The sequence below is a fragment of the Gobio gobio genome, assembly GCF_949357685.1.
Source record: "Gobio gobio genome assembly, chromosome: 19".
Lineage (NCBI taxonomy): Eukaryota > Metazoa > Chordata > Actinopteri > Cypriniformes > Gobionidae > Gobio > Gobio gobio.
The window spans coordinates 40025720-40097808 of NC_137112.1; positions in this window are offsets into that span (position 1 = coordinate 40025720).

Below are 72089 nucleotides of genomic sequence, written 5' to 3' on the forward strand. Positions count from 1 at the left end.
ACATGGGTGTGATTGTACGCTCCAGGGACCAGCCAAGACTGATCACACTACTGTGATCGTATGTGCAAAAGGGTTAACCCAAGAGCTGGGTTTGTCCATATTTGACCCAAATTTGGGTTGAAACCCAGCATTTTTTTTTGAGTGTATGTTTAGGTACTGGGTAGGAGTAAGAATGTAGAATAAGGTCATGCAGAATAAGGCATTAATATGTGATTTATAAGTTCATAGTGAGAATTGGACCTTAAAAAAGTGTTACCTAGACTTTTAATGGCAAATTCAAACAAGGAAACAAACACAGGATATAACTTGGCAACAACAAATAGCAAAGGACAAAGTAGGAGAACTCAGGGCTTATATATGAACAGGGAAATCAAGGTAGAAACAGAACAGATGTGGGGAACAAAAGGCCCCGATATACGAAACTGATGCGACAAAACCTGGCCAAAACAAACTTTGTTTAGAGTTATTTTTGGGAGTTCGAAACAGCTTGCCAAAGTGAACTTTCCGGAAACGCTGGTAAACACCTTCGTACTACCATTGGTCTGTGGCAATGATGTAATGGGTAGGTGTGCGCAGAGGCTACGCCTTTTTCACGTGGAAATCTTTATTTTGTTAAGTCCGTCTGTTACATATGGTTGCTGGCAAACAGATGAAGAAGATCAATAGTATTCCAACATGAAGTTTTAATGATAATAAGAGGATAAGATACTGTCCAACCTTATGATAATAAGGTTAGCAACACAATTGACATATACGAGACCGGAAAATGAAGATAAGAAAAGCAGGAACTTAAGTAGTGCAGATAACAAGGTGATAATTAAACACAGCTGAACCTAACAAAGTCATAATGAAGTGTGACCATGGAGACGGAAGACAGGCTGGAACTCAAAGGAATACATGTGATGAATAACAAACTAAAAGTCCATGAAAACGAAACTAAGTCTAACCGCGACACCGTCGAAGTCAGGCGTCCACGAGTGAAAACACTGGAGAGCTGCTTTATAGTAAAAAATGAAGTTGTACTTCTGATGAAACGAGACACTTACACTTTTTTCATGTTTAATACGGTAAAGCTGCTTAATCAATTGTATAAAGTGCTATATACTGTATTGTTCCAAATATAAGACGACCCTGAATATAAGACATTTTCTTTTAAAGAAAATGCTTTATTTGAAAATACGTTTAATATTGCATATTTTTCATATTAAATGTTTAATTTCTGCATTTAAAGTATAGTAAATACTGGTAAAATGTACCAACAATCACATTCAGAAATAAACATTTTATGGCATACAGTGGCAAGAATAAGTCTGTCAACCACTTGCAGAATCTGAGAAAATTTGAACAATTTTAACTAAATAAAAGAGATCATATAAAATGCATGTTATTTTTTATTTAGTACTGTCCTGAATAATATATTTGACATACACATGTTTACATATAGTCCACAAGACAAAAAAAAATAGCTGAAAACTTATTGAATTTGAAGTTCAAGGTAAACTTTACTCAATTTTTCTTCTGGGAACATGTAGGTATCTTCTGTTGCTTCAGAAGGGCAGTACTAAATGAAATTTAGTAGATTTAAACAAAATAAGAAACATTTGGACATCTTCATCCTGCTCAAAAGTTTTCACCCCCAGCTCTTAATGCATTGTGTTTCCTTCTGGAGCATCAGTGAATGTTTCAACCTTTTTTAGTAGTTGTTTTTGAGTCCATTAATTGTCCCCAGTGTGAAAAGATGGATCTTAAAATGGTACAGTCATTGCTGGAGAGGGTTCAAATATGAAAAAGATGCTGGAAAACTGAAGAATGTGCAGGACCAGGAGGACTTTTCTGAAGAACATTGGGCAGTTTAACTGATCAGGACAAACAAGGGACTCATGAACAACCATCACAAAACAAAACAAAAAACAGCCGTGGATCATCCAGGGAACGAGACACAGTATTGAGAATTAATGGTTCATAAACTTTTTAACTGGGTTATTTTAATAAATTCAGCTAGTTTTTTGTCTAATTTAAGTTTATGAAAATATATTATTCAGGACAGTACTAATTAAAAAATTACATGCATTTTGTATGATCTCTTTTATTTAGTAACAATTATTCATATTTTCACAGATTTTGCAAGTGGTTCCCATACTTTTTCTTGCCACTGTAGCTACCATAACAATAATAACCTTTCTCACATTTTTTTTATACAGAGCTGGCATGTCAAAAAACACAGGTGTTTGATCCGTTTTACCCATCTGATCTAGGGGGGGATACAAATGTTTTTTCCTTAGCGCTGAAAAGACAACAGTTTCTTCCTGAAGTCAGAGTGCAAGCACTAATCATTCAGCACCACATCAAAGCAGCCCCTTTGAGGATATTGACAGGCAAGGGCGTACATAGCCGAAATAAGAAATTATGGGCCTCGCTGGTCAGTAAGTTCAGCTCTTTGGCAATATACAATGCCTTCAGCTGGATAACAGCTCTGTTTATGGGCAGCAGTGTCATTTCTTTTTTGGCTACGTACTGATAGGGCCGTGATAAGCTTTTATTTGACTGTTAGCATTTTAAGACTGTCTTTTTGGGCTCTGCATCTTCTAACAGTACACTCTGACAGAGCGTATATATTGGCTGCTTAATTTTGTTCAATGACTCCGCTGCGGTTATCAGTCCTGGGGGAAACACTTAGACTGGGTAAACCCAGCCTGATCTGCTGGCGATTTGATTTCGCCCTGCAGCTCAGTCTGGAAACCTGTACATTCATTTCTATTGCTTCGGTTACACTTTTGCGGGAACCAATCACAGACTGGCTTATCCACCTGGCGCGCTATTGGCGGGTTTAAGACGATAATGGATAGAGAAGCGATGGGTCGTTGCCCGTTGATCATGCCTCTTGTGGTCTGATTGGTTAAAGGACTATCCAATTGCGTACAGAGTCATTTGAATTATGCTCGTTTATCACGCCTTGTGCATAAATTGAGCTTGGTCTGGTGATAGCCAGACAAGGAAACACTTGTTTTACTCGTATTTGGCGTTACCTATTGTTGCGAGTGTATTATTGACATGTAAAAGTTTAGACCCCGAATATAAGATTACTACATTTTTTCAGATGTATTTCCACGAATAAAAAGCATTGTCTTATTTGAGTTCATGCAAACATATCCACGTTGCTACGATCCGTTTCTTGCTTTATTTAAAAAATGCTTTGTGTTTTCTCAATTTTGTTGCCTTTTTATTTTGTTATTGAGAGGAAAGCGCGCAACACATATTTATCTAACGTCATTCTCAGCAGTGTGGGCGTCGTCAATAACAGTAACAGATGTTCACTAACAGTATATCGCTGCTCACGTATTTCGAACTTCGTTTTACCCCTAAACGAAGAACAAATAAGAACTTTGCCGTGAGTGTATCGTGGCCTTAATTAAAGAGCACCTATCATGGCATTTAAAATGTTCCAAATATTGTTTTAGAAGTCCCCAACAACAGTTTTGCATGCATGCAATGACAAAAAAGACTTTAGTTTTCTTATAATATGCATTTATTTTTACCTGTTTTGACAGCGATTCTCAAATGATTCCTTTAGTGATTCACTTTTCAAAACCCCGCCTTTACGTGACGCTAATCTGCGGTGATTGGTCAGATGACCCAGTCAGTTGTGATTGGTATAGTCTGTGCAGATATTTTCGGAAACGGAACGCCCATCAAAGTCTTATAATGACAGTAATTTGTTAATATGTGTCAGGAGTTATGAATATGAAAACCGCGTCGGTACTGTTTGATTGTAATATGAGCCTCAGCTGATCTCATTCATAAAAAAACTCCTCACGAAGACTCGCGACAAATCAACATCCCTCAGGGCTTTTAGTTCAAAAGTGTGCAGATGAGGAGACATATTGATAGATTCTCATATGTCTGTGTCAAATTTCTAAACAGAGGAGTATTTTTTATTCAATACTTCCTCAAAATGGGCAGAAATAGCCTAATCATGAGCGATTGAGTCTCTTGTGTGTTGTTTTCAATTCATACTGGCAGCCGGAGGGCGCTCTGTGCACATGTAATCCATATATGGTACAGACAGACGAAGAAGATACCATGTGCCATAATAAAAGTCCATAATAAAAGCTTCCTGAGATCGCGAAACATACATTTGACGACTAATAATAAACACTCAATCGCGACGATGTATGGTTTGTCTTCAAGCCACCTAGTCTTCAAATCCTCATCCTTGGGCAGATGAAAAAAGTGAATACGATACGCAATAAGTGGGCGTATCGTATTCAAATAACTTGACAAGTTGACGTCAACTAGTCAGAGAAAAAGCTTCGGTCTTCTAACGATTCTTAAAAATGACTCCGAGTCGACTCTTACTTTTGAAAGAAAATAACTATATATACGGTGCACTGTCATATTTCAAGCTATCACAGGATGTTTTTGTTCACTTAGATCTATGTTACACACTACATGAAAGGTAAATTTCAAAATTCCATGATAGGTGCTCTTTAACAACCATAGAAACAAACCAGTGGTGGGAAAATGAGAATAAAGGAAACAGGAATGACAGTCTCTGTACAAGTGATGAAACTCATAAATGCGATTAATAAAACTAAACTTTGCTTCCAATGTTTATCACCAACGAAATTGTCACACAAACGGCAAACTTGAAGTTGTTGAATTTGTCTCTAAGAGGCAACATCTCTAAGAGGGTTTTAGCTCACTAAAGCACACTGAATAGCACACTAAAACCCTCAAGAAGAAGATGCATCTCTTAATTCATCCACTTTAAAGCAACTGAATTAGTGCCGCCTAAGATATATTAAAACTAGATAAACTACTTGTAGTAAGGTTAATTCGTGTGGGAAGAAGGAGGCGGGAACCGGCAAACATTCAACAATAAACTTTAATAAAAATAAATGAACACAAAGTGAAACTAAAAGCGGCAGCCCCTCAACACCAAAATCTGAGCTGAAAAGTATAGAGGCATCCAACATATCATTCATTAAGAATATATTATCCACTTAGACCTGTTAGAGACACACTTGAACCACCTCCTTCAGAAAGCTTTTGACAGAATTACAGCAAGTACATGATACTGCCAAGGGCCTCCGTTTTTTGACCTCTTTTCGATGGACTTTCTTTAGACGGCCTTTTTGCCACTCACCTCTGGCCAAACTATCATTCAGAACTGCCAGCCATCCCTCCTCCCCCAGACTCTCCCAAAAGACCTCATGGAAATCAATGGGAAGCCCATCAATTCCTGGTGCACTGCCATTTCTCGAGCTTTGTAGTGGTGCAAGTGGCTCTTTGGAAGACAAAGAGCTTCAACAGACTCTTCAAGCACCTGGGTTAGCCTATTATAAACTTGTTGTGTCAAAAATGAGCCCTTGATATACTCACAAGCATTTAGTTCCTTAATGAAACTGACAGCTCCAACAATTAATACAAGAGAACCCGAATCAGACCTCAATCTCCTGTAGTTTCCACTCAAACCTTGAACTGCCACAATATTAATCTTCGACAGGTCTTGGTGAGACTGAAAAAGTATTGATTACAAAACAGTTGCCTTGGCAGTTTACCCAGAACCCACTGCTGCTGCACCAAACATATTCTACTGGGACAAGTCTGGATAACTCTAGAGACTCATTCCTCAAACATTTAGAAAATATTTATTGACTACAGCAAGCAAACTATTGTTTTACAATGTTCTTTTTTGTACACTTATCCAAAAATAAAACTGCTATACATCTTTAGCCGCGTTTCCACCGCAAGAACTTTCCCCAGAAACTCGGGACTATGGGGTGGTACTCGTGTGTTTCAACCGCAGGAACCGGGGTATAAATGAAGTTCCGGGGAAAAAAATTCCCCCTCAAATGTCTCTGCTTGCGAAGTAGTACTTTTTCAAAGTTCATGAACTTAAGGGGGTGGGACTTGGGCGCTGAACATGCTGATTAAACTTTTATTTAGTTATATATAGTTTGCTATTCAAATCAACAATGGAGCTTAAAAAATATGACCGATGGACCAACAACGAGGTTCAGACTTTATTAAGTTTATATGCGGAGGTTGAAATCCAGTTGGAGATTGAAAGTCACGCGCAGCCTTACGTCACCAGACAAATTTTCACGGTACCGTATTTTCCGGACTATAAATCGCTCCGGAGTATAAATCATATCAGTCAAAACTTGCGTCTAGAAGAGGAAAAAACATTGGGGAGCGCGGGGCACAAGCTAACGTGGGGTTTGTTGTAACACGCATGTTTTAACCCTTTCCACACATGCCAGAATGACGAAACTTTGTGTATTTACTAGTTGCCATATCAACATTATTTAGAGAAAAAATAGCGGCAAAATTAAAAAATTCTCTGGAAGATATTACTGGACATGTATTTAATCATAGCAAAAGTAAATTTCTTACTTAAGTTTAGTTTTCATCTCTGTTTTTTGTGTTTATTTAAAATAAGACAAATCCGATATTATTTTAATCTTATATCTGCTATTTAACAGTTGAGATGGTTCTTTAATGCTGATCTAACAGCAGAAGACACGAGCCGCGATTTAAATCCCAGTTGTGCAGATGGGGTGTGACTGCGTTACAATGAGCCCCTATTAGAAATATGCCATTATATTCTATACTTTTATGAATTCTTTTGAGAAACCATGAGAAAAGGGTGAATAATGACAGAGTTAATATTCAGAAATTATTAATTATCATTATGTTTTTAGATATACTGTATTGCTGTATTTAGTGATGTGTCAAACTCAAAAATGCTTCTATATTTAATGATTAAAAAAATGCCATTATTTTATTTTAAAAAGTTAATAATTGTATTTTATTGACAAAATATTTTAGTTTGTCTTGTATATTTTTTGGATTATATCAGGTAACATTTTAAGCTGTTATTTGCTCATGTTACATTGTGCCCCACCACATGTTACAATGTACCCCACTTATGGGGCATGTTGTCACATTTCACTTCCATTCTTTCGGGGTTAATCAAGAAAAAAGTAAACACTGTATTAATTAAACAAAACCACATAATTGTACTAGACATGTGGGAAATTAATGTGGGGGGAAACCCCGTTCTCCCCTATATAAGTCGCACTGGACTATAAATTGCATTATACTGGACTATAACGCCGGCTTCACACTGCACGCATTTGTCTCGCGCAGCTGAGCCTCTCCCAGCAGAGCGTTCAGCGTTGTTCACTTAGTTCAGTTAGACGTTGTTCTTAGTTCAGTCCTGTCATTGGTTCATTGTCCTTATTGTTCACAGGTGTGTCTTGTTTAGTCATTAGCCTTTGTGTATTTAAGCCCTCATGTTTGCCATGTGTCCTTGTTGAGTATTGTTTCCTGTAACCACAGTTGGTGAGTGTCTGTTCTCATGTCAAGTCTGTTCTCAAGTCTGTTCAAGTCAAGTCATCATTGGATTCTGTTTGTCACCTCATCTGTAAATAAACTGTACTTGGGTTCACTTCAACATACCTTCAGTGGATTCGTTACATAACGTTACCTGCAGTTTGTAATTTGCAGAATAGGGTTTTCTTTTTGGGGGGCATTTTGTTTGTGTTCAGTCTTTCTCAGTTGTCTTTAAGTTTATATTTTAGTTAACAGGTTTTCAGTTAATTTTTTCAGGGGTGGACTACAGGAGCAGCATAGAGCGCCCCCTCACGGCTTTAGGCGTAGCTAAATGTTTATTCTTGTCAGTCAGTATGAATTAATTTTGATATAAAAGTCACACCTGAGTATAAGGCGCAGGACCAGCCAAACTATGAAAAAAAGTGTGACTTATAGTCCGGAAAATACGGTACTTTAGACCAGGGGTTTTCAAACTAGGGTCCGGGGACCCCCAGGGGTCCTCCAGAAGGCTCTAAGGGGTCCCCAGAACATTTCAGAGAATAAAAAGACAAAGCAACATACATACATTTATTGTGAAAGTTGCTTATACAAATATTTTTTTAATTGAAAACGTTCTTCTTCATGTTTATGCATCCAGCATTAAGTATTGCCAATTTAAGTTTGGAAACAAGGTGTTGTATTTGTCACACTTACTATTTATTTAACAGTTTAAATGTTTGTTTTTTTCCATACATAAAAATATAGATGGATTTTAGGAAGGGGTTCCCTCATAAAAGGTTCATCATATTTGGGGGTCCTTGGCATCATAAAGTTTGAAACCCCCTGCTTTAGACCACAATGAAAACACAGACAGCAATAGGATAGGGGAAAAAAGTTCCTAGGACAATTTGTTCCAGGTAATTTTTGTGTAAACAGGGCTTTTGATGCAGAACTTGTGGTGTTATGTTATGCACTTCTGAATACTCTGACACTTTGGAACCTCATTTCTCCACCTATGACAACTGGTTTAAAACTGGCTTATGCCTTAAAACTATGCTCCTATAGCATTTTGTGACTATTACATATATTACACAAGAAATATGACACTTTCGATATAAAAAACTACAGCTCAGCATTTACTGGGTGACATTCACATAGGCACGCAAAAAGAGATCACGTTTAATAAGCACTTACGGACAGGCTCCTACCTGTTTATGTATTTATGTACAATTTTACGCATTCATTTATATGATGTTTTCTGTCTCTACAGGGGTGAGAAAACAGGTGTTGTCTACCTGTTACTGTTTAATATCACCTGGGGAGGAGGGAGGACATTTCTCATCTCCCAAAAGAACGCACTTGCATGCATCAATCATATCTAGCCTGCTGAGACAAATACACTTTTCTAAATATAAAGCTATGCTATCACGGCAACATTAGTGCCAGAGAGGGGGGAACCTGCTGTGTGCTTCATTTAATGGCTCAGAGAACCGGCTCTTAATTAGCTTTGTACAACTGATAGAAATAAAGCGGTCAGAGTGGGAAATCAAAAGCATTACACTTGATGATAAAGTAATACTTGTTTGAATCCCGAAATAACTTGGGATTTGATGAAACATTTCACCTCCAAATCTGCGTCTGAGAAAAAGTTCTGAGATGTATTTGTGACGTTCCTCTCCTGAAAAATTGAACATGACATCTGTGAGTGTTTAATATTCTGACCAATTGTACCTGCCAAATAAAGCATATCGAATCATCAAACACAAATGGACCCTTATCACACCTGTGGAATCGTGTTTAATGAACATGTTTATGAGCATGCATGTCTCACCAGATGTTGTCTCAATTCTAGGATCTATATAAAGAAGTAAGCTAATTGAGCAAAGGCGGCATGAGATACAAAGTGTAAGAGTATTATGACTAATTGCTTCCGACATGAGATTTTAATATTACCAAAAAGTAATAACTTGCTTAATTTGCATCCAAATAGGGGGGTAATTGTTTTTGAGATTACATTTTCTAACACACATACATGAATAGTGTCATCCTCGACACACACGCGTTGATAAACGCACATACTCACACAAGGTTTAGTCTGTACGTCTGTGAGAAATCTGTACGGAATAATGTGAAACGCAATGCGGGAATTATTTTATTTTCACCCCAAGTGCTTTCATGTAATTACCTTAAAGAGATTAATTAATACGATCCCAGTCACTCACACATGTATTCGTGATCAAAACACAATCATCATCATCTACTGCAACCATCAAGGGACTATCCAAACAAATTAAAATAGGAAAGCGTGTTTTAGAGAAAACAATTAGTTTTTAATAATTATACCCTGTGCAAGACTGTCAATAAATAGATTTGCACTGTGAGCCAAATAATTCAAAACATTGTTTTTAATGTATTGGTACGTATTTATCTTGTGACTTTTTGTATTACAGTACATTATCTCTTAAAAGGTGAAATGTGTAATTTCTGTGCTATCAGATGGAACGGCAATCTGTTGGTATGAGCAACCTGAGCTGTGTTATTACAGCTTAGACAACATAAACTTACATATTTATCGCTTTTAGCAGTGGTTTGTGAAACTTCAAAGGGTTTCCTTTAAAATGACACCACAATTGTGTAAATAGACCACTGTATGTGGGTATTGGAAGCTTTTCAATTTGGGTAGGCCAAATCCAGGCAGAAATCCCCAAAATGGTCCCAGAGCTTAAGCAATTCATCTTGATTTAACACCATTATATCAGGTTTCTGGTTCAAATGTGATTGCTTCATGTTAAATTTCCTTGAAACCGTTACTCTTTGACATAACTTGAGGTTTTCATTTTGAAATAACATGTTTCAATAAAGTAACCCAATCAAACAGGACTTTCACTTCCCATCATGCTTTGCAAAGGGGCTGAATTCGGAGAGTAAATGTTTAAATAAAGTGCTATTTTATAAATTTTTAACAAGATGAGAAAATGGAGATATGACATAATATGAAATATACACTCACCTAAAGGATTATTAGGAACACCTGTTCAATTTCTCCTTAATGCAATTATCTAATCAACCAATCACATGGCAGTTGCTTCAATGCGTTTAGGGGTGTGGTCCTGGTCAAGACAATCTCCTGAACTCCAAACTGAATGTCAGAATGGGAAAGAAAGGTGATTTAAGCAATTTTGAGCGTGGCATGGTTGTTTGTGCCAGACTGGCCGGTTTGAGTATTTCACAATCTGCTCAGTTACTGGGATTTTCACGCACAACCATTTCTAGGGTTTACAAAGAATGGTGTGAAAAGGGGAAAACATCCAGTATGCGGCAGTCCTGTGGGCGAAAATGCCTTTTTGATGCTAGAGGTCAGAGGAGAATGGGCCGACTGATTCAAGCTGATAGAAGAGCAACTTTGACTGAAATAACCACTCGTTACAACCGAGGTATGCAGCAAAGCATTTGTGAAGCCACAACACACACAACCTTGAGGCGGATGGGCTACAACAGCAGAAGACCCTACCGGGTACCACTCATCTCCACTACAAATAGGAAAAAGAGGCTACAATTTGCACAAGCTCACCAAAATTGTACAGTTGAAGACTGGAAAAATGTTGCCTGGTCTGATGAGTCTCGATTTCTGTTGAGACATTCAGATGGTAGAGGCAGAATTTGGCGTAAACAGAATGAGAACATGGATCCATCATGCCTTGTTACCACTGTGCAGGCTGGTGGTGGTGGTGTAATGGTGTGGGGGATGTTTTCTTGGCACACTTTAGGCCCCTTAGTGCCAATTGGGCATCATTTAAATGCCACGGCCTACCTGAGGATTGTTTTTGACCATGTCCATCCCTTTATGACCACCATGTACCCATCCTCTGATGGCTACTTCCAGCAGGATATTGCACCATGTCACAAAGCTTGAATCATTTCAAAATGGTTTCTTGAACATGACAATGAGTTCACTGTACTAAAATGGCCCCCACAGTCACCAGATCTCAACCCAATAGAGCATCTTTGGGATGTGGTGGAACGGGAGCTTCGTGTCCTGGATGTGCATCCCACAAATCTCCATCAACTGCAAGATGCAATCCTATCAATATGGGCCAACATTTCTAAAGAATGCTTTCAGCACCTTGTTGAATCAATGCCACGTAGAATTAAGGCAGTTCTGAAGGCAAAAGAGGGTCAAACACAGTATTAGTATGGTGTTCCTAATAATCCTTTAGGTGAGTGTAGTAAACAATAGGATAAAAAAACTCCCACTCAAACGCTCACCCAAAAAGTATGGACACTCGCACAGAAATGTGATGTTTGTGCTGCTTTCTCACTATAGAGAGGTTATAATGGACGTGTTCTTGGAGCAGATAAACGTACAGTTTCGCTATTAATAGAGATGCTGCTGTGGAAAACTATTGAGAGACAGACTCAGGTAATCCACATGCGCTTAAACTCTCTCTCCGTTACAAGCTCTAAAATTATGTTTTGGAATTAGCATTGGAGGCTTGGGATGAGATGTGTAAAAAGTTAGTACACACAAGAGCAAAACCTGACAAAGGTCTTGAAATACAACAACTAAACAATGTTGAGTTGTGGTAACAATAGTATAAACGGAATTTTTGACTTCGGGCCGTTGAATTATTAGAAAAATAATGCACACCCGAGGTGTAGCATTACCACCTCGGTTGCATAATTTTTTTTATAATAATTCAATCGTCAATTATTCCTTACTAAAAGGGTTCGGTCAGGCACATATCATATACAGAACCTTTTTTGGGGTTCCCACCATAAAATCATTTTATGGATTTAGTTTGAAGTAATTTATTAAGTTTATTCAATTTTAATGAAACAGCTCATAAACAATTTATCACTAGAAAAAATTTAAATAGCCCATTAAACATGAATGTATTTCTTCTTATAGAAATCAAGAACCATATGATTCTCCTTTTTTTTCTAAGAATGTACAATTCAAAACTTTGGCCTCAGTAAGATTTTTTTTCCCCTTGAAAATAAGAAAATAAACTTTAAATAGCAAGAATGAAAGGGATAGAGAAAAATAACACTAAGATTTATATTTTAAATCAATGTTTTTCTTTTAAACTTTCCATTCATCAAAGAACCCTGAGGGGGGAAAATGCATCAAGGTTGCCACAAAAATATCAAGCAGCACCGTTTTCAACATAGATAATATAAAAAATAAATAAATACAAGTTTCTTGAGCTCCAAATCAGCATATTAGAAGGATTTCTGAAGGATCATGTGACACTGAAGAGTAATGGCTGATCCCCCGTAAACACAACAGTGCCATCACAGGAATAAATTACATTAAAATAAAGAAAACAGTTATTTTAAATTGTAATAATATTTCACAATACTGCTGTTTTTACTGTACCCCAACTTTCATTCTGAAATATCATTGTTTTCTTTTTGAAGACATTAGAAATGTTGTTAAAGGGTTACTTCAGCGATTAACATTAAGCTTTGTATCAGTAGAGACCCGGTAGTATATTCAAATTATCGTACTTTCCCCCCGGGTCCCCCTGAGACGAGAGAATTATGCATTTTATTTCTGGGAAAAATCCTCCGATGACGCAAATATTGTCATTTTGTGTCATCTGAGGATTTTTTGGCTAGAGACTACAGCCAGTAGTAGAAGTTAGTTCCGCATGTTTTAAACCCGCCCATAGGGGGTGGGATCTGTACGTTAAATAATATTTTATCAACAAAGCTCGGGAGGAGCACGTTCAGATATTTGACAAGAGTAGAGAGTTACTCTGCGCATATGCGCAGTAACGTTAGCAGAACACGACTAGTAAGTTAGCTTGTTACTTTACTAACTTTACTGTTTTACTGCTAACAACTATATCACTATGTATAGGCTACTGTGTGATGGGAAATCATGTTGAGTATTAGCTAGAGTCTTACCTTTAGCCGAATGCGTTTAGTACCAGATGGCCCAGACTGTTCGTCATCTGGGAAGGTGAATATCGAAGAAATCGCGGTGTCCTTCAGAGTGGCTCTCTTCATTCCAAGCACATTCGGTTCGTGGTCTTCCTGCTTGAAATGGCGACTGCACACCCTCCATATTTTCAGGTATTCCATATTAGCCCACAGCCACTGTTTGCACCGCTCCAAATTTTTAACCGGCAAATTATGAAAACTTATTGGCCTTTTCTGGTTTTTCAACTTAGCACCATTTGGATGGAAAATACACTACTGTTTAAGTTATTTTAGGAACTAGTTCGTCATTGAGACTCTGGAGACCAATCAGTCTTTTTAGTTTCTAGTCAACTAACATTAGAACCGGTCGGCGTGGCTTGGGAGTGGCCTCGTAGTGCAGCGAAGCAAGTGCATTCTGGGAGTTGATGTCTTTCATCCACATGAGCCAAAAACACATTTTCTTGCTTTTCTCAGTGTAGAAGGCACCAAATTCAAAAATAATTTCACATTTCTACTACATAAATGACCCAGTTTAAATACAGATTCATCTTCCCAATGCTGAAGTACCCCTTTAAAGTAAAACATAAAAATACCTAATGTAAAATAGAAGTAGCAGGGCTTTGTTCCAGGTGAGTCCATTAGGAAGTCAACAAGCTTGTTAGCACCACCTGACTGCCAACAGCAACATTAGCCTACATATGGTCCCGTCAGTAGCTCCACACTGTCACAACTTACAAAAAAAACACAACACCACCATCACAAGAAAAGAAAAAAAAAAAAATCACAATAAACACAAACATTATATCCTCTGAGGAACAGTACAAGGGGGCTCGTGGGTTTGTGTTTACGGGGGACAAGAACAGAGGATGCTGTGTCAGTCCCCCAGTGGAACGAGGGATCAGCGACAGCAGCAGATGGTGTGATTGTACGGGAGGTGGAGGATATTTTCCACTTGTCTTGTTTTCCGAGGAAGCAGTCTGGGACGCAAGCCAAGTTTAGGCAAAACGTGCCCTGCCGCCAGGGTTAGGGTGGCACCGTACGTTAGACGTGTTACACATCCAGCGCTAGTTAACAAAGTACTAAATCACTGAACTGACAGATGTCAGTCACAAACATTATAAAGCCTCAGAGTTTGTCTGGCCAGAAATGGCCCTTGTCCTTACCAACGTCTCTTCTAGAAGATGTATAATATCTAAAAAAAAAAGTTATCTAACCTTTCAGTCCTCTCACAGGGAAGATCTACGCATACTGAAAGCGTTTTAATGACGGTACATGATAAACTGCAGGTATTTTATTTCACACTACCATTTTAAAATAAATTAATACTTCTATTCAGAAAGGATGCATTAAATATGCAGTAAATAAGGCATCTGATAGTTGGAAAACGACATTTGTCAGAGCATTTTGCCTGCATGATCTAAAATTTGTATGTATTTTATTATGTATAACAAAAGAGCCATAGTGACTTTCCCCTTGGCTACAACTTAAAATTTGCCACAATAGTTCTCTCAATTTTTCAACTAAATTTGCAGTTTGGATGCAACTAGTTAGTTACTTTAGTTTATTGTCCTTTCGTAAAATCTTTTTGTATCTGTGGCACCCTTCAGTCGACAATAGCAGGCATGAACATAAACAAATTACAATACAATATTGATCATTACACCATAAATATATAGCCACCCTTAGACACCAACATCCCTCTCACAACAGCAGAATCAACGCCATAGGTGTACAATGACATCACAGGAATTTATTTAACAGAGCTATGCTCGAGAATATGAAGGATCTTCGAAAATAACGGTACCATATACCTTCGCCCAGATGGTTACAACATATTCACCGTACAGTGGGTGTGACTTTTTCTCACAACTCAAGATTCACATAACGTTGACATACCATGTTGTTGTTTACCTGAAATCTTGCTAGCCATATTCACAACCTTATGTAATTTGTTCTTATTTTCCACAGACAGTGAGAAATACCAAGCAATAAAACTAAAAGTCAAAATACTCTCCACAAATGAGCGATAGAAAATAACCAGTATATGTGTATCCACTAGGGCTGTAATCAACCAAAGAAAATTTTGGTCGACTGAAGTCCTGAAATTTTAGACTAAAAATCGACTAAAAATGACGTTAGGAAAAAAAAACCGTTAAATGAATTAGCTGCACACTGTGAGTGAATTATAAATAAACATAAAAACTAGTAGGCTATTTGCAGTATATTAAATAGTTTTTGACCTGATTATTTTGCACTGAAATGAGTCTGACACACTGAGGGCCCTATTTTAACGATCTGAAACGCAAGTGTCAAAGCGCGAAGCGCAAGTAACTTTGTGGGCGGGTCTCGGCGCTGTTGCTATTTTCCCGGCGGGATAAATGGCTCTTGCGCCCGGCGCAAATCTAAAATGGGTTGGTCTGAAGTAGCTTCATTATTCATAGGTGTGGTTTGGGCGTAACGTGAATAAACCAATCAGAGCGTCATCCAACATTCCCTGTAAAAGCAGGTGCGCAAGTTCCATTATGGATTGCTATTATTATGGCGTATTTACCAGGCGCACGCCTGGAGTGGTTCACAGCCGAGGAGACTGATGTTCTTGTAAGAGCAGTGAAAGACAGAGAAGTTGTGTTGTATGAGGATGGGAGAAACCCACCCAAAATAGCGTCGGTTAAACAGGCGTGGGAGGAAATAGCCACAATTGTTTCATCAGCTGGCATCCTCAGGACGTCGCACCAGTGCCGCAAGCGCTACAATGACATCAGAAGACGGGGAAAGTCCAAGCTTGCCAGCATCAATCGGGCATGCCGTGTAACGGGAGGTGGATCTGCCTCTACTCAGGACCTGACGCCAGCAGAGGACATCGCTGCGTCCACCCTCACCGATTTTTTTTCCTGGTTCTTGACGGACAAACCAATTTGTCAGATGTCCTTATATACATATATGTCTTGCCAGAAGTTGCCACTATTGGGCAAACAGGTCTGATCCTTAATTATTAGACTACAATTAGCCTGAATAATTTGTAAGCTAGATTTATGCCTATTTTTTCACATCTTCGTGGCACACCACAATGATTTCCGTCATCTCATGTGTTAATATTTTTTAGTGTAACAATTTATGATTTTCAAAAATAACTGTTGCATCTGTGTAGATTACATGAGCAAAGTGTATGCGCGTTGTGCACGCTATACATTATGGTCAAGCATGCGCCCTTAAAATAGCATAATGAACAACGCGCAACGCGCCACTGACTTTAGACTAGGTTTTTTCTGGTCAGTGGCGCAATTGTTTAATGGAACAGCAAAATAGCACCAGGGATTGTTTGCGCCGGAACACGCCTCCTTTTTTGCGCTGAACCGCCCAGGGCGCGCAAGTTCATTCACTAGTTTAGCGACGTGCTTCTGTGGAGGGAAAAGCGCGCTTTGCGCGGGTGCAAAATAGGAATGACACATGCGTCGGTGTACAAAGTCAATTGCACTGGGTGCAAGATAGGGCCCTAAGTCTGTCGGTTCTGACAGCGTTGCATCACGTGCACCTGTGCAATATCATAGCCTATGACTTCCGAAAATATAGTACTATGTTGTCAACTAGTGATATCATCACAAGAACTTTTGAGGAATATGCAAAATAATTTAGACAATTGTTTTTGTCATATGTATTATAATAACTGACAGACACTATCATTTCAACCACTCTGTGAACATAGGAGTTCAGTTCAGCTTCGCGGCTGAGACACGAATAGACTATTAACTTTAGCTTTTACTCTTAAACACAAAAGACATGTTCACTTTAATAAAAAAAAGGAATATGTATTAAACAAACCAGATCAAGATCAGAAAAACGCTCACAATTAAATAAATACAGCAAACTAGCCTACTTCAATCTGTCTTTCTTCTCCAGTGGGTTGGGCTAATCCAAATGAAGTGAAAACAAGGGGGGTGTTCTGAAGACAGACTGTTACCTGTGAAACAGGGGTGCTCTGAAAACACCCCCATTAGCAATTAGTGCTTTCCACCTGATGAAATGAACGCGACAAAACTGACAATACAGATCCACTTTTGCGGCACGACTGAAGCGTTGTGTTGTGACACTTCCCCTCATGTGTATGTTGATGGGCGTTCCTCAAGTTTACTGCTATGGGCATGCGTTTGAGCCAGCGGGGAATGAAAAACAAAGGACCAGCGAGAGACTTCCCCCCCCGTCTCCATGTGCTCTACTTCTATTGAATAGTCACGTCGCATTCAACAGATTAATTTGGATAAAAATGGGCTTCGGCCAGCTTTATTAACGCTCGGCATTTGTTCAAATCCAGTGCCGCCTTCCCGGAATGCTTAGTGGGCACATTAAAGTCGTTTGACGTCACCCATAGGAATAAAGTCGAGTGCAGCGTGACAGAAGTGTCGCACGGACAAGTGGATCTGCACCCTGAGGAAATGAACACGGCGCAACAAAACAGATGAAATGAACGCGGCAAAAAAAATCGACCAATCAGAATTTTGGTCGAACCAGAACTATTCGACTAATAATCGACTAATCGACTGGGAGATTACAGCCCTAGTATCCACACCAAACTGCTGAAGCTTATGCATGAAATACAATCGTTGCAGCCCTTTCTTATAAATGGCTCCTGTTTAACACCCCATGTTAACACTAGTGGTTGTCCGATATATTGCCAAGGCTATAATCGGCCGATATTTGGCATTTTTAAAATATCGTCATCAGGATTTCTGTTTGGCCAATGTGTCAGAAGCAGGACTTTTATGAACATCAGCACCTGAACACATAGTGCTCCCATTGTCCATCTTCATTAGTTTTCCGTCTCTGTTTAACAGTTCTGTCTAATAAGTTATTAACTGAACTGTTAAACAAAGAAAGTAAATGGTAAACAAAAACGTTTGCTTTTATATTATTATTAACAGAGTGGCAAACACTATAATACTTACTCACGCATTTATATAATTTAAGTCTGCAAGGTTTGTGAAATTAAATGTTTATTAGAGATTCAAAGACTTGTTTAAGGCCAATATCTCAGCCTCAGACGTGACCGTTGGCTGAACGATGCGTATCATATGGCACACTTATCTGAAAACACTTCAGGAGTTTCGAAGTCGTCATCTGATTGGTTGAATTCTACAGGATGTCCGCGAGACATGTGTCGCATTCCTTAACGGTCCACCTGGAAACAAATGCCTTGACGGCAAAATCCCTTGTTTTTTTCCATTCATCAAAGAACCCTGAGGGGGGAAAATGCATCAAGGTTGCCACAAAAAATATCAAGCTGCACCTTTTTCAACATAGATAATATAAAAAAAATAAAAAAAAATAAAACTTTCTTGAGCTCCAAATCAGCATATTAGAATGATTTCTGAAGGATCATGTGACATTGAAGAGTAATGGCCAGAACGCTTTCGTGTTTATAACTGTGACAAGGAGCGCTAAAATAGGATCAACTAAATGTTGGATTTTAAAAGTATGTGAAGTGCGCGGCTCCATTGTTGCAGTAAACTTGCACAACGTTCTTGATTTTGAAATAATTTATGGATGCACACCGGTCTGTTATTGCAGTGACAAAGACTTTACATTTTCACGCCTCTAAACATGATGCGGAACAAACTGAACTGTGATTATTTCTTGTACATCATTATTTAATAAATTAATGTTCCCCTTTTTAATCAAAATAATTTCCCTTCCTCTTGCAATGACATCTCTTCTCTGGGAAGAAAAGACTATCACAACTTCCATTTCATGCCAACTTCTGCTAAAATATATATTTTTTTGCCACAGAAATAGAGTTTTTACTAATTGAAAGTGGCGTCACTGATGTATTCTCTGTGCCTCAGCACAAAAACCCAATTAGTTGTCAGCTATTTTCTTCATCGATTTCATTATCGATAGTTGAAGCCCTATATCAGTACTGATTTTTGATTCACATGGCTGAATATCTCCTGGTGTGTGGGCACGTGACCTTGATCCTTGTTGTCCCCTTCCCAGAATCCCTTAGGGCTTGCCACGTTCCTGCATCCCTCTCCTTATGGCTCGACTGAGCCAAGGCCGACGGCAAGCCTGCAACAAAACACTCCTGCCTTTCCAGTAGCAGCTGGCCTGGGTTTCGCATAGCAACATCGTGACAACATTTTAGCCCATCCTGACAATGTGTTACCCCGCCACAGCTAGGCTGGTTGTCACTGCAGAAGTCTGCTGTATCCTGGCAGCTGGATCCTGCTGGTCTAAAAGTATGTAATGCAACAGACAGCTGCTGTCTAAGATTTCACTCTGCTAAACCCGCTTCAACAGATCATAATCTGATTTACTCACTCTTCGAGAAAACATGTCAGCAGTGCAAAAGTCTCAATTGATTCTTCATATAATGGGTTTATATTTATCGAAGGCTGATGAAAAACTCAAACAAGTGAAATCAAGAACATTAAATAAGCAGGTCAAATATACCTGGAGTTGTAGTTGAACTGAAGGTTGCTGACATTTTTGATTCATAAATGCCACGTGGCTGATCACTCTGGAGCTGGAGAAAAATGGTGTGATGAAAATGCAGATGGTTGATGGCACTGCACATTGTCAAAAGCTCATCGCTAGAATTAAAAGAGAACAACTGTACACTCTCTTAAGCATGGCATGGCATGGCATGGCATGGCATTTATTTACCAAAGTTTGTGCTAGTAGCCTTGGTCAAGGTATAATTTTACAAAATGGAGAGTAGGCCTAGTATAAATAAAGGGGATAATCATTGACAGGTGAAAGTAATGACATCCAAATCACCAATTAACAACAGGATTCTAACATGGAAAATAATGGATATGACTATATTTAGATACATAACAAAACACTTAAAAATTCCACTATGACGTTTTAAATCAAGTCATACATTCACAGAAAACAACTTAAATCAAAATCAACATTTAAACCATGTAGAACCAAGGTTTTCAATTTATGTATCTAGAAAGCCACCCGTTTAAGTAGCATTTGATCCAAATCACCGCCTCCCCTATGTGAAGATATTTCCTCGATTCCTATATAACGCAATGAAGTGATAGGATGGTTAAAATCAGTACAATTTGAAAAGCTCTTCACTAGCCAATAGGGGTGTGACGAGATCTAGTGCCACGAGATCTCGCGAGACTAATAAACTGTGATGAGATTTCTCGTCGAGGTGAAAAGCTGTCTTGTGTCACATTGTCATGACCTGGTCATGACGGAGTGTGAGGGTGAAGTTAGGATAGAATATACCAACGCTACGTTTACATTACGCCTCCACTCTAGTTTTGCTTTTTATAGAAATAAAAACTATTTAATTCAGGTGGTTAACAGTCACTTCAATTCCATCAGCTCATCCAACATGTATCCACAGTGCGCAGCACTGATCACGTGACGAGAAGACATTGAGCGTGTGTAAAGCCTTGTTTATACTCAACGCGTCCGCACGAGTGCGAGGGTGCGTGCGGCAAAAATGACGCCATCGCGGAGTGGGTGGTAGTGCGCGTTGAGTGCGAGAGACCTCATTTCGCGTGGCGGTGTGCAGCGCATTTTTTGTAACTTTTCGTGCGGCTCCACATCCGAAGATGCATGAGTTGGAGGCAAATCTACCCGAGTATGACGTCTCACCACACCGGCACCCAGAAATAAGCCCTTTTATTGAAAATAAAGATCCATGTTTAATAAGATTGTTCATGGAACTAAATGAAAATGTTTAGTGAAATTATGAAATATCTACGAGATCGTTATTTTAGTTGTAGCCTATACATGTGTACATATATTTTGTAATATCACAAGTAATAATATCAAGGTTTACTGAGTTTTACAAAATTCTTTTGTAGTATGGTTTTTGGTGAAGTGTAGGCCCACTAAAATAAATATCGCCACCTGTGTACATTAGCCTACTTCTTTTCACCGCTGTTTCCCGATGGTTTATAGAACAATTACTCCGAGTCGCCCTCTGTCGTTTTAAAGAAAAGTACAACGATGAGCGCATCAAGTATAAACGCCTCTTCCGTTTGGGGAGGAGCGCGTGCAGTTAGCGGAGGCTCGCGCTGCGGAGCCAGGCGACATCATAAACAAGGCTTTATGAGTGTGTGTTACGTGTTAGTGAACTGGACCACAGCGGAGGATTCGTTGCGCAGCAGAAGAGTCAGACTTGTTTTTTAAAATGCACGTTCAGCACCACCGCTCCTTTTCTGACGTCATTGTGAAAAGGGCCTATTCACAGAGTACACACGGTCGGGAAATTGAAAGTTAAAGGAAGCGGTAGCGCGCATTCAAACGCGATTTCAATACGTTACCGCTGTTTGAAAGCGGCTCCCTGAGGCACGTGGATATCTCCCAATATAAAAGCTATATTGTTGTAACCATCTCTTAGCTCTGTATCATGCTTAAGAAAGATGTAGTCTCTATTTGCACTTTGAATATTGAGTACTTTGATTGTGGTGTTATGGTTATTGTTTGCACTTAATATCTATGATCAATTTGTGGGAAGGAGTTCGGTTAGGAGGTCAAAAGAAGCTCATGTGGAATTCAAAGGTCTGAAGAGACAATCATACAGGAAAGAAGCCAGTCAGTTTTTCACAGTTTTTAATTTGTCTTCTGGGAAACATGTAAGAATCTTCTGTTGCTTCCGAAGGGAGTACTTAAAAAAAAAAAAGATATTTAAACAAAATAAGAAAAATTTGGACGACATCATCCAGATCAAAGGTTTTCATCCTGGAGTTTTTAATGTAAAATAAACCAAAAATGTGTTGGTGTAATTGTGTAGAAATGGCATTTACTACAGCATTCTAACTGTTGAAGCTAGCCAGGAAAACCGTTATTAATTTCACAAAAGAAATGTGTTATTCATGATCAGCCAGGATTAATTTATTTCACAAGTGGAAGTATCCATAGAGAGAGTTGTATTCAGCTGCTCGTATGATTTCAATATGTACAACATGATCCTGGATCAAAAGCTTTGTTGATCCAAGAACAAAATTCCAATCAAGCAATCAGATTTGAGGGACAAGTTTACAGTTTCTGCAAAGTTTAGGCTTACAATCAGGGTTAGATGCTTCTACATCAGTGTTATTCACCTCATTTCCCTCTAACTTATGCGTAGGGTTAGGTTTAAGGATATGGTTAGGACTACATTTTCGGACAGGAATGCTGTTCCTGGAACAGCAAAATATGACGTCCCAGGAAAGCGTCTAACTCTGCAAAATTACGACATATCAGCAACTATGCGAGGACCAGCTCTGTGTAAAATAAAGCATCTCATGAAAGTGTACATAACTTTCTAAAGGATTATTCATTTTTTTACGGGAAGTTTTAGGGAGTTCAGCTTATAAACTTGAAACACGGCATTAAAATCTGGATACAAAAGGTAAAGCACCCAGAATGTTTGAAATTCTCGTCTAGTCAGGTCATCGGAGCAGCTAAGCTTCACTTCTTGCCTGGTTATGACTGACAGCACCAATAACACAGAGAGTCAAGGCTCTGCCACAGACCATTACGCCAAGGTTAGCCATCTCTCGGTCTTCTATCTCAGCAATCATTCATCACGTTTCCCCTTCAAATGGAAAAATCTTTTGAATATTGCTTTGGAAAGTTTCCTTTTTTTTCCCCCTCTTTTCTTTGGCAGTGTAATGAGACGTAACACATTTCTTTGGTTCTAGTTCTTTAATTCATTAGCCTGACCATTATATGACGATTATCACAAAGTTAACACCAGAAACCAACCCTTCTTGATGACTTTTTAATGTTTTCCCTCTTATTTCCTGTCTTATCAGCGATCAGTAGGTTTTAAGCGATGAATTAAGGCGTCATGCGGCGCAGGCCATCAGCAATTAGGAGCGACGTTGCACTCAAAGCTATTTCTGACATCTTTTTATTCCCTTCTCCTTTTATTTTCCAGAGAACACAGCAGAACTGCGACAGATATGACCCGTGTTTACCGTGTTATCATTTTTAATGAATTACCGGGCTCAAGGAAACTGTGGAAAGTGTAAACTTCAAACAAATCCGATCCAATTAAGGTGTTTAGCCATCTGTCAAAACAGTCACTTCCCTGAGTGACACTCATATTTTAATGAGCCGCATTATCCGTTAGGTATCATTACCGTGGATTGTGCTTGCACCAACAACACCCACCCATACCTCCCTTCCCCTCCATCCACTGTGTTTCCTCCAATGCTAATTCGTGTACATAGTGGTTCTCTGATGCAACACCCTGGTAACTTGCATTTATCAGAAGCGCCCAGAGTTAAGCAGGCATTGTCATTGCCGTTACTTTGTGGATGTTTCCTGTAAGGGCAGCGAAGGTGGTGGAAACAGTTACATGGCTGTAAATCCATATGAAGGACAAAGACGTGCATCAATCCCTCACAGGCGGACAGAAAGGGTGGTCCATCTGGCAAAAACATCAAGCTCAAGTACAATCAGAGGGGACACCAGCTCATCAGTTCCTTCAGGCTCTGGAACACTGATTATATGTTGTATGGATTGATGAGGAGGCTTAATTAAAGTGATGGGCGTCTGGCATGATGAGACATGTAGAAAATACTTGTGTTTCCTCTCCACTAAACTAATATGCATTCTACAAAATTAACAAATCTCCTTTATAAAATCAAAATGGGTAGATAAACGTGTATCTGTATGTGCAAGGCCTTTTTGCTCTTAATGGTTGATGTTTAGGACAAAAATGTTCACCAAATTGAATCACTTACATACACTTTATGCTTTAAACCGACATCTTAATGCATGGTAATCTGAATGTAAAAAAAACAAGTGGGTTTTATAGTCTCTCATGGTTGGTATAGATTAATTCACTCACGATTGGAGTGCACAGATCATTTGATGGGTGAAAGTCATTAGGAACACTTACAGCACACTACAAATACTGAAGATATAAAGTAGCACATTTATAAACATAAGGATCTGTTAGGGCTCTCAAAGGCTGAAATGATTTGTTTGTGTTAAATATAAAGTCCTGTGTCAATGTGTCAAGACGATAAAAGAAGCGTTCCATGGGGGGGGGGGGGGGGGGTTTGGTAACATTTCAGTTATTATATATATATATAAGTTAGACATAGAGAAGGAAAAGCAGACTAGTGTTTAGTACACATGTGAACTCCTTCGATATTGTTAGAAGCTACATGTTTTTTGGTTATTACATAACTTACATACTTCCACTTGTGCCGTTTAACAGTTTCGATGCCTTTATCAATATTACAAAATGTGGAAAACAGTAATAATGAAGAATTAAACATTTGACTGGTACTATATGCACAGATCTTAAAATGCAAGAAAAACTTAAATGAAATTAATCGTACATTGATTTACATTGCTCATCTTTTGTGTGAAGTACAATAAACTTCATAAAACTCATTAAAGTTTTGGCCATCATTCGGATGGGATCCTTGACAACAGGCTTGTACTAATAGTGGATAAAAGCAAGATGACAAATAAGATAACCGTAATTAAACAAAACTATACCTGTTCTATCTCCATACAGTATTCACTGGCTCTGTAAGCATTATTGTCCGACTTTCAGTTCAGATATTTTCATTCCGTGAGATGAGATTGTCCTGACCCCGGAGCACAATCTCTTGAAGCTCCACCCTCTTCTTGAAAGGGGGCCAGCGGCACCGGCTTATTTGCATTTAAAGGGATAAATAAAAAAACGGCAATTTTAACATGGTTTAAAGAATGATCTGTGGGTAATTTTGAGCTAAAATTTCACATACACACTCTGGGGACAGAGACTTATTTTACATCTTGTAAAAAAAGGCATAATAGGTGCTCTTTAAATTAAATTATTTAAAAATAGCATTTAATATCAATTTTACGGAAGTTTATATATATTTTTCATGTTTATATATATTTTCATATATATGAATATGTAAAATATAATAAAAATGTAAAATATCTAATAAATATGTTGCAAAAAATATAATTTAAGTTTTGTGGTGAGGCTAGTGAAGAAAATAAAATAAAATGTAGGGTATGCTACGAACCTTGTTGGGAAACACATTCTCTGTCTTTTCATACATCTGTGTCTGAGTACAGCTGATTAATTGTCTGAGTCTCTGTGTGTATTTGAGAATATAAATCTCTCTCTCTCTCTGATTGTGTACCTTTCTTTCTCTCTCTCTCTCTCTCTCTCTCTCTCTCTCTCTCTCTCTCTCTCTCTCTCTCTCTCTCTCTCTCTCTCTCTCTCTCTCTCTCTCTCTCTCTCTCTCTCTCTCTCTCTCTCTCTCTCTCTCCTCTCCAGAGCTGGTGATGAACCTTCTCTACAGTGGTGCTTTATTCACAATGACACCTGGCCCATCTGAAAATCAAACAACACAGTCTGCACTCAGTATCCAGGGCATTCAATTACCAGGATTGTTGTTGTTAAAAAACAACAGCTCTCATATAGCTACTCTATAAACAACACAAAAACCCAAACAAATCCCCAAATGCAAGCATGTGCACCTGCCCTTTGTGACACAGCACTCCAAAATGCAATACATCTCTCTCCTTGGCATGAGACTTGGGCCGAGTGGTGTTATTGCATTAATATTGGTAAGGTAAAGACACGGGTGATGTGACGCACCACGCGAGACAGGCTTGAGCGAGCAGCACACGTGCTGAATGCAAAGCTTGTTTTGTGGTACGAGATCCAACGAGTCTGCGCAAAAAAACAACACTGGGGCTGAATGAGAAACAAGGCTGACCTGTCAGGGTCTAATGCGCAGGGGGAATATATCTTTAGTGAAAAGACGGAGAGTGAGAGAGAGAAGTGTTTTGAAATGTATCCTCAGACAAAATGGAAGAAAAATCACTGAATTGTGAGGAGATTATGTGACAATCTGACAGAACTATATGCTTTTATGTTAAGGAATTACTGGCTATACATTGTTACTTTGCCTCAACAATCTAGAACGCAAAAAAATAGCAAAAATGACTTACTAAACTTACTGAATAAACAGTATAAATGTAAAAAGTGGGTTGTGTCTTAAAATTTTTGGCCAACATTGGGATTAAATATAAATATATATATATATATATATATATATATATATATATTATATATATATATATATATATATATATATATATATATATATATATATATATATATATATATATATTATTAGCGGCATCCAATAGCCACATAGAGGCTAGGTAGCGGGCTCGTGACTCATTTGCACTCGGTCATCTTCCCATTAAAGGAAGATGATTTAGTTTGCCTTTTGTGGTTTTATTTTAAGCACATAAAAACATGAGTAGACCAGTACAGATGCGGTCACATCCAATTAATCACAGATGAATCGCACAAAACATTTGGTTGAAAAATCCTCTAAAAATACCTCTAAAAGGTCAAAGTCATTATTGTGTTAAATATGAAAATCCTCAAATAGACATTACAAAAAGTAGCTTTAAAAAGATATATTTTATTCAACATAATTTATTTCACATAAACTTTCAGGCTACAATCATTACTTTTGTAGAAGCTGCATCAGAATTGGTATTGTATACATTTATAGACCATTTATTACATCTCAGATTACAATTACACAAAAAGTATAAGCGCAACACTTTTGTTTTTGCCCTCATTTTTCATGATCTGAACTCAAAGATCTAAGGCTTTTTCTATGTAAACAAAAGGCCTATTTCTCTCAAATATTGTTCACAAATTTGTCTAAATCTGTGTTAGTGAGCACTTCTCCTTTGCCTAGATAATCCATCCACCTCACAGGTATAGCATATCAAGATGCTGATTAGACAGCATGATTATTGTACAGGTGTGCCTTAGGCTGGCCACAATAAAAGGATCACTCTGAAATGTGCATTTTTACTGTATTGGGGGGTGCATTTTATTGATACCATCAATAAAATGCACTTGTGTTCGTTGTCCATAACATACGCCTGCCCATACCATAACCCCACCGCCACCATGGGCCACCATCAGCAAACTGCTCACCCACACGACGCCATACACGCTGTCTGCCATCTGCCCTGTACAGTGAAAACCAGGATTCATCCGTGAAGAAAGCACCTCTCCAAAGTGCTTTGGTGTGGTTGCACGTGGTCTGCGGTTGTGAGGCTGGTTGGATGTACTGCCAAATTCTCTGAAATAGCTTATGGTAGAGAAATCAACATTCAATTCACGGGCAACAGCTCTGGTGGACGTTCCTGCAGTCAGCATGCCAATTGCACACTCCCTTAAAACTTGCGACATCTGTGGCATTGTGCTGTGTGATACAACTGCACATTTTTGAGTGGCCTTTTATTGTGGCCAGCCTAAGGCACACCTGTGCAATAATCATGCTGTCTAATGTGAGGTGGTTGGATTATCTCAGCAAAGGAAAAGTGCTCACTAACACAGATTTAGACACAATATTTGATAGAAAAAGGCCTTTTGTGTACATATAAAGATCTTTGAGTTCAGCTCATGAAAAATGGGAGCAAAGTGTTTATAATTTTGTTCAGTGTAAATAATGGCATCAGATTAATGGGTTTTACAGGGATATTAAAGAGACAGTCCACCCCAAAATAAAAATGATATACAGTCAAACCAAAATTTATTCAGACACCTTCAACATTTTCTCACATTATCAGATTTATTCGCTTTAAGTCCTATTCGGATGGTAATTGTTTCTCACGTTTACGTCCGTAAAAATAAATTTGCATGCCGCCTCAGTGCTAAAACTCGTGCATTCGGATGGTGATTTATTCATGGTGGAGGAGCGAGTTTTGTGATTATGCGCACCTGGGAACGCACTGTTCACATGGTCAATAACATGGTTGTATGCTGTAAATAAAATGTCATATGCTTGGTATAATAAGAATAAATGCATATTTATTTTAATAATAGGAAAATTATATACTAGTTATTATTGAATTATTTAAATCTGTTTAAAAATAGGAAGATATACTATAGACGCACAGTATGTGTATTTTATCTAAAAATAAAGGATGTCACATAGAAATGAGTGGAAATAAGTTAATACAGCCTCTTATTTACATGAGGTAAACATAATGCTGCTTGGTTATTTTAATATATATATTTGTTGCTGTAATAACGGCCCATTTCAAATGTTATGTGCTTTTCTTCTTCTTTTTTTTTGAGCGTTGATGAAATATATTGCAAATACCATTTCAATAATAAAGGCAATGCATCCAAATTAGCGAAGTGCAACTGTACGGTGCTCTGCAGTGGTCAAAAAGAATATAAACAGTGAATTTTGAAGTTATATTGAAAACTCAGAGATGTGGATTCAGACAGCAATTAAATTACCACTCGACCTTGGTGTTTGTCAAAAAACAGTAGGTAATTCCACCGGGGATTTTTACGCGGGTGGTGGGAGAAAAACACTGACATTCTGGATTCGGGCGGCAATAAAATCACAGACTAGCCCCTGTCAATGATGAAAATACCTTACGACCGCAGGAGAAACAATTACCGTCCGAATAGGGCTATAGTTTAGAAAATGGTAATAAAATATGACAAGGACTCGGAGTTAAACTGTGTCAGAACAAATTAATCTTGATAATGTCAGATAACTTTGATAGAAAGGTATGTAATGGATTACAATCAGCCAGTCAGCTGTTAAATTTAAGTGCACAATTAGATAATACCAATTTTGTTCAACCAATTATCAAGCAATGTAGATGGGTAAACCCAGCAAAATCTGCCGGCGATGTGATTTCGCACTGCAGCTAAATTTTTCTGTCCTGCTTCCGTTACAAATCTGCGGGGACCGATCACAAACTGGCTTATCCACCTGGGCATGATTGGCGGGTTTAACACAATGGCGATAGAGAAATGATGGATCGTTGGTCTGATTGGTTGAAGGACTATCCAATTGCGTCCAGAGTCATTTGAACTATGCCCGTTGATCATGCCTCTTGTGCAGTAGAAAATACAGAGCAGACTCCCCAGACCAATGTTCAATCTTAAAAGATTGAGCTTGGTCTGGTGATAGCCAGACAACAAGCAATGCTTAATTTAGTTCAGTCTGTGGTGTAAAAGGTCAAATTAGCAATTAAAGAAAAAACACTTAAGCAAAACATGGTCAGGTCAAAGTGTGAATAATTCTGGTCCCAAATTTGGGACCTAATTCAGTTCACTTAATTTTTTTCTATACTAACTTACATAAATAAACTGTAGTGTTCAGCACCCACTAGTAAAAAATATATATCTAGTGTCTGAATAATTTTGGTTTGACTGTATTTATATGTAATGCAAAATGCAGTTGAATGGTAAGAACAGGTAAAATTAGCATAGGCAATCTGCTAATTTCTAATTTTACCATTTTCAAATTATATAAAAAATGTCTGCATATTTGTGACAAACAGTTCACGTTACTGAATTATTTTTCTTATGGTCTTGTAAACACTCTGAATGCTTAGGCTAAACTGAAATTAGTTTTGCAGACTATTTAAATTGTGCCACATTTCTGAATTTATGTACTGTAATGTATATATATTTATATATATATTTTTTTTTTTATGGATACGTTGGACGAGATGGTGAAGGAAAAGCAGTCTAGTGTCTAGTACACAATGTGATTTCCTTCGATATTGTTTGAAGCTACTACATAATTTACACACTTCCACTTGTTCCATTTGTTTCGATGCCTTTGTCAATATTACAAAATGCGGAAAGCAGCAATAATTTAATTTAATAATAATAACTTTTGACTGGTACTATATGCACAGATCTTAAAGTTCTAAGTTACTTAAGACAACTCAAGCCACCCTACATTTGAAACAAACAAACAAATGTAGAAATGCAGGGCGAAGCAGAAAAAGGGGAACATGGGAGAACAGCTGTCAGCAGACCAATGATGCAAAACATCATGTCCCAGAAAACCATCTTGAGAACAACTCAATAACAACCGTTATCCTCTTAAAGTCAACATGAGCTCAAAACTGACCCTATTTACTCTTATTGTGCTTCATTGGAATATAAAGACCAATTTTCATGATACAATCCAGATTAAACTAAGCTCTGTCTACATATTTACCCGTTTTGCTCACATTATGGAAGTAAAATATGTTCCAAACTGAGTTTTGTGCTGTCTTTCATCACTCTGTTCTTGTCCTCCTGCCTTAGAAACCCCTCCTGGACACATTACACCTTCAGTCAGCATGCAGGACGAGAAAAAGAAAGAACACTTGCTTTTTATACATGACCACATCCTTCTCCTTATTAGGCATTAGTGTCTGTTTCTTCTGCCATGTATAGAACATTGATGAGCCATGTTTATTCATAGACTAACCTTTTTAAATAATTCTGAGAGCTCTCTGACAAAGGCCTCCACAGCATACTTAATACCTCATCTAGGTTTCATTATTCAGCGCTTATACTCTCTCCGCCGCCCCACTTGAGATGCAGAGCATGAATTATCCCGGGCCCCTCTCCTCTCAGCCTCCTCCCCTACTTCACTTCCCACTACAAGCATCTCCTCTTGCTCTCCTTTCCTCTCATTCGCTCTCTCAGCAGCCTTATCCCACAGGACAGAGAGGCTTACTGATTACTGCAGTAATATCACTACTCACTACACTTCATTCCCCTCTCCCTCTCCCTCTCCCTCTCCCTCTCCCTCTCCCTCTCCCTCTCCCTCTCCCTCTCCCTCTCCCTCTCCCTCTCCCTCTCCCTCTCCCTCTCCCTCTCCCTCTCCCTCTTCCTCTCCCTCTTCCTCTTCCTCTCCCTCTTCCTCTCCCTCTCCCTCTCTCTCTCTCAGTTTCACTCTGCTTTATTAGAATGACAAATAACGCTACATTTGTATACCCAAAGAAGCCGCAGGTAGGCTACGCTGCTCACAGCAATATTAAAGAAAAGTGGAAAATAAAAAAAAGGAAACTAGCATGAAATATGCATGTAATAATAAAACAACTTTTGTGCACTGTAAAAAAACGTATTACATTTTATCCAACATATGGGACTTTTTGTGTCACAAACATTATGAAATGTGAATTACTTTTACATAAAATGCACTTTTACACAAACAAAATACATTTTTAAACAAATTAGAGTCACAATTCCCTGGTTGTTCTGATGTAAAACCTATAAGATGTGTTAGAAACATTGATCAGCGAACATAAAAAGAAGCTCAACAGAACCTGTTTACCATGCAAAAACAAACCTTATTGGTTCTTGTGGAAGATCAACGTGTTGCGTAAACACACAAGAATGAACGTCATAGGTTCTTGCGTAAGCTGAAACGTGATGCGTAACACACGGGAATGAACCTCATTGGTTCTTGCGTAAGCTCAAACGTGATGCGTAACAAGAATGAACCTCATTGGTTCTTGCGGAAGATCAAATGTGCTACATAACACATGAGAATGAACCTCATTGGTTCTTGTGGAAGCTCAAACGTGCTGCATAACACACAAGAATGAACCTCATTGGTCCTGCAGAAGATCAAATGATCTGCGTAACACACGAGAATGAACCTCATTGGTTCTTGTGGAAGCTCAAACATTGGTTCTTGTGGAAGCTCAAACATTGGTTCTTGTGGAAGCTCAAACATGCCGCGTAACACACGAGAATGAACCTCATTGGTACTTGCGGAAGCTCAAACGCGCTGCGTAACACACAAGAATGAACCTCATTGGTTCTTGTGGAAGCTCAAACATTGGTTCTTGCGGAAGCTCAAACGTGCCGCGTAACTCACGAGAATGAACCTCATTGGTTCTTGCGGAAGCTCAAACGTGCTGCGTAACACACAAGAATGAACCTCATTGGTTCTTGTGGAAGCTCAAACGCGCTGCGTAACACACGAGAATGAACCTCATTGGTTCTTGTGGAAGCTCAAACATTGGTTCTTGTGGAAGCTCAAACGCGCTGCGTAACACACGAGAATGAATTACATTTTATCCAACATATGGGACTTTTTGTGTCACAAACATTATGAAATGTGAATTACTTTTACATAAAATGCACTTTTACACAAACAAAATACATTTTGAAACAAATTAGAGTCACAATTCCCAGGTTGTTCTGATGTAAAACCTATAAGATGTGTTAGAAACATTGATCAGCGAACATAAAAAGAAGCTCAACAGAACCTGTTTACCATGCAAAAACAAACCTTATTGGTTCTTGTGGAAGATCAACGTGTTGCGTAACACACAAGAATGAACGTCATAGGTTCTTGCGTAAGCTGAAACGTGATGCGTAACACACGGGAATGAACCTCATTGGTTCTTGCGTAAGCTCAAACGTGATGCGTAACAAGAATGAACCTCATTGGTTCTTGCGGAAGATCAAATGTGCTACATAACACACGAGAATGAACCTCATTGGTTCTTGCGGAAGCTCAAACGTGCCGCGTAACACACATTTACATTTACATTTACATTTAGTCATTTAGCAGACGCTTTTATCCAAAGCGACTTACAAATGAGAGCAATAGAAGCAACTACAACAGTCAGAGGCTACAGTATGCAAGTGCTGTAACAAGTCTCAGTTAATCTAACACAGAACACACAGGATTTTTTTTTTTTTTTTTTTTTTTTTTAAATAAATTAGACAGACAGAAAAATGAATAGAATGTTAAGTGCTATTCTTGATTGGTCAGGTGCTGCTGGAAGAGATGCGTCTTTAGATGTTTTTTGAAAATGGCTACAGACTCGGCTGCTCGAATTGAGATAGGCAGGTCATTCCACCAGGTGGGGGCAGTCCAGGAAAAGGTCCGTGACAGTGATTTCATGCCTCTCTGGTATGGCACCACAAGGCGTCGTTCACTGGTAGAACGCAAACTCCTGGAGGGTGTGTATGTCTGAACAAGCGAGTTAAGGTAAATTGGTGCAGAGCCAGTGGTTGCTTTGAAGGCGAGTACCAGTGCCTTGAATTTGATGCGAGCGGCTATTGGTAGCCAGTGGAGTCTGATGAAGAGAGGCGTGACGTGCGCTCTCTTCGGCTCGTTAAAGATCACCCTCGCCGCTGCATTCTGGATCAGTTGCAAGGGTTTGATAGTGCATGCCGGAAGGCCTGCTAGAAGAGCATTACAGTAGTCCAGTCTGGAGAGAACAAGAGCTTGGACCAAGAGTTGTGTGGTCTGCTCAGATAGGAAGGCTCTAATCTTCCTAATGTTGTATAATGCAAATCTGCAGGACCGGGTTGTTGCAGTAATGTGGTCAGTGAATTTTAGCTGATCATCGATCACAACTCCAAGATTCCTGGCTGTCCTGGACGGAGTTATGGTTGATGATCCTAGCTGAATGGAGAGATTGTGATGAAGTGCTGGGTTGGCTGAGACCACAAGCAGTTCAGTCTTTGCAAGGTTGAGTTGCAGGTGATGTTCCTTCATCCAGGCAGAAATGTCTGTTAGGCAGGCCGCGATACGAACACCAACCGATGGATCATCTGGTTGAAATGAGAAGTAGAGTTGAGTGTCGTCTGCATAGCAGTGATAGGAAAAGCCATGTTTCTGAATGACCGATCCCAGTGATGACATGTAGATGGAGAAGAGAAGTGGTCCAAGCACTGAGCCCTGTGGAACTCCAGTGGCTAGATGATGTGACTTAGACACTTCACCTCTCCATGACACCCTGAAGGACCTACCTGAGAGGTAAGACTTGAACCACTGGAGAGCAGTTCCTGAGATGCCCATCTTCATGAGAGTTGACAGGAGGATCTGGTGGTTAACTGTGTCAAAAGCAGCAGACAAATCCAGTAAGATAAGTACTGTGGATCTGGAAGCCGCTCTTGCCTGCCTCAGTGCCTCCGTAACCGAGAGCAGGGCAGTCTCAGTTGAGTGGCCGCTTTTGAAGCCTGATTGGTTGATATCCAGGAGGTTGTTCTGTTCAAGAAACGTAGAGAGCTGGTTAAAAACAACTCGCTCGAGTGTCTTTGCAATGAAAGGCAGAAGGGATACCGGTCTGTAGTTTTCTAAAAGTGCTGGGTTCATAGAGTGTTTCTTAAGCAGTGGGGTTACCCGAGCCTGCTTAAATGCTGTGGGGAAAGTCCCGGTGTGAAGAGAGGTGTTGACAATGTGAGTGAGTGCAGGAGTAACAGAAGAAGAAATGGCCTGAAGGAGGTGAGTGGGGATAGGGTCAAGCGGACAGGTAGTGGGGTGGTTGGAAAGGATGAGTTTGGAGACTTCAGCTTCAGAGAGCAGAGAAAAGGAGGGGAGTGTATGTGTTATGGTTGTTGAGATGTGCGTGTCGGTTTGTGGTGCGGAGAATTGGCTGCTGATGGAGGAGGTTTTTTGTGTGAAAAATGATGCAAAGTCATCAGCTGTAAGAGTTGATGAAGGAGGGGGGGGAGGAGGACAGAGGAGCGAAGAGAACGTTCTGAAGAGTGCACGAGAGTCAGAGCAGTTGTGTATTTTGTTGTGATAGTATGTAGTTTTAGCAGTGGAGACGTTACTAGAGAAAGAGCACACAAGAATGAACCTCATTGGTTCTTGCGGAAGCTCAAACGTGCTGCGTAACACACAAGAATGAACCTCATTGGTTCTTGCGGAAGCTCAAACGCGCTGCGTAACACACAAGAATGAACCTCATTGGTTCTTGTGGAAGCTCAAACGCGCTGCGTAACACACGAGAATGAACCTCATTGGTTCTTGTGGAAGCTCAAACATTGGTTCTTGTGGAAGCTCAAACGTGCCGCGTAACACACGAGAATGAACCTCATTGGTTCTTGTGGAAGCTCAAACATTGGTTCTTGTGGAAGCTCAAACGCGCTGCGTAACACACGAGAATGAACCTCATTGGTTCTTGTGGAAGCTCAAACATTGGTTCTTGTGGAAGCTCAAACGCGCTGCGTAACACACGAGAATGAACCTCATTGGTTCTTGTGGAAGCTCAAACATTGGTTCTTGTGGAAGCTCAAACGCGCTGCGTAACACACGAGAATGAACCTCATTGGTTCTTGTGGAAGCTCAAACATTGGTTCTAGTGGAAGCTCAAACGCGCTGCGTAACACACGAGAATGAACCTCATTGGTTCTTGTGGAAGCTCAAACATTGGTTCTTGTGGAAGCTCAAACGCGCTGCGTAACACACGAGAATGAACCTCATTGGTTCTTGTGGAAGCTCAAACGCGCAGAGTAACACACGAGAATTTACCTCAATGGTTCTTGTGGAAGCTCAAACGCGCAGAGTAACACACAAGAATTAACCTCAATGGTTCTTGTGGAAGCTCAAACGCGCTGCATTACACACAAGAATGAACCTCATTGGTTCTTGTGGAAGCTCAAACGCGCTGTGTAACACACGAGAATGAACCTCGTTGGAATCATACATGCTTGAGCTTCGGTTTACTATAACTGATGGTATGAATGAATGATAAATGTTTGGGGGGGGGGTGCTTTGAGATACTAATCATGTAGTAACAAATATTTTTAAATTATTAACTCATTGACCCCTGGTTTCACAAACAATGCTTAAGCTAGTCCCAGACTAAAATGCATCGTTGAGCTGTTTGAACAGAAAGCAACTTCCATTGTTTTGTCTCAAGATGCATGCCAGTAAAGGTTTTTTTGTTTGTTTGTTTGTTTTTTCTAAGTCATGTTTATAAAAACTACTTAATGTCCTATTTGAACTAAGACATAATCCTGACTAAATCTAAACACTGTCTGTGAAACCAGGCCTTTAATTAACACATTTACTGACAACTTACAAAAAAATATTTTAACCTCATGCAATATTTTTTGTTGACTGTATTCATTTTACCCCGTTACCAAAGTTTTTCTACAAAAACACATGATCAAACTAATATTTTTATTATTTATGTCAAATAAAACTTTATTAATGACTACAAATCAACATGTGGTCCTAAACTAGCAAGCCCTAACTGTGCAATACATTTACAATTCTTTTTAATCTATCCAGAACAGCATTAAAACCTCCAAGAAATTCCCTAGCAACCACATAACATGTTAAAACCCAGTCAGAACACCTTAGCAAACCTCCAACAGCACCATTATCATTTTGTTTGGAAAATTAAAAAAAAAAATAGTTTACTTTAGTTAGAAAGACTGTCCTTCAATTAATTAGTACTATTTTTAGGTTCATTACTGCGTTAATATAATCTACAACTATAAAAGCAATGTCAGGTACATTACATCAAAACCAGATGAATGCCTGGGTTGAACTAAAAGACAAACAGCCTTAAAAATAATTATTCCCATGGACGTTAATGTTGATGCCAGGCTCTCTGAGAAAAGCACAAATGTGTGTTATTATGTGCATCTTTTTTTTATCCATTAGAGGATTTTCAGGTATTAGAAAATGGGATAATTGACCATTTAAGGGTCCTTGAAACATCTCTCATTAGCATATTAATTGGTGCCTGATTTTTCTGAATGACAATGACAATTCCTTCAAGAGTGGAGATGATAATGATAAACTTTTTTGCCTTGCAGCGAAACATTTGAAATTCACGCTTTTATGTTTCAGTTGGTATCGGAGTAAATTAATTCATTAGAACATAACTTGGCTCCGTGTTAGGATGCACTTGTCTCAAAATACATACCACAAATTCGAGAGATATCACTGGCGAGGTTGGCAACAGATGAAAAATAAGTAAATAAATGAATAAAAAATGAACAACCTGAGTTAGAACGACTCACTAATTCAAGAACTCTCGTAATCGTTTTGCTCCTGTCAGTATGGTTACAAATCTTTCCATTTGAAAAAAAAAAGAACGAGACCCCTCACAGTTTTCTCGCTGTCTGTGTACATGACTCCAGTTATTCGTTTCTTTTCCCTCTCATTCTTCCCAAAGATGAGACTGTCACTTCCTTTTTGCTCAATATCAATCCCTTCCTCACACAATTTCTCCTGTAACTCCGGGGGGTTGATGCAGCAACGCCTCTGCTCCATGCACATTTTCCAGCCAAAAGCGCTTGAAAACACTTACGCCAAATCACGTTTGAATGTGTGTACACCCACACTATTTTTGCTCATTTGTCATCAGCGGTGGCACTGGCCCTCCTTCTCAAAGAAACTGGGCTAACAACAACACAGTTGATTTCAAAGGAAAAGATTTTCACATTTAACTTGAATTTCAGGCTAATGGGCTAAGTAAAGGGTTGCTAAATGAGGCATAACTCTTAACTAGTGTTAGCCATTTTCAAACTAGCTACTCATAACTTTTAAAGTCACCCCGAAATAGAAATTCACCCTGTATATTTCCTAAATGCATGTTATATAGATTATGTGCAACAAACTGCATATTTTAAACTGCATACAGGATGCTCCAAGGGAATTTAATCAATTAATTATGTATTGGCTCATTTATATGAACCTTCCAAATGAAGCGTTTCACTGAAAGGAAACAAACGTTCCACACATGACATTGCAGAATGGCATGTTTTATTATTGCCTCATTTCAGGCAGAATTAGAGCTGTGTGCAAAACATATAATGACAAAAAAAAAATTTGTATTGTATCATTTTGTAACGTACTGCTCTGAGAGACAAAGGTTGAGAATCCAAACGCAGCTTTATTGAAAGGGTAATCCACAATTGTAGTCAGGCCATACATAGGCAAGCAGTCCAAACAGGCAAACAAGGCAAGAGAGACAGGCAAAAGGGTAATCCACGGAACAGTAGGGATGGATGACGTGAAACTGACGTTTCGGCGCTTTGCCGAGATCCCGAAGCGCAGATGTTTCGAAACACTGCTCCGAACAGTGATTCGAAACACCCATGTCACGTGACTACGGCTAAATGAAGCTTCGAAGTGTTTCATCAGGTGACGCCTGTCGAAACTGCGTTGATTAAAGGGGGCGGAAACAAACCACACAGTCCGTCAGTCCCACATCTGTATAATTCCCCACAGTTTAAAAGTTATTCCATCTTTACCTCGTGGGTTTTTGTGAGAGGAGAAAGATTTTGTGATATAGAGCTTTATAGTGCGCTTTGGTTAGTTATATTTAGGCTAGATTTAAATTAGATATATTGACTGATAGCTATAGACAGTGACATATAGTTAAAATATATATAGTGACACATTAATATAGGCTAAGTTAGATAGTGACAGATAGCTCAGCATAAGTTAGAGATATATAATTATACAGATATAGATTAGGTGATATATAGATACATCCCCAAATCAGAAAAAGAGTATGGAAACAGTATGGAAAACGCAAATAAAAAAAAAACGAAGTGATTTCTAAATTTACTTTGACTTGTATTTCATTGCAGACAATATGAACACAAAATATTTCATGTTTTATCTGGTCAACTTCATGTCATTTGTAAATATGCATCCTTTCCTGTCATTCAGACCTGCAACACATTTCAAAAAAAGTTGGGACAGGAGCAATTTAGGGCTAGTAATGAGGTAAAATGGTTAAATAATGATGTGATTTGAAACAGGTGATGTCAACAGGTGATTATAATTATGATTTGGTACAAATGCAGCATCCAAGAAAGGTCTAATCCTTTAGGAGCAAAGATGGGCCGAGGATCGCCAGTTTGCCAACAAATACGTGAGAAAATTATTGAAATGTTTAAAAACAATGTTCGTCAAAGAAAGATAGGAAGAGATTTGGATATTTCACATTCAACAGTGCATAACATAATTAAAAGATTCAAGGAATCTGGAGGAATTTCAGTGCGTAAAGGACAAGGGCGCAAGCCTAAGCTGAACAACCGTGATCTCCGATCCCTCAGGCGGCACTGCATCAAGAATCGTCATTCATCTATAAGCGATATCACCACATGGGCTCAGGACTACTTTGGCAAACCTTTGTCAAGTACCACAATACATAGTTACATCCACAAATGCCAGTTAAAACTGTACTGTGCCAAAAGGAAGCCCTATGTTAACAGTGTCCAGAAGCGGCGTCAACTTCTCTGGGCTCGGAGGCATCTGGGATGGACCATCACACAGTGGAAACGTGTACTGTGGTCAGATGAATCAGTAAAGACATCTTTTCCAGGGACGTCCATGCATATTTCAACAAGAGAATGCAAAACCACATTCTGCACACATTACAAAGTCCTGACTGCGGAGGAAGAGGGTACGGGTACTTGACTGGCCTGCCTGCAGTCCCGACCTGTCTCCAATAGAGAATGTGTGGCGCATTTTGAAGCGCAAAATGCGACAACGAAGACCCCGTACTGTTGCCCACCTTAAGACTTGTTTGCAGGAAGAATGGGACAAAATTACACCTGAAACACTTCATCACTTGGTGTCTTCAGTCCCTAAACGTCTTTTAAGTGTTGTGAAAAGGAATAGCAACCTTACAAAGTGGTAAATGCTTTACTGTCCCAACTTTTTTTGAAATGTGTTGCTGGTCTGAATGACAGGAAAGAATGCATATTTACAAATGACATGAAGTTGACCAGACAAAACATGAAATATTTTGTGTTCATATTGTCTGCAATGAAATACAAGTCAAAGTAAATTTAGAAATCACTTCTTTTTTTTTTTGCGTTTTCCATAGTGTACCAACTTTTTCTGATTTGGGGTTGTAGATATATGAATAGAATAGATCAAAATGGAGGCTCCACATAAGAGATGCCGTACATCTGTGGTGTGGGAGCATTTCCATTTGGAAACACCAAATAAAGTGAGATGTGTGTATTGTGATCGGCAGCTAGCCTACTGCAACAATACATCATGATGCGCCATTTGAGGGCACAGCAATTTTGGAGGGTGCAGAAGATGGTAACATTCTCCCTGTACCTAAGCCTTTTTTATGGGAACTGTTTGATCGTCGTATCTGTGAAACCCAGACGATACACAGTGCTACAGCTGATGCAACAGTAAAAGTGAAAAAGTACCTCAAAGATGCGTTTCTGACAGCAGAGCAAATAATATTTTTCAATAAAAATGTTATGTAACAAATGTGACACATTGTGGCTTTATGTATTTTATTAATGTTAATTTTTCATGACCAAACAAAACCCCTATAGTTATTCACAATGAGGAGGCAACAGGTTACAAAACCAATATCATTGTCCAGGTTATTTCCGATCAACACATGCAAGTGACCACTAGGTGTCGCCGTAGAGACGGGGGTCGGATTGATTCGAAGCTTCGAAACAATATGGCACATTTGCTTCAACTGTTTCAGTGCTTCACGAAGCCTCGGTCTGCCCATCACTATCGAACAGGCGAGAAATCCAAGACCAAGAGACAAGAAACCAGGGAGAATGCTCAGAAATGCAGTATATACAACAAACAAGACTCCGCAGTGAATGACAGAGTGAACATGGTATATATAGGCAGAGGTAATGAGGTATTGAGACTCAGGTGTAAACAGTGAGTGTGGGCAGAGGATTATGGGTAATGTAGACTATGATGGAATGACAGTCTGGGTTGGAGTGATCACGGGCACTCACACTGGTGAATTGTGACACATTTAGTTGCACTACACTAGCCTGGATGCCAGCCGAACTTAGCCCCGCCCACAACATTTTTACACGGGCAGTTCGGTCTGGACTTGATCGGTAGAGAAGAAATTATGCCCGAACAGAAGCTGTTCGGACCAATGAAATTGTCAGGGCGGGCTTTAGACGATGATGGACAGATGATAAACAGTAACGTAATCATCCACGTCATCAAAGGTGCTTGGGTTGAATTTGTTCTAATCCTAAACGGAGAACTTGTTCGTATATGCGTTCACTTTTACTATTTCTCTCAGAAATTATGGTGTTGGTAAGTACTCTGTGTATCCTTATTTTACAACACAGGCAGAGATCATTCACTCATCTTTTTCTTCTAACGTATTCCAGCGTGCGTGCAGACAGGGTTGCCAAGTCTTTACAACAAAACACGCCCAATTGCTAACATTCCGCAAAACTAGCCAAAAACAAGCCCAATAGCTTTCCAGGGGGGTTGTCCAGGGGGGAAAGGCATTTGGGGGGTAAAATATGTGTTATTTTGGCAGGGATGCCAGCTAAAATTTGCATTCCTGGGTCTGTATTTCACATAATTGGGGTCGCTTCAACCCGCGGACATGGCAACACAGTGCAGTTGAGTTCTGTTGACATTTGATAACTAACGTTATGCGTCGCTCCGTTGCTCTGATTGGTTGTAGGTCTATCCAATTGAGATCTTTCCTGGTTCGGTTGAAACACGCCCCATAATCACAGCCCAACGGAGCAGTATCAGACTCATATTCTGACTAGAATTGAGTATGACGACGTCAGGCTTGCACTACACCACAAAAAAAAAGAAAAAAAGATCTATACTGTTTTGAAAACAGAAGGGTTACTACTAAACATTTTGTAAAAGTCAAGATGTAATGGAAATAGTAACAGATCCTTTCTTCCGTATTGTGACACATCTGAGGGAAGCAGATTATCGAAAAATAAAAATGTAGGGCGGAGATTGTTGATTGGACGGAGGCAGATCTGAATATGAGCTAGCAGCCGTTTGTAAAAAAAAAAGGGGGGGGGGTGGGATTATGTGGATGAATCATAAAATGATCCAGATATGACATAATTTACGTTAAAAATTACACTGACAAAAAAATGCAAAATATACACGGACGAATCATTCACAGAAAGATCAATTACATCCATTTAGAAAATAGATTTGGTGAATTTACATTTGATGGATCGTTAGGTTAGTAAAGTTGCTACTTTAGTTGGTTACTCCCCAACGGTGCTCTTCGTGATTCGACAGATCCCGCTGCTAAACAATATTTTCCAGGTTTCTAGACATTGACCACAGGTCTTTGCAAACTCAGAAAACAGCAGAGACACATCTCCGCTGATGCCATAATTTGTCAGAATAATTTATTGAGTTTCTGCGGCTCTGCAAGGCGTTTTGATAAATGGAACAAGTCACACCGAACTGTTATCAAAAGAGAGGGAGAGCGAGCGCCGGCTAGGACGAGTGGGAGAGAGACAGATAAGAGAGAAAGAGAGAGAGGGAGTGGTACGGCAAAGGAAAATTGCAGCAAACATTTCCATGCCATCATCCAATCTGTTCTGGGAGATGGGGAGATGACAGCTCTGAATCCGAGCAGGTGTCTCTTCTACCTTCCATTACCTCCACTATGTATGAATTAGATTTATACAAAATCTCATAAAAAACAGCCCCCACGTTTATACCTTCAAAATCTCTCCCCATATCCCTTTTTTCACATTATTTGCTATGCTGCAGAGATTGGACGGCTACCTCGGATCGGGAACAGTAAATAGCAGAAGCGCACTGGAGGGGCCTTGCGCGGGCAGCTGGAGAAATAAAGGATGATTTACAGAGCAACGGCAGGGCTTGAAGCGCCGCAGACTATTGAGTGAATAAACCGCCGTTGGGTGAATAAACCCAATACATTCCTAAACATATGACAGGACCAGACGCTCACAATCCCACCAATCGCCCAACACAAGTCCTTGCTCTTGTTGATATTTAGTTCATAAATCCCCAACTCTCCTGTTCTGAAAGCACACACTGACAGGTTTTAATTCCATCATATTTTCTGCTGAGTTCGGAGGGGATTACGCCGTCTGCTCTCAAGAGAGTGACACGTTCTTTCTACTTGGATAAATACACCTCTCTGACCATGTCTTTTCATCTCAGACTTTAGCTCCGTTCCAAAACTTAGAGAGACTGCCTGAAAAGGAACCTGCTTTCTAAGGCCTTGTCCACACTAATACGTTTTCATTTGAAAATGCATATTTTTCTCTCCATTTTAGCCTTCCATCCGCACAGAGTACGTTTTTATTAACGAAAACTAAGCTTTTTGAAAACGCTCTCCAAAGTGTATACATTTGAAAGCGCCTTTTCCGCATCATAGTGTAGAACGTGAAAACAGAGGTATTTGAAAACGATGACGCCTGCTTTGTCATGTGACGCATATTGTACCAATAGATATTCATGTTACAGTTTTTTACAATCGCTATGATAATTTTTTCAATACTTTTAACAAATTTCCTAAATTCTTAACGCAGTTTGCACAACATCTGTTTGTGTAGGCTATACAATTAACACATTTATTGTTGCTTTTACACAAAATGCATATAGTTAACACAAATTTAAAATGCTTGAACTTCTTATACACACAAGCTCAACCAATAGCAAAACAATGGATTTCCACTGCCAAATTTATCAATGCTTTAACACTCTATGTCAGAACAGGTAATACCATGGTCTAAACCCTAACCTTATAGTCTAAAGTAAAAGTGAACAGCTGTTTATATTGAGAATTGAAACACAAATATATCCCCTGTATTTTATTCCATTGTTACTGAGAAACAGCTGAGTGAAGTTATGCAAATATATAAATCCCAGCTGATTCCCATTTAGGAATTGTTCAGGTGTTGATGTTCTTTCAATATCATGAACATATGGTATACAGTAAAAGAGCACATCTTTGGGCTGATCTTGTGTGGAAAAGGAATGTAGAGCAACACAAAGAAAGTAAGAAAAATGCCTTTATGAGGGAGAGGAAGATGAGTACCAGGACAAGGGAGAGGAATGGGACAAGAGCAAGGGAGAGATTGAGGAGGGTGAATGCATGGTGACATTCAAAGAAGGGCCAGAATTAGGGTAACTGATGAAATAAGACCTACTATCATAGACCATGTCATAAACCACAGGCTATCATACAGAGGGGCTGGTGAACAAGTACAGCCAAATCTCAGCCTGGACACAGTAGCATCCATTATCCAGATTTTTTTCCAGAGACCAACAGGTATGATATTGTATAAGGGCTTCTCCTTCTGCAAAGTGTAAATACTTTTACCATGTATTTCAGTGACTGTATATGCCTCTGGTCTCTAATATGTAACTGTATTTTGTCCCTCTAAGGATTCAACATCTACCTCCCTCAGGGGGCAGAGGAAAGTTCCTAAATGAAGAACAGGAACTTGCTATTGTCAACATGGTGATTGCTGATAATGAAATAAAACTAAAGGGCATTCTATAAAGATACTCTGAGATGGATTATTCATTTTTTTGTATTGAATTTCTGCAGCAAAAGAAACAAAATGCATGCATTTACTAAACCCAACAAAACACAAATGTGGAGAGTCTTCAAACGACGCACAATCTATGATCAATAAAATATACTGTCTATCATATAAGGGCAGACCTGACACAAAAAATAACGCAGTTTCTGTAATTCCATCTAGTGTTAGTGTTTTTATAACATTGTGCTATGATTGACTAAATGTTCCTGTTGGAAGAGAACATGTGTTAGTGTATTGTGTTAGTGTGTTATTTTATTTAGAGAATAGGTGTTAGAGTTTAGTTTACAATGTGTGATTTTGAACATGAAATTAACCGTTTTGCCAATTGTGTGTGGTAGGTGTGGTGGTGTGTTAAGAGTTTAGGAAATATGTTAAAAGTGTTGAAAAAATTGTCATAGCGATTGTAAAAAACTGTAATACCGGTAATCAGGGTTGCCAGGTCAGTAACAAAAGTAGCACAATGACCAGTCAAAAGTACCTCCAAAATAGCCCAATGCGATTTCTCCATCGGGCGGCCGAATTCTCCACTGAATTTTTACGTTTAGGGGTGTTTTGGGGGTGTTAGAGCGCCATAATCGTACTTACGGAGGTGGAATAAACCCGCAGATTTTTTTTTTTTACCCGTGGCAACGACTTAGAAGTAGCCCGATTCTTGGCAACACTGCCAGTAATGTGCCTGTTATGTGCTATTCACTTTCACAGTTGCTATGTTACTTTGCACACTTTTCATATCGCTGTCCTGCAAAGATGACAGAAAATGTACTCACATTTGCTATCCTACGGCAAAACATGACAGCAGTACGTCGCCTATGCAAAGTGCAATAGATTTCAAATGAGATTGACATTCGTATGTTGCTATGTGATTAATTTAAAGATTTGATAATATTTTGTGTGTGTGTGTGTGTGTGTGTGTGTGTGTGTGTTTTATCCCTGTGGTGGCAAAGAATCACAATACTTTTTTTTTAGGATTCTTTGATGAATAGAACATTCAGCAAAATATTTTGTAACATTATAAATGTCTTCACTGTCACTTTTGATCAACGTAATCCTTGCTGACTGTTATTTAAAAAAAAAAAAAAGACTGACCCCAAACGTTTGAATGGTAGTGAGCATTTCTGTAGCTCAAATAGGAGAGCATGCCTGTGAAATGCATAAAATATGTACAATATGTGTACATATAATTGACAAGTGGCTCACCTTGTCCATCATTTTCCCCCACTGCATGTTGCAATGTGTTCTGCTTTCTCAATAATGAAAGATACATGCCTTGTTGCCTTAGTATTTGGCCAAAACAAGGTATCTGGCCAGCATAATTAGATTTCCTACCTTTTGGAACCTACCTTGCCTACAGGCAGCCCACTAGTTTCTGGGACAGATCATTTTTCTGTTTTGTTCACTTTATCCTGTCATTTGATGTGATCAACCTTTGTTTTCCGTTTGTGAATTGGGTCTGGGGAATGTGATTGTTTACAGGACTGAATGAGGGAAGCATCAGAAATAGACTAGAGCAGAGTTGCAGACAGACTGAAGTTATTCTGCCTCAAGACTTTATCCTCCCTGGACTTTCAAAAAGTTGTCCTGCTTGAATGGATTGCATGCTCTTTGTAGACAAGGACTATCCACAAAACACATGTTGCAATCGCATTCTTACGAGCGACTAAATCAATAGAATTATTTTTCCTGTATATGAGATCTTCTCGCCAAAATAACAACAACAATTATGCTTTTAACAGTTGAAGGAGAAAATACATAAGACGAATATTAAGTGAAATTAAACATTTACGAAGTATACAACAGTCCTAAGATCAGAAAGTGTTTACTTCTTACCTTAACAGTTTGCACAAATGGGTGAGCCTGAGCACGGTGGTGGAGTTTGATTCATCTTAATGATTCGAATACTTTGAATCGGTTCACACAAAAGACTCATTCGTTGATTCTTTCAATGAACTGCGCCACAGTTAAAGGGATAGTTCACCCAAAAATGAAAATTAGCCCATAATTTTCTCACCCTCAAGTTATCCTAGGTGTATACAGTATGACATTCTTCTTTCAGACAAATAAAATCGGCGTTATATTATAAAAATCCAGGCTAATCCTGTAGCTCAAACAGTAGAGCATGGCGCTAGCAACGCCAACGTCATGGGTTCGATTCCCAGGGAAAGCAAGAACTGACAAAATGTAAAAATGTGTACCTTGAATGCAATGTAAGTTGCTTTGGATAAAAGCGTCTGCCAAATGCATAAATGTAAATGTAAATGTAATCCAAGCATTAGAATTGAATTTATAGTTGCTCTGTTTTTGAAGTCCATAAAAAGGTTATCTGCCCATCATATAACGTGCTCCACACGGCTCTGGGGTTTTCATAAAGGCCTTCTGAAGCAAATCGATGTGTTTGTGCAAGAAGAAAAATATCCATATTTAAAACTTTATAAAATAAAGGGTCTTTGTGTGCATTGTAAAGTTATAGAATCGCATGGGTAATATGAAAATACGAAAATGCAGTAATAAGAAAATACTGAACGGTGACAGAAAACACAAAGAATAGTTGGTTTTGTTCTTTGTTATTTAAGTGATGACATCTCAAAAGATATTGTAAATGAGCTGATTATACAAATGTAATCATTAAACCAGGATAGATTTAGGCTATAACATTAAATTATGAAACTTTTTTTATTTTTTTTAATGAACAGGCTTATAGATTAATTATTAACCCCGGATACATTGTGAACAGTGCAAAACATCATACAACTCACATTTACAAATGTGAAAAACCCAATTAGTTTGATTTTAAATGTCCCTATACCAACAAACCTACATCCTTGCTGACATTCACAAATCAGAAAAAGTGCCATTTACTTTGAATGGAACTGCAATTACTTCATTCTGAACAGTGATGTCTGTAAAAATGCTTACAGGTCGTGTTGACCTGGTGACCATGACTTGAGAAGTGAAATTACTGAAATGCATTTTCCACTTTTCCCTCATCTAATTTAATTAATCAATTTCACTTTCTTTATCTGTTTTATGTTTGCTCAGTGAGGATGAATGGGAATGGAACAAGTGAAGGGGAAGAAAAGGACAATCCAACCTCCCTCCATTGAAAGAGTGTCAAAGTAAAGGAGAGGAAAAATTGGTCATCTTTCAGGTTTCTATTCAAACTCATTACCTTGCCACAATTCCACAAATTCATGGGTTGCTTTAAGCAACATTCTAATAAAAAAAAAAACAAGAAATCCACCCTGTTCCCTTTTCTCAGTCATTCCCAGAACATCTGAAAATAAGATTTTTTTTTCTTTTTAAGCGTTTCCAAAACACAACCATTTATAGCCTTGTAACTATTGCAAAAACCATCATGTCTGACAGCTGCGTGTTTCTGGATGCTTTTGTAATGTTGATGTTTAGGTCCATATAGTCCATGCATGTATAAAACTCATCTCATATGATTACCAGTGTGTTGTGCAGTTATAGTATGCAACCATGCTGCTGATTGTAATAGTTCACGCTTCATTGAAAAGCTTTAAGAATAAGAATAGCTGGACTCATACAAATGGATTATATAAAGTCGGTCTGAAGGGAAATGCACGCATCCACTAAGAGCATAACACATAATGAATTATATAAGCAACCCAACTAATGGAAATTAATGGGCAATTAACTATGCACAAATTGCCAACAACGAAAATAATTTGCATAGAGCTGCCTCATTTGAGATTATTAGGCATTAGGAGATGTCATCCATTATTAGTGTGGGATATTGTGACTCAGTCTTTTAAGAAATCTTCCTTCATTGTGGTGAGTGTGGTAAACACTTAAACTCAGGCGGTAAAGCCAGCAAAAATGTGCCTGAGGTCAGGCCAGTGTAAAAAAGCTGCATTAGCTTCCACTCAGACCTTTAAAATCGATGGAAACTTTCTGAAATGACTAACAATTAAATAACTTTGCTTTAAAACACGGACATCGAAATTAAATCTATATCTCAACGTATACAATTCAGCTCTTCAAGAGTATTAATGCTGCAATATGTAGCTAGAACACCAGTGATCTTCTTTTTCTATTATATACAGTATGACATGTTGATAGCTTTCGTTCACTGCGGTGAGATTTCTACCAGCGATGTCTCCCGTTTAATAACAGAATGTAAGTTAATATCAGTAACTGATAAACAAAAATTTGAAATTGAATCTATCGATCTATCTCTGCCTCTTTGTCTGTATAACCTCCAAACTGTTAAAAACTTTCAGGCAAGGTCTTGTCAAGTGAACTTTATTGTTATAGCTGTAATTGTAGAGCAAATATAGTACAAATAAATTCCTTAATGTGCAATCTAAAGATTGGGATTTTACAAACACAAGTCTATGTTTTACAACATTCTTCGTTTGGACATAATGATAGCTATAAAAATTTGAGGTCAATAACTTCAATACTTTGAAGGCCCGTTCACACCAAGAATGATAGCTATATTAGCATCCATACTAGCAAGCGATATTATTCAGTGTATTATAAGTGCGCTGCTTTAATTGCTTGAGCTCTTTGAAGTCTGGTGAATTCTGAGTGGCTGTCAATGTTTTTATCATTCATCATCTGGAAAAAAAAAATTCTGAAAGCGATTGTAAAGACGTTATGCCAATAGTTTTGGTCTGTACTCATCCAAGATGTTGATGTCATCTTTCTTTCTTCAGTCGAAAAGAAATTAAGTTTTTTGAGGAAAAAATTCCACGATGTTTCTTCACATAATGGTTTTCAATTGCAACCGAAATGTTGAAGGTCCAAATCAATGCAGTTTCAAAGCGCTTTGAAGGGCTTCATATGCTCTGCGCGATCCCAGACGAAGAATAGGGTCTTATCTAGCGAAACGATCGGCCATTTTCAAAAAATTTCTATACTTTTTAACCTAAATTGCTAATCTTGCGCTGCACTAGACGTAGGAAGAAGTACCGCCCCCGTATTTACAAAGTGCACATGCGAAGACTAATACAGATGCCCTTTAGCAAAAAACAACAATGACGGATGATTTTGAAGTTGAAGATGGAGTGTTTTTTGGTAAAGGGCGTTTGTATTAGTCCTCACACATTTGGTTGGGGCGGTACTTTCGCCTATGTCTTGTATGACGTCTCAACGTGATTGCGCAATCACTGGCGGTCGCAGAGCAGCGCAAGATGAGCTATTTAGGTTAAAAAGTATAGTAATTTTTTGAAAATGGCCGATCGTTTCGCTAGATAAGACCCTATTCCTCGTCTGGGATCGCGCAGAGCATCTGAAGCCCTTCAAAGCGCTTTGAAACTGCATTGATTTGGACCTTCAACATTTTGGTTGCAATTGAAAAACATTATGTGGAGAAAAATCCTGGACTGTTTTCCTCAAAAAACTTTTTTTCTTTTCGACTGAAGAAAGATAGACATAAACATGGATGAGATGGTGGTGAGTAAATTATCAGGACATTTTAATTTTGAAGTGAACTAATCCTTTAATCCTGTGCGAAATGGCTATGTCTGTAATTTACTCGCACATGACCTGCTACCATATTTCGTCGAACACTGAGGTTCTGTGATAATATCCCCCTGCAAATCGGCATCTCTTTGATTTGGCCAGGATTTGGCTGGGTCATATATCATTTTGCAATCGACGGGTTTTTGTAAGAAAAATATCCATATTTAAAACTTTATAAAGTAAAATACCTAGCTTCCGGCGGACGGTCTTCCATATTCAACTTACCCAGAAAGTGTAACGCCTCTCGCAGTTCAAAATGCTTACGCTACGTCTAACATCAGCGTCGTGCCAGTTATGCTTTTTTCGCAAGTTGAATACGCCGGTCCACCGGAAGCTAGATATTTTACTTTATAACGTGTCAAATATGAACATTTGTCTTACACAATCCCATGGATTACTTTTATAATTGATGGATGCACTTTTTTGGGTTTCCACTTTTGGGCTGCCATTTACTGCCATTATAAAGCTTGGAATAGCCAGGAAATTGTATTCGTATGAAAGAAGAATGCATATACACCTAGGATGGTTTGAGGGTTAGTAAATCATGGGGACATTTTAATATTTGCGTGAACTATCCCTTTAAGTGTGCCACAAACTGTTTTCAGTATTGATAATAATAAGAATTATTTCTTGAGCAGCAAATATTATGGATTTCTGAAGGATCATGTGACACTGAAGACTGTGTCACATGATCAGTAATTATGTAGAAAATACAGCATTGCATACCTTGTAACGATACCTTTCAATGTACTTTAATACAAATATATAGACCATTACAGAAGATTTGTTTGAGTGCATCTTAACGCTACTGGTGCTTTTGTATTCCATCTAAGAAAGAAAGTTACAGGTTAGGAATGACCAGAAATTCATTTGTTTTTGTGTGAACTCCTCCTTTAAATAATCCCATAGTTCTCAGCAATTAATCAACATGAAAAAGCAGGACAATAATCTCATTTAAAATACACAAATAAGCAAAAAAAAAAAAAAAAACACTGATCGAATCTAGATACCAGACACGTTTGTTTTTAATCCTCGTGCACTTTGGAAGTGGCATCGCAGTTTGTGCAAGTAATTTAGAGCGCTATCTCAGAAAGTAATTGTTAGCTTTGTAAACAGTTTTGATGACCGGGTAGCTGAGGAACAGAACGGCTGATTGCGTATTGATCAGGAGAAGGTGTGCGCTGAAGTCAGGATGGAGGTAACAGGGCGGAGGGGGCTCCCTCACACAAGGTGAAGGAGGTCAGAGGCACGTTCTGCATCCCAGTGGGAGTTCAAGCGAGGGTGGCGAACAAAAAACGTAGCTGAGATGATGAAGAGACTGTGTATTTGCAGAGCGTTTTTTTTCCCCTCCATCCCTGTGAGTGTGAATCAATGAAGGGTCTCTGTAAATAAACATGCTTCTACCTTACTGACCCTCCCTTGAGAAACAGTTAATAATTATGTAGATATTTTATGTGCAGTATTGAATACGGGAAAACACACAAAAAAATGTGACAGTTGTCAATACTAATTTGACCTTTTCAGAGCAGGAGTTAATGTTTTAATTGCACTGAGAATGAGTGTCACACCACCTGTGAGAAACACAAAAACAGAAAATGTTGTAATATAATGTTGTTCTGACCTACACAGTTATTAGTGTTGTGCCTGAATACTTTTTCCAAAAAAAATCCTGAATAATGACAAATAACAAATGCTTTCTAATACTACAAACATATTTGTTGGATAGAACTAATGCAAGTGTGTGTGTGTGTGTGTGTGTGTGTGTGTGTGTGTGTGTGTGTGTGTGTGTGTGTGTGTGTGTGTGTGTGTGTGTGTGTGTGTGTGTGTGTGTTCATGTTTTTCTATCCCAGTGGGGACTTCAACCTGAATGCACACTGACTCATGGGGACTCATGTCAACATGGAGACCTAAATGTGGAAACGAGCTTATAAATCATACAGAATTAGTTTTTTTGAAAATGTAAAAATGCAGATAGTTTTCTGTATGTAAGGGGATAGTATAAAAATTATGTCTATGGAGAGTCCCCTCAAAGATAGTGAACCAGACATAAAACATTGACAGCCAATCAGAATCAACCTTGCTTTAAAGAGCTTAGGCATTTAAAGCGGCAGATGACTAAATTTAATAAAGTTATAATAAACAGAATGTTATTGTGCTTTGGTGTGGATGCTTATATGCGTATTGCTATAGTTATCTTTACAGTTATTATTCTTGGTGTGAATGGGCTTTTAAAGGGTTTGTTCACCCATAATTGACAATTCTGTCATTAATTACTCACCCTTATGTCGTTCCAAACCTGTAATGGTGCGTTCACACCGGGCGCGAATGACGTGAATAAATTGCGCTATTCGTGCAAAGTTGGATGCGTGAACATTTTGAGTTTACTCGCTTCATACTCTTCATTCGCGCGTGACATTCACTTCACAACAGACGCGAATTCGCTTCATGGGAGGGGCTTCTGCCAGGTGGTCCGTCTCGTTGAGAAATGGCTGACATGGGCTGTGTTTACACATCTTTTTTGTTAAAATACTACTGTTAATGTGTGATAAAACGTCTCGGTTACGGATGTAACCCTCGTTCCCTGAGGAGGGAACGGAGACGTAACGTTAGTGACTAACGAATGGGGGGTTTCGCTTAGAAGCCTATCAACTTCGAATTTTGAGAAAACGTCCAATGGCGTGCCAATGCCATGGGGCATGCGGAATTTGCATACGTAGCTCCGCCTCACTGCGTGAGTATATAAGGAAGTACGAGGCAATATCGCATTATGTTACCTGCTTGAGGAGCCAAGACTGAACTCCTGCGTTCCAGGTAGCACAGCTCGAAGTGGCAAGGGGACGTTACGTCTCCGTTCCCTCCTCAGGGAACGAGGGTTACATCCGTAACCGAGACGTTCCCTTTCGTTCAGTCACTACGACGTAACGTTAGTGACTAACGAATGGGGGTCCCAATATAATCCCGCCACTCAGCTGTCTTCCAGTGCCCTGCGTAAGTGTGAGTACCCTGTCGTAAGACTAGTACGGACGAAGGACTCCCACTTAACACAGGAATACCAAGGTGCACTGGGAAGCATATCCCAGTGAGGGAATGCCAAAGATGCCTACCCGTGGGGAGGACTTAAGAGACACATATGACCCGGAGAGGGTTGCATATGGAAGATCTCTAGGGTACCAGCCGAGGGTGGATTTTTAACCCTAGGGGTGGCGGGGACACGCCAAGGGAAGAAACCCGCTCACTGCGGAGACTCACGGTGAAATACACATGTGGGGGTCGCCGGAGGGAACCATGCACATGGGGCACCTGGCCGGACATGAGGGTCTGGGCTCGAAAGGGCAGACAGAACTGATGTCGGCGTCGACAGTGCTGGAGGAGCTCAGGGCTCTCGGGGAGCTCACCTGAGGAAAATATCGCACGTATCCAGTCCGTGGAGTGGAGTGGCGAGCAAGCGAAGACACCTGAGCCTGGCCCATCACCGGCCCCTCGGGGGGGCGAGTACATAGTCGGACACTGGCTCCACTCGGAGATTGTAGAATCTGGCGAATGTATTGGGTGTCGCCCAGCCTGCAGCTCTGCAGATGTCTGCTAGCGAGGCGCCATGCGCTAGAGCCCAAGAGGAGGCCACACTCCGGGTGGAGTGTGCCCTCACACCAAGGGGACATGGTCGGCCTTGCTGCTGGTAAGCCAAAGCAATGGTGTCCACTATCCAGTGAGACAGCCTTTGCTTTGAGAGAGCACTTCCCTTCCGCTCTCCACCATAACAGACAAAGAGCTGGTCTGAGGTCCTGAAACACTGCGTCATGTCTACGTAGGCGCGAAGGGCGCGTACTGGACAGAGCAATGCCAAGGCTGGGTCTGCCTCCTCCAAAGGCAGCGCTTGCAGGTTCACCACCTGGTCCTTAAACGGAGTGGTGGGAACCTTGGGCACATATCCAAGCCGGGGTCTCAGGATCACGTGAGAGTTAGCCGGCCCGAATTCCAGGCACGCTTCGTCAACCGAAAATGCCTGCAGGTCCCCGACCCTCTTGACTGAGGCCAATGCGGTCAGCAGAGCCGTCTTCATAGACAGAAACTTAATATCAACCGACCGCAAAGGCTCAAAGGGAGGTCTCAGCAGAGCAGTTAACACTACTGCGAGGTCCCAAGAGGGTACGAGAAGAGAGCGAGGAGGATTCAGTCTCCTAGCTCCCCTCAGGAACCTGATGACCAGGTTGTGCTGACTTACCTTTTTGTTCTCCAAGAGATCATGGTGGGCAGATATTGCGGCCACATATACCTTGAGGGTGGAGGGAGACAGCCTTCGCTCCAGCCCCTCTTGGAGAAACTCAAGCACGGACCCGATCGGGCATTTCCAGGGGTCTTCTTGGCGGGAAGAGCACCAGGTGACAAAGAGGTTCCACTTCAACGCATAGGCATGCCGAGTGGACTCTGCCCTAGCGGAAGTGATGGTGGCGACCACCGTAGGTGGTAGGCCACTCAAACCTGCCGGGTCCCGTCTAGGAGCCACACGTGGAGGCTCCAAAGGTCGGGACGCGGGTGCCAATGGGTGCCCCGTCTCTGAGTAAGGAGGTCCGGTCTCAGAGTAATAGGCCAGGGAGGGGCTGTCGCAAGGAGAATGAGTTCGGGGAACCAGGTCCGGCCGTGCCAGTACGGGGCGACCAAAAGGACCTGCTCCTTGTCCTCCCTGATCTTGCACAGAAGCTGTGCGAGTAGGCTCACTGGGGGGAACGCATATTTGCGTAGGCCCCGCGGCCAGCTGTGCGCCAGTGCATCCGTGCCGAGCGTGCCCTCGGTCAGGGAATAATACAGGCTGCAGTGGGAAGAGTCGTGGGAGGCAAACAGGTCTACCTGTGCGTCGCCGAACTGTTCCCAAATCAGCTGAACCGTCCGGGGATGGAGTCTCCATTCTCCCGGGAGAGGCTGAAACCGCGAGAGCTCGTCGGCTGCGTGGTTCAGGACTCCCGGAATATGGACAGCACGAAGGGACCTCAGGCGCTTCTGACTCCATAGGATGAGATGGCGGGCGAGTTGAGACATGCGGCGGGAGCGTAGACCGCCCTGGTGGTTGATGTACGCTACTACGGCCGTGTTGTCTGTCCGGACAAGCACATGTTGGCCCTTCAGCAACGCTCGGAAGCGGTGCAGGGCGAACCGTACTGCCAGCAACTCGAGGCAATTGACATGCAGGAGGCGCTGGGGTCCTGTCCAGGAGCCCGCGGCTGCTTGTCCATTGCACATGGCACCCCAGCCCGTGGCAGAGGCATCCGTCGATACGACAACATGCCTGGAAACTCGTTCTAAGGGCACACCGGCCCGTAGAAAGCTGAGGTTCGACCACGGGGTGAGTGTCTGTAAGCAGGCCCGAGTCACTTGGACCCGGAGCGTGCCAGACTGCCATGCCCATCTTGGGACTCGATCGCGAAGCCAGTGCTGAAGCGGTCTCATATGAAGCAATCCGAGCGGCGTTACCGCGGCTGCAGATGCCATATGCCCCAGGAGCCTCTGAAATAGTTTCAGTGGAACCGCATTCTTGCTCTCGATTTGTCGGAGGCAAGTCAGCAGAGACTGCGCGCGCTCGCTCGAAAGCTGCGCGTACATGGCGACTGAGTCGATCTCCATACCGAGAAAAGAGATCCTCTGCACGGGGCAAAGTTGCTCTTCTCCCAGTTGACCCGAAGGCCCAGACGGGTTAAGTGGTGGAGAACCAGATCTCTGTGTCCGCAAACCTGCTCTCGAGAGTGGCCTAGTATGAGCCAGTCGTTGAGGTAGTTCAGGATGCAGACCCCGTGCTGCCAAAGGGGCGCAAGGGCTGCCTCGGCGATCTTCGTGAAGACGCGAGGGGACAGAGATAACCCGAATGGGAGAACTGCGTACTGGTATGCCCGCCCCTCGAAAGCAAACCGTAGGAACGGTCTGTGTCGAGGAAGGATGGAGACATGGAAGTAGGCGTCCTTCAGGTCGATCGCTGCAAACCAATCGTACGGACGAACGCATTCGAAAAGGCGTTTCGCAGTCAACATCTCGAACGGAAGCCGGTGAAGGGATCGGTTCAAGATGCCAAGGTCCAGGATTGGCCGTAACCCACCGGTTTTCTTGGGTACAATGAAGTAGGGGCTGTAGAACCCCGACCTCATTTCGGCTGGAGGGACAGGCTCGATCGCACCCTTCGCACCCGAAGGTGGCAGCACAGCCGAATCATCATCCTCAGATGACTCCAGCCCACCTTGTGATGCGGCGATAGACATCACTTCCTCTTCCGCCGCGCCAAACGCCACAGTCGGGACAGCAGGAGCCGGCCCCGATGTAGACGCCTGAGCGCGGACCGGGTCAAGTGCCTGAGAGGGGGGTGTGGGCCGGGGAACTAGCGTCGGAGCTTTGTTCCACACCGTCACCCTCAGATCACCCTGGTCACCAGCCAAAGTGCCGCCTCCAGAGGAGACCGCAGATTGGGGGGTGGCGGAGGGGACTCTCGTTCCGGCATCAGCACGGAACTCACGGAGTCTCGATCGAAGCACTGAGATGGCCAGGTTCCCGCAGAGGGAACATGAATCATCCACGAGCGCTGCCTGAGCGTGCTGAAAGCCCAAACACGTCACACAGCGCTCGTGCCCGTCAAAAGAAAAAACCGATTTACCGCACCCAGAAGTGCACGGACGAAACATCCTGAAAAGGACGTGTCACGTGCAAGCTCTTTTATGAGAGGAAACTTTGCAGCCGATGCCGAAGCGCCCAGGGAAACACACACCAGCTGGATGCAGACCACTGCACAGATCAGCAGGCAGGAAGTATGCGATCACTGGAACGCGCCGTCACACCAACACCGACTGGAAAGCTGCTCGTCTCGAAGAAGCTGACAGAGTCTCAGAAGGCTGTAGGAGTGAAGAGGTAGGTACTCTTGGCTCCGAAAGCAGAAACATAATGCGATATTGCCTCGTACTTCCTTATATACTCACGCAGTGAGGCGGAGCTACGTGTGCAAATTCCGCATGCCCCATGGCATTGGCACGCCATTGGGCGTTTTCTCAAAACTCGAAGTTGATAGGCTTCTAAGCGAAACCCCCCATTCGTTAGTCACTAACGTTACGTCGTAGTGACTGAACGAAAGGGAACGTAGTTTTAAGACTTTTTCAGGCGATAACGTAGTTGTTTAAAGCTCAAATCTGTGGTTTATTTATAAAAAGAGTGCCTATTTGAACATTGTATCTGGCGTTTTCGGAGTTGTGAGATCCAGGCGATCAGCGGCGCTCCGCGCTCGTTAACCCCAGCGAGAGCAGCCTTTCCTCGGCTAGTCCTTCAGACATTTGCTGCTTGCTCTGATGTCTCTGTGGTGTCTCGAGCTATAATTCGTTTTATATGTAACAGGCGATCTTTGGTCTCATGGATCTATAATTTGTTCCCTGACAAATCGTGTAGGCTGAGGGCAAAGTGAAGTTTCATTACTTTTTTATTTGTAGGCTATTTAACTTTACGTTACCATTGTAGCCTACTAGCACTGACTTTGAATGTTTGACTGAATTGTTTGCTTTATTTCATGTATAGCTTATTATACCTTTTACTCATACTTTTGTATAGTTGATCATACATAAACTTGCATTTAACAAAAAGAGACTGGGTTGGTTTTCATGTAATTTAATGTTATCACAGTGATAATCATATGCACACTTGTCTGAACCAGATATTAATATATGATTAATATAAACCAGATTTTCTCCTCATTGTTGTCACTACTAGAGCAAGCTCCTGATATTCGTGTCTTTGCACTGACATACCATGTAAATCACTCGCGTGAAACGCTTCATTCGCGTCCGGTGTGAACGCACCATAAGACTTTCGTTCATTATCGGAACACAAATTAAGACATTTTTGATGAAATCTGAGAGCTTTCTGACCCCACATAGACAGCAATACAACAACCACTTTCAAGGCCCAGAAAGGTAGTAAAGACTTTGATAAAATAGACTACAGTGGTTTAACCTTAAAGGTCCCATGGCATGGCATTTTTCTATTATTTTATAATGTTTCCTGAGGTGTACTTATATTGTTAGTATGACTTTTACATCATAAAATGTCATAATTTAGAAATAAAAGGCATTTTTTCTATACTGCTGTTTGCCCTGTGGCTGAATGCCCTGCTTCAAGAGGCGTGTCTGCTGTGAGACTTCAGTAAAAACGCCCACTGTTGTGATTGGCTGACATCTTTGCATTTTAAATGAGCGGAGGGGGCGTGGTTTAACGAGGTCTACGAGGCAGGAGCAGGCACGAGCTGCTGCCAGAGAGACGGATGGACCTGAGTTCACTTCACATCACTTCTCAGCATGTCTGAACTGTTGTAGTTACAGCATATACTTCAGGTTATTAGTCTATTTCTAGTCGGAGGGACTGTCGCTCATGTCAGAAAGTTAGTAACTTTAGTAAATTATGGATCAGCGCTGACTGGAGACGCGAAACGTTTAGAACGATTCAGTCCGATTTGGTGAACTGATTCGGTTCACTAAAAAGAACTGGTTCAAAAGAAAGATCGTTCGCGAACCGGACATCACTAATGTACCAGAGACTGAGCTCAGCGATTGCTAACAAAGTTATTTATAGTAACTACTGATTTATGAGAGCGCTGTCAGTCAGCGCGAGTTTATTGTGTTTGTATCTGAGAGTTCTGAATAAACACGAGTCCCAGCCACACCGAGTCCGTCTTCATCATTATTACCAACTTTGTAACACATGCAAAGTACCATTACAGCTGTCGAAATGAACGAGTTAAAAGTAAGTGTTGATAATAGCATTATTTTTAAAATAAAATAAAAGCGTCAGTGACACGCGTTGAGTACACAGCGCAAACAAAGACACAACAGCAGTAATCGAATGTAATCCAGTTTATTGTGGGGCTAGGCTGGCTAGCCCGGATATGCTCACGGTTACCCCCTTCTGCTTAATCTCATGCCGCGTTTGGTGCCTCCGCTGTGGGCCAGATGCAGTACTGGGGGTCGGGGATGTTGAAGGCCACCGGCCAGTGCAGCCCGAGCTTCGGCGTGTGTGAAGTTTATCTCTAAAGATCTGACTCTGCCGATGTTGAGCAGAAACTCATGACTGTATGCACATTTTAGAACCGATAGACGCGACGAGGATGTACAAAAACACTGACTCACAAGATAGAAAACACCGTTCTGTCTGGAGAGAGAGAGCTGCGTGTGCACGAATAATAAATAATTAGCTACACATCAGAAATCACTGATCACAGATCAGAAGGACCTGAAAAAAGACTTCTGTTTTCATTTGTACATCCAAACACTGAAAAACTGCCAGCGTTCACTCGTTCACAAGCAATGATCTCTATTCTCTCGAGCGTTTGCATGGGTGTGCCAGATTCTCTGGGCGGAGGAAAGGGAGGTAACCGTTCCTGCTTGGACGTCAATTCAGGAGACTTCAGGATTGGCTCGTCTGGCCTGTCATTTTCTCAAAGGCAGAGAAAGACAGCCAGAACTTGGTTTTACACCGATCAACATTTCTACTCATATTAATGTTGAAAAACCTCATAAAATGAAAATGTAATGCCATGGGACCTTTAGTGTTATGAAGCAACGAGAATACTTTTTGTGCACAAAAAAGCAAACAAAAATAACCACTTTATTCAACACTTAACCACTTCTCTTCCATGTCACTCTCCTACGTAATTCACATTAGCACCACAACGCATGCATGTGATGCTCAGCCAATAGTGAGCCCGCGTTCTGCCATAGAACTAGGAAGCGCTGCACTGTGAATAGCCCAACAACGTGAATGGCGTAAGAGAGTGTCACGGATGGAAAGAGATTATTGAATAAAGTCGTTATTTTTGTTTGTTTTTTGCGCACTTCATAACATTATGGTTGAACCACTGGAGTCACATGGACTATTTTAACGATCTCTTTACTACCTTTCTGAGCCATGAAAGTGTATTGTATTGAATTGTATTTCTTTATTGTCCACCAAGGTGGAAATTTGTCTTTGGCTCACTACCACATAAAATAACTAGATAGGAAAAGTTACGACAAACTAAAATAAAACACAGACAAATTCACATTAAATAAATATAAACAATACAATTCATGTTACATTCATTTGATTTATTAATCACTTTTGAGGAGTTGAGAATTTTGATGGCAATTTTAAGTCGTTCTGTTGCTGTCTATGTGGGGTCATAATGTGGGCTAATAATGATGGTCAGCCTAGGCACAACACGGCAGACATTGTGATATCAGTCCGGATTGTATAGAGGTGTAACCAAACTCTTACCTGGAGTTTAATTGTCAGGCTTACGAATGTGCCCTCAGCCCTCCAACCAGAGACTAATAAACACTCCAACTCCGATTGATCGCATTAAATATTACCGCGTTGGCCCTGGAAACTGGTTAATGATAGAGTAAAAGGAGGGGTGTATGTGAGAGAGAAAAAGAGAGATGGCGAGAATGAGCAGCCTTGGCGGGTTTCGACACTCACTGCTGCGCTGACAGTGGATGAGCAGGGTGTAATGACAAATGAGTGAAGAGGCCACAGCATGAGGTCCAAACGAGCAAACGAGAGTGAGAGAGAGAGAGGGAGAGAGGGAGGTTGTTCCTCGTGCTCTGTAAATAGATAAGATTTGGCTGCTGTCAAGTGTTCCTGTTTATTCATCAATATAATGTCTACCTTGGGGTTGGTTAAATGTTCCAAGGAAACATCAAGGTCATTCTCCCGGCTAAATAATGTAATAAACTTTAGCAAACGCCTGATTTGTGTGTTTCTTAATGTGCTGGAAATGACAGAGACACCAAGCTGAGCTCATTGTGGTGAGCGATCTAATAAGCCTCTCTATCTAGTAAATAAGGTTAATGTATTTTGTTGGATCATTTACTTCCTGTGCTTAAAATGCCCTCTGATAAATCTCCCCGTGCAACACAGGATGCTATGTTCTTGTTCTGTTTCCACGTTTCTGCACACGGCTCATTAGTTATAGAGGAATGTATGAGGTTACGTGAAGTATTTGCGAAATAAGAAATAAAACAGCCCTAGTTTCGACTGTGAACAAATTGAATTGCCGGGTCCGGTGGCAAACTCTGCAAATTTAAAGCACTCAATTTAAGATGCATCTCATGGACTTAATACCCAAACTCCCTGACCTTCGCAATTCGAATGAAGCGAGCCATCATAATGAAATGTAGAAGCGGCACCTTCCTGCGAGAATGACAGGTGCAGGAAATTACATCATCAAACACTGCCACCTGTCAGTTGATTGCCTGTCCTATTTTGATGACTCAACAACACCGTTGACCTCTGAAGGTTTATCGTGTATGTATACATCAATGATCGAGCAGGATTTTTGCATCACATTCTGTTCACCGTATAAATTAGCAGGAACAATGATGACACTGATATTCATGAAGGTATATGCATGTGTGTGTAGTTGGAAATATACACCGATCAGGCATAAAATTATGACCAGGTGAAGTGAGCAAGTGAAAATTTTGTACTTAAAGTTTATGTGTTAGAAGCAAGGAAAAATGTTGTAAGGATTTGAGCGAGTTTGACAAGGGCCAAATTGTGATGGCTAGATGACAGAGCATTTCCAAAACTGCAGCTCTTGTGGGGTGTTCCCGGTCTGCAGTGGTCAGTATCTATCAAAAGTGGTCCAAGGAAGGATCAGTGGTGAACCAGGGACAGGGTCATGGGTGGCCAAGGCTCATTGATGCACATGGGGAGCGAAGGCTGGCCCTTCATATATATATATATATATATATATATATATATATATATATATATGTATATGTATATGTATATGTATATGTATATGTATGAAGAGTTTAGATGCAAAAGCCTCTAAAGGCCACTTCGGTAAAAAATGAGATAACGATACTGAGTGAATGCTCTCCGCATATATAGTATATGTTCAAAAAATACTTTCACTTCAAACCCACTAAATCCCAGCCTTAGCCCATTCAGAAGAACCAGTACTTAGGTAGAAACCTATACATAGAAGCCTGACAAAAATTCTTATTTCAAAGAAAAACGTCAGACGGACTTAAAGGGCTTTGCATCTGAAGTATTCTTACATATATACTTTTAATTAAAGAAAAAAATTAAAGCAATACTAACAGAAACCGTTTCACAGTGCAGATACTGACATTTGAAAGTGTTTGAGTTCTTAGCTGGATGGTTAATTGGAATGGGAAAACCCAAAAGAGCCCTATCACTCTCCTCTACATTGAATTTGTTAAGATAAAGTTATAATTGTGACCATGAGACCGCTCTCAGAACACAGCGTTGAGATTTTCTCCAATTAGACCATTTTGAGTTCTTTTTTTTTATAAATCTTCTCTTCTTGCATCAGCCTGACAGGGGTCTCAGAGTGGATTTAGAGGCATTTGCTAAAGATTTATCACTGTATCTCCACCCTTTGGACTGCATAAGAAACGGATGCTCGAAAATAAATGTTAAACAGTCAAGGCCTGAATTTCGCAAGGGAATAGCATTAACATCCTGCAACGCCCTGGAAGCTTCAGTTCAACCTTGACTATCACATTATTGGACTTTAGTCTGCTCTTCCTTAATGGGAGAACATTAAGATTCACACATGATTTCACCCATCAGCACTAAACATAAACATGTAGCCAAAACTACATCAACATTTTAGGATGGGTTCATCTTTAAAGTCAATTTCAATATCCACTTTATTTTTTTGTAAGTAAGGTTTCTGGAGTAAGTAAGATGGAGGTTTTCTGTAAATGTGCAAGACTTCTGTTTAATCAGCCGCTATAGGGAAATAACATGAAGATAGTGCAGTGTATCATGTGTCGGTGTGTCAACATGCATGAAATAGGAATATTCTAAATTGATAATAAATGTAGGAGATAGGCAAGAGATAAACACATTACAAAAATACAATAACCGACAGGACTGAATTGAGCAGGTAGTATATATGTAGGAGATAACAATTAAAGGGGTACTTCAGCGCTAGAAAGATGCATGTGTATTTAAATTTGGGTCATTTACGTAGTAGAAATGTGAAATTATTTTTGAAGTTGGTGCCTTCTAGACTGAGAAAAGCCAGGAAATGTATTTTTGGCTCATATGGATGAAAGACAACAACTCCCAGAATGCACTTGCTTCGCTGCCCTACGAGGCCACTCCCAAGCCACGCCTACCGGTTACATCTCTTGGCACCACCCCACAGTCGTGTTAATTTTTTATAGTAATAAAATCATTTAGTTCAGTTAGAGAACAGACACTACAATTAAAAACTGAACGTGTCTGCTCAATACAGCACGAGCCGAACGAGAGTCGCACACAAACGCAGCAGGAGTCAGATTTCATTCATCAGAGAGTGAGGAGCTGACTGACCAGAGGATCGCGGAAGATTTGTTTTCAAAGCAAGATGTGCCTATTTAAGTGAGTTTGTCATTGTACTGTTTCGTTGTTGTGTTTTAATGAACCCATAAACAAACAACCCACCCCGAATTGGTGCTAATTTTAAATCGAAACTAAAATTAGCACGGACGACCGGCATTCATTTACGGCCACATTGTCGTTCATTCAAGGTCTCAGTCATCCACGGTGTATCCAGTCTGGCACGTTTTCAGTTCATACCTATGGAAGCTTAACTTTCATAGGAATTCATTCAGAGCACTTGCTTTGCTCTGCACCACTCCGTTATGAATGTCCATGTGGCCGTCTGTGTTTTACATTCTGTGAGTGAGATCCCACCCCTGTGGGCGGGTTGCGGAACTAGCTCCTACTACTGGCTGTAGTCTTTAGCCTCTGGCCAAAAAAGCCTCAGATGAGGCAAAATGACAATATTTGCGTAATCGGAGGCTTTTTTCCATACATAAAAAACATAAATCTCTTGTCTCAGGGGGATATGGGGATGGGGGGGGCACGATCATTCCAATATACTACCGGGTTTCTACTGATACAAAGCGTAATGCAAATTGCTGAGGTAACCCTTTCACTAAAAAATTAGACACAGCTAATAATTGTATATAAATAAGTACCCATAGAAACTAACAGGGACATGAACAGAAACCAAAGAAAACCGAAAAGAAACAGAGCAGCGGAAACAGGAACTAAGGGAAACAGAGCGTTTTAAAATAAGAGTCCATGAACTAAACATAACCGTAACAGTACTCCCCCATCCCGGAAGGCACGTCCTCATGCTGTAACAGATAGTTTGAGTGTGGGGGCATACTGGGGCGGTGACAGAGAGAGTGAGGATGACGGGGAAACTGGAGGGAAGTAGAAGCCAGTTGAAGCCAAAGGGGTGATTGCGCAGTCAGAGACCCAAAAGTCCGTAGCAAAGCTGAGCCGGAGGGATGAGGGAGACCGGGGTAGTCTATCCAACCCAAGTGGGTTAATATAGGCCTTCTGAAGCGAAGCTATGTTTTTTTTGTAAGAAAAATATCAATATTTATAACTTCATAAACTATTATCACTGACTTCCGACATCAGCCGTACGCATGTTCACGAAAGAATCGAGTTCTAGAGGAAGGGTGACCACTGACCTGTTGTATTACATAGGTGTTGTGAATTCAACTTTACTGTCCCACTTAGGGAAACTAGGGATTGCAGCAAGGTGCCAGAAACACTAACCACATCCATGCAATACATATTAGATAAACGATTACATACAAAAGTTCATAAATAAACAATACAATTATACAGGATGCATACTTAAAAATACCAGGCTCTATTCTTAATAAATTCATTAAAGGCACAATATGTAAGATTTTTAGATCAAAATATCCAAAAACCACTAGAACAATGTTATATATTTTGTTGACTTTTGTACTTACATTATCCTAAAAGTTCCCAGCAATGTTTAAATCAAGAGAAATCATTAGCTGAATCCGAAATCGCCCCCATATACCCTTAAATAGGGCACTATTTGAGGGGACAGCCATTTGTAGTGGTGTCCGAAACCATAGTGGACGTTATTGAGGGCACTCATTCTATCCCACATTGCACCGCAATAACGAGTGTACAGCCGAGTACACACAGCGGCTGTCCGAATCCGCTCACTTGTTTTCATTCACTCCTTCAAGTGAATAGACTAAAGTAGGGAATAGTGATTGAGGGTTTAGGGCAGAGGTCTTCAAACTCAGTCCTGGAGGGCCACTGTCCTGCAGAGTTTAGCTCCAACCCCAAATAAACACACCTGAACCAGCTAATCAGTGTCTTGCTATAGGCCCAAGTAAGACACTGATTAGCTGGTTCAGGTGTGTTTTATCACTAAACTCTACAGGACAGTGGCCCTCCAGGACCGAGTTTGGAGACCCCTGAATTTCGGATTCAGCCTTTTTCTGTATAAACCATGGAAACACCATAGATGCTTTAATATATTATGTATTTTATGAGACAGCCAAGCAACTGTTTGGAGACATTTATCAACAGAAAACTGATCATTGTTATATATCTTAACATGGTTAGTCTTATTGTTTGAATCGCTTGTTTAAGAGATTTACCACGATTACCATGTTTTACCATGCCTCAGAGACAACACTATTTTGTCATGTGGCTAACATAGCTAAATCAGAGAGAGCTTTCAACATCATTCAATATACATTAAAATCAATTGCAAGTAATTTAGTCATCCTGTTTTTATGAATATAATATTCTAATATCGTTCTAGATTTCTGCAAAGTGCAACAAGTGTCTCATACCAGCCACTGAGCGAACACACAGAGTAACGTAATAACATAACTTTCAACACACCCAAATGTCAAGTCAAGTCACCTTTATTTCTATAGCTCTTTTCACAACACAGATTGCTTCAAAGCAGCTTCACAGTGATGATAGGAAATTAATTTAGTTTTAGATGAAAAGCTAAAATAAGTTTTTTATTGATTAGTTTCTGTTGTAAAAGCTGATTTAAAAATGTAAAAAGCATGTAAAAAATATGTATGTTGCACAAAATGAAAACAATAATGTAAATATTATTATGAGTGTGAATCAAAAAATTAAAAGTGCATTGACAAAAAAATAACAAGCATGATTTCATCTTTTAAATGTGTATTTTAATTTAGACTTTTTAAAATCTATTTTCAGATAATCAGATAATTATTCAGATAATTTTCTGAATATCTCATAATTAGGACTTTAAACCATAATTTGGATTTTTAAGTTATAATTTTGACTTTAAATAAAAAAAAATCATTTTTATCTCAGAATTGTTTAAGTCCTAGTTCCAACTGTTCATCTCACAATGACTTAGCATGTCATATTTTTGACTTTATATCTAATAATGAGGACTTTTAAAATCATATTTTCAACTTTTTATCTCACTATTATGACTTTTAAAACCATATTTTTGACATTTCAACATTTTATCTCTTAATTATGACTTTAATATAGCCTGGATGCCAGCCGAACTTAGCCCCGCCCACAACATTTTTACTCGGGCAGTTCGGTCTGGACTTTCTCCGTAGAGAAGTAATTATGCCCGAACAGAAACTGTTCGGACCAATGAAATTGTCAGGGCGGGCTTTAGACGATGATGGACAGATGATCAACATTAACGTAATCATCCACGTCACCAAAGAGCGCTTAGGTTGAGTTTGTTCTAATCCTAAACGGAGAACTTGTTGTATATGCATTCACCTTTACTATTTCTCTCAGAAATGATGATCGTGTTGGTAAGTACTCTGTGTATCCTTAAATTATTTTTTACAACACCGGCAAAGATCGTTTACACTCATCTTTTTCTTCTAACGTAACTTATTCCAGTGCAGACAGTGTTGCCAAGTTTTTACAACAAAACCGCCCAATTGCTAACGTTCCTCAAAACTAGCCAAAAACAAGCCCAATAGCTTTCCAGGGGGGGTTCTCCGGGGAAAAAAGGCATTTGGGGGGTAAAATATGTTATTTTGGCAGGGCTGGCAGCTAAAAATTGCATTCCTGGGTCTGTATGTCACATAATTGGGGCGCTTCAACCCGCGGACATGGCAACACAGTGCTGTTGAGTTCTGTTGACATTTGACAACTAACGTTATGCGTCACTCCGTTGCTCTGATTGGTTGTAGGTCTATCCAATTGAGGTCTTTCCTGGTTCGGTTGAAACACGCCCCATAATCACAGCCCAACGGAGCAGTATCAGACTCATATTCTGACTAGAATTGAGTATGACGACGTCAGGCTAACTTTAATAATTAAGTTATTGAAATGAGCTGATCAGTAATATAGTTGAATATTTAGTGTCCCCAAATGAGCAAGCCAAAACCAAAGGCGACAGAGGTGACAGTGGCAAGGAACCAAAACTCCATCAGGGGACATAATGGAGAAAAAAAACCTAGGGAGAAACCAGGCTCAGTCGGGGTGCCAGTTCTCCTCTAGCCAAATGTTTTTAGTATGATTGTTTTAACCATGTAAAAAAGCGCTGCGTTACCCCACATACGCAGTTAAAAGAGAGGAATCGGCCGACTGCTGCATAAGCATTATAAAAGCGCAAGTCTTTCATTAGCAATCACTCCCACTGGTCTCAGTGCATCCTGCTCCGTATCATTAGCTCATCCATGAACATGACTTCTGCCCGAGTCTGTCGGATTCCTTTCCATCGGCTGTGGAGCTGAAGATTACAACTCCCATGATCCCACACTCATTCACAGCGTCATCAAGCTACTCCTTTGTTATGAATAAGCGACCTCTAGCATTGAAAACTTACATAGTGTGCATTTAAGTATTCACTATTTACTAATTTTAATAAATTAATTCTTAATAACTCTCTTGTAAACGCACGTATGGGCGTTGCCGAAAGCCCACTGGATTCGTATGGATTACTTTCATGATGGATGGATGCGCTTTTTGGAGCTTCAAGAAGAGGCACTATTCAATGCCATTACAAAGCTGGGAAAAGCCAGGCTATTATTTAATATAACTTTCATATACACCTAGGATGGCTTGAAGGTGAGTATTGGATAATTTTCATTTTGAAAGTGAAAGTGACATGTGAAGGCCAAGTATAGTAACCCATACTCAGAATTTAGAGCACACACATTAGGGGCAGTGAGTAGTGAACACACACACACACACACACTGCAAACCGTGGACACACACAGTTTGCTGTGGCACCCGGGGAGCGATTGGAGGTTTGGTGCCTTGCTCAAGGGGACCTCATTCATTTCCTGCCAGTATTGAGAATCAAACCTGCAACCTTCAGGTTACCAGTCTGACTCTCGAACCTTTAGGCCACAACTGCAAAAGACACAAAAATATTCACAAAATATTTAAAGGTCCCACGGCATGAAATTTTCATTCTATGATTTTTTTTCAACATTAATATGAGTTCCCGTAGCCTGAATATTGTCCCCAAGTGGCTACAAATTTTGATCGGTGTAAACCGAGTTCTGGCTGTCTTTCTCTGTGATCAGTGATTTCTGATGTGTAGCTAATTATTCAAGTTCACACAGAACTTTATTATTCGTGCTGCAGCTTCTCCCTCTCCCAACAGAACGGTGTTTTTGTGTTTTCTATCTTGTGAGTCAGTGTTTTTGTACGTCCTCGTCGCGTCTATCTGTTCTAAAATGTGCATACAGTCGTGAGCTTCTGCTCAACATCGGCAGAGTCACATCTTTAGAGATAAACCTCACCCACGCCGAAGGTCAGGCTGCACTGACCGGTCGGCCTTCAACATCACCGACCCCCAGTACTGCATCTCGCCCCCAGGGGAGGCGCCATACACGGCACGAGAATAAGCAGAGCGGGGGTAAACGCAGGGTATCCGGGCTAGGCTAGCCAGCTATCCCCACAATAAACTGGATTACATTCGATTACTGCACTGTTGTGTCTTTGTTTGCGCTGTGTACTCAATGCGCATCACTGATGCTTTTCATATGATAGGAAAATATCTACAAATAATGCTATAATCAACACTTACTCATAACTCGTTCATCTCTACAGCTGTAATGGGTCGGCGTAACTGGGACTCGTGTTTATTCAGAACTCTCAGATACAAACAAAATAAACTTGCGTTGACAGCGCTCTCACAACTCAGTAGTTACAATATAACTTTGTTAGCAATCGCTCCGTCTCTGGTCCCCTAGTGATGTCCGGTTCGAAAACGAATCGTTCTTTTGAACCGGTTCTTTTTAGTGAACCAGTCGAACCAGTTCATCAAATCAGACTGAATAGTTCTAAACGGTTCGCGTCTCGAGTCAGTGCTGATCCATAATTTACTAAAGTTACTAACTTTCTGACATGAGTGACAGTCCCTCCGACTAGAAATAAATTAATAACCTGAAGTATATGCTAGTAACTACAACAGTTCACAGAACTGAGACGTGCTGAGAGAACTGATGAGAAGTGAACTCAGGTCCATCCGTCTTTCTGGCAGGCTCATGCCTCGTAAACCTCGCTAAACCACGCCCCCATTTCAAATGCAAAGATGTCAGCCAATCACAACAGTATGCATTTTTACTGAAGTCTCACAGCAGACACGCCCCTTGAAACAGGGTATTCAGCCAGAGGGCTAACATCAGTATAGAAAAAATGCCTTTTATTTCTAAATTATGTCATTTTATGATGTAAAAATTAAACTTACAATATAAGTACACCTCAGAATACATTATAAAATAAAATAAAAAATCCATGCCATGGGACCTTTAAATTACTTTTACTATATTTTATATAAATTACAAGTAAAAACTAGATGTTCGAAAACCAACATATAAATCCAATGCTATTAACACACATTTTTACATATATTTATAATACATTTTGTAAAGAATGCTTTAAAAAAACGTTTCGGGTAACTTTTAAATCCAGCTTTCAAAGGTATGCTTCATAGATGATCAGTGTAGTTCATTCATAGCGGGGCTGCAGCAAATTCCTCCCAGTTGGCGTGACAAGCAAGGTTAGCTTTTGTTGTTCATTTAAGTTCATTCCACCCTTTTTCAAAAGATGAAAGAGAAAGATCTTGGGAACTTTTTAATATTTACACCACATAATGTCTAGGTTTCAAAATAGAGATTTTTAATAGTGCCATAAATGATGGAAAAATTGCACCGTTTTTATGCGTAGCCTTTCATCGTCAAGGTTACAGTATCCCAGCATGCCTTGCCTGCCCCCATGAGAATTCATTCCAGATTTACAGCTTTCATTCTCTGACAAGGCATTCACCTGAGAGACGAATGACCAAGTTAACCAGATATGGAAATGATTGCTCAACAAACCTTAACCAGAGACAGCTGGCCCTCTAATTCAGCTGGACTGACCTTTTCATCAGACCCTCTGTGCAGAGTATTAAAAAGATCTGAAGGGGACAAAGCTATTGAAGCTTAAAAGGCAGGTGAGGCTGAGCTGAATGTGAATGAAACACCCTACCTTATAATCTAAGGGCAGTTTAAACCTACCTTGTAAAGCACTGTGTAAATCGTTTGACCTTGAGACAGAACAATGCTATCTCACGACCAATTTGTACGTATTTTACGAGGTGATGGCTAATTCGTACGAATTTGTACGTTTTGTCTAAACCCCAGTGACGGGTGGGTTTAGGGGCGGGGTTTGAGGTTGGTCATTTGTACAAATTATACAAATTTGGCAACTCTTACGAATTAGCGACCTCGTAAAATATGTATGAATTGCCATGAGATCGGGTTGGACAGAACTAAGGAGTGTTTGAAATGAAAATTGTTTAGCATTATGTGTTCAACTCATTCCATGAGTTGTTCCTTTTCTGCTGGATTTCAGTCATTTTTGTATTTATCTGGCAGCAGTCTTATTCTCAGAACTTAAAGGGATAGTTCACCCAAAATTGAAAATTAGCCCATAATTTACTCACCCCCAAGTCATCCTAGGTGTATATGACATTCTTCTTTCAGACGAATACAATTTGAGTTATATTACAAAAGTCCAGGCTAATCCAAGCATTAGAATTTGATTCATAGTCCATAAAAAGTCCATAAAAAGTGCATCTGTCCGTCAAATAACGTGCTCCACGCGGCTCCGGGGTGTTAATAAAGGCCTTCTGAAGAGAATCGATGCGTTTGAGTAAGAAAAATATTAATATTTTTAACTTTATCAAGTAAACTTTCGACCGACCGCACTCCATGGAAAAGTGTTGAATGTTGAAAGTGAAACTCAAGATGCGTACGTGACGAGTGTACCTGGTCGCGTTAGTCTTTCGATCGGCAGGGTAACTTTCAACAATTTTTCCATAAATTGAACAGGGAAGGCGATCGGTCGAAAGTGCCGCGTGGAGCACGTTATTTGATGGGCAGATGCACTTTTTATGGACTTCAAAAACAGAGCAACTATGAATCCAATTCTAATCCTTGGTTTAGCCTGGACTTTTGTAATATAACTCATATTTTATTCGTCTGAAAGAAGAATGTCATATACACCTAGGATGACTTGAGGGTGAGTAAATTATGGGCTAATTTTCATTTTTGGGTGAACTATCCCTTTAAACTCATCTTACTCAAGACCTTGGACGAATTCGCAAACATTTTTTGTTATTAAATGTCTTTTCCCATGATGAGAATGTTTACCCATCGCACTTCTATGTTGGTGTTTCGTACGAGTGTTTCAGAAACGAGGAAGAGGAGGATCCAAGTGCAGTATAGCAGTTTATTAAACAAAACAACCAAAGTAAATCCAAGCAACAGGAGACACAGGCAAAAAAAGAGTAAATCCAACAGAGAAATCCAAACAAGGGGCAAAACAGAACTGAAAACAACTCACATGATTACTTTCACTAAGGACAACACCAGACAAGGGACATGAGAAACACTGGGGTTTAAATACGTGCATAAGGGGCAAATAAGGCCCTGTTTACACCTGTTTTGTTCAATCGAATCACAATAGGACGACGCTAAATACAAGTGTAAACAGGTTCTAAAACACTTTGAGCTTGTTCGCTTTCGACCACTTCAGAGGTAGTCAACAGCACATTCAAAATGTTTTTTGTAGTGTAGACATTCATGTGGTCGAATGTGTTCAAACAGCCACAAAAGACCACCTACTCTCTGCCTACTGACCTAATGCGTAAACATTAGGGGAAACGCGCTAACCGGTGGGATTTAAACTTTGTTGGCTGGAGTCCCAAGTTTGGTCTGAAGACAAAAAACGCACCAAGCACAATGTTCTTTCACCATTCCCAATTTCTAACGCGCATTCACTGTGTTCACCCAGATGGAACTGGATTAAATATTCTGAATGTTCCAATCCCAATATGACTTCTTACCTGTAATGCTGCCTTAATAATAATCATACACTGTTTGTTCATTGGCCAGAGGAGAACTGGCCCCCTGACTGAGTCTGGTTTCTCCCAAGGTTATTTCTCCATTCTGTCACCTGATGGGTTCCTTACCACTGTCGCCTCTGGCTTGCTTAGTGGGGACACTTAATATTCAACAATATTATTGATCTGCCAGCACTGACACCATTGCATGAGAATTTAACTAAGCTGGACGATGACATTACTGTTTTCTCCAGAGCGACTGTATAGATAAATGAACTAAATTAATATCTTTTTTACAACAGAAATGAATCAATACTGAACTTA